This window comes from Salmo trutta, chromosome 13, assembly GCF_901001165.1.
Source record: "Salmo trutta chromosome 13, fSalTru1.1, whole genome shotgun sequence".
In the NCBI taxonomy this organism is placed as follows: Eukaryota; Metazoa; Chordata; class Actinopteri; order Salmoniformes; family Salmonidae; genus Salmo; species Salmo trutta.
The window spans coordinates 66,098,932-66,171,020 of record NC_042969.1 but is presented as its reverse complement, the minus strand read 5'-3'; the positions used below and the strand labels follow the sequence as shown (position 1 = coordinate 66,171,020).

The window sequence follows — 72,089 nt, the reverse complement described above, 5'->3', positions numbered from 1 at the left end:
CAACCCAATAACACCTCACCCTCTCATCACAACCCAATAACACCTCACCCTCTCATCACAACCAAATAACACCTCACCCTCTCATCACAACCAATAACACCTCACCCTCTCATCACAACCAATAACACCTCACCCTCTCATCACAACCCATAACACGTCACCCTCTCATCACAACCAATAACACCTCACCCTCTCATCACAACCCATAACACCTCACCCTCTCATCACAACCCAATAACACCTCACCCACTCATCACAACCCATAAAACCTCACCCTCTCATCACAACCAATAACACCTCACCCTCTCATCACCATCACAACTAATAACACCTCACCCTCTCATCACCATCACAACCAATAACACCTCACCCTCTCATCACCATCACAACCAATAACACCTCACCCCTCTTATCACCATCACAACCAATAACACCTCACCCTCTCATCACCATCACAACTAATAACACCTCACCCTCTCATCACAACCCAATAACACCTCACCCTCTCATCACAACCAATAACACCTCACCCACTCATCACAACCAATAACACCTCACCCTCTCAACACAACCCATAACACCTCACCCTCATCACCATCACAACCCAATAACACCTCACCCTCTCATCACCATCACAACCAATAACACCTCACCCTCTCATCACCATCACAACCCAATAACACCTCACCCTCTCATCACCATCACAACCCAATAACACCTCACCCTCTCATCACCACCAAATAACACCTCACCCTCTCATCACCATCACAACCCAATAACACCTCACCCTCTCATCACAACCCAATAACACCTCACCCACTCATCACAACCCATAAAACCTCACCCTCTCATCACAACCCAATAACACCTCACCCTCTCATCACAACCCAATAACACCTCACCCTCTCATCACCATCACAACCCAATAACACCTCACCCTCTCATCACAAACCAATAACACCTCACCCTCTCATCCCAACCAATAACACCTCACCCACTCATCACAACCAATAACACCTCACCCTCTCAACACAACCCATAACACGTCACCCTCTCATCACAACCCATAACACCTCACCCTCTCATCACCATCACAACCCATAAAACCTCACCCTCTCATCACAACCCATAACACCTCACCCTCTCATCACAACCAATAACACCTCACCCACTCATCACAACCCATAAAACCTCACCCTCTCCTCACAACCCATAAAACCTCACCCTCTCCTCACAACCCATAACACCCCACCCTCTCATCACAACGCAATAACACCTCATCCTCTCATCACAACCCAATAACACCTCACCCACTCATCACAACCAATAACACCTCACCCTCTCATCACAACCCAATTACACCTCACCCTCTCATCACAACCCAATAACAGCTCACCCTCTCATCGCAACCAATAACACCTCACCCTCTCGTCAACCATCACAACCCAATAACCCCTCTCATCACCATCACAACCCAATAACCCCTCTCATCCCCATGACAACCCAATAAAACCTCACCCTCTCATAACCAGCACAACCCAATAACTACCCAGCCCTCTCATCACCCCAACCCAATAACCCCTCACTATCACAACCCAATAACACCTCTCCCCACCATCACAACCCAATAACCCCTCTCCCCACCATCACAACCCAATAACCCCTCACCATCACAACCCAATAACCCCTCTCCCCACCATCACAACCCAATAACCCCTCTCCTCACCATCACAACCCAATAACCCCTCTCCCCACCATCACAACCCAATAACCCCTCTCCCCACCATCACAACCCAATAACCCCTCTCCTCACCATCACAACCCAATAACCCCTCTCCTCACCATCACAACCCAATAACCCCTCACCATCACAACCCAATAACCCCTCACCATCACAACCCAATAACCCCTCTCCCCACCATCACAACCCAATAAACCCTCACCATCACAACCCAATAACCCCTCTCCTCACCATCACAACCCAATAAACCCTCACCATCACAACCCAATAACCCCTCTCCCCACCATCACAACCCAATAACCCCTCTCCTCACCATCACAACCCAATAACCCCTCTCCTCACCATCACAACCCAATAACCCCTCACCATCACAACCCAATAACCCCTCTCCCCACCATCACAACCCAATAACCCCTCTCCTCACCATCACAACCCAATAACCCCTCACCATCACAACCCATAACCCCTCTCCCCACCATCACAACCCAATAACCCCTCTCCTCACCATCACAACCCAATACCCCTCTCCCCACCATCACAACCCAATAACCCCTCTCCCCACCATCACAACCCAATAAACCCCTCTCCTCACCATCACAACCCAATAACCCCTCTCCCCACCATCACAACCCAATAACCCCTCTCCCCACCATCACAACCCAATAACCCCTCTCCTCACCATCACAACCCAATAACCCCTCTCCTCACCATCACAACCCAATAACCCCTCTCCCCACCATCACAACCCAATAACCCCTCACCATCACAACCCAATAACCCCTCTCCCCACCATCACAACCCAATAACCCCTCTCCCCACCATCACAACCCAATAACCCCTCTCCTCACCATCACAACCCAATAACCCCTCACCATCACAACCCAATAACCCCTCACCATCACAACCCAATAACCCCTCACCCCACCATCAAAACCCAATAACCCCTCTCCCCACCATCATAACCCAATAACCCCTCTCCCCACCATCACAACCCAATAACCCCTCACCATCACAACACAATAACCCCTTACTATCACAACCCAATAACCCCTCTCCCCACCATCACAACCCAATAACCCCTCTCCCCACCATCACAACTCAATAACCCCTCTCCTCACCATCACAACCCAATAACCCCTCTCCCCACCATCACAACCCAATAACCCCTCTCCCCACCATCACAACCCAATAACCCCTCTCCCCACCATCACAACCCAATAACCCCTCTCCTCACCATCACAACCCAATAACCCCTCACCATCACAACCCAATAACCCCTCACCCTCACAACCAAATAACCCCTCACCCTCACAACCAAATAACCCCTCACAATTAAATAACCCCTCACACTCACAACCAAATAACCCCTCAGCTTGAGACATGACAGTTTTACAGTGGCTGTGTTTGATCATGGACAAAAATACTCTAGTCTAGCACAGGGTTCCCAAACCTGGTCCTGGGCCCCCCCTGGGTGCACGTTTAGGTTTTTGACTGAGTACTACACAGCTGATTCAAATAATCAAAGCTTGATGATGAGTTGGTTATTTGAATCAGCTGTGTAGTGCTCAGGCAAAAACCTAAAAGTGCACCCAGGGGGGGCCTCAGGACCGAGTTTGGGAAACGCTGCTCTAGCAGACTACATCAACTTGAGGTTCCTGAGGTTCATAGTTTAGTTTGACGTCCTCTTGCTGTGAGACAACTGCTGACAATAACGTTGACAGGCAGTATTTGAAGTATTTGAACATGGTACTCCTATGTTCTATAGTAAGAGCTAGGCCTTCCTGGTAAATACCACATCAACAAAAATGACCAGAACAATAACCTTCGGGAAACATACCATTACCTATTTATTGTTTTGGTTATTGGATCTCTCATTCACTAATGGTGTCTGATCATAGATAGACATTAAAACTGCATGATAAAGCATATTTGAGTATTCAGATAGCAAGTTCACTTTATATAGCAACACTACCTATTCTGAGGTTCTCCAGGTTTAAGGTTAACCTTAGCCAGGAACTGATACACACCTTACTAGTCTTTTCCAGTAAGGAGTCCACCTGTGGTAAATACTTTATCCAAGCCTTATAGATAGTAGAAATGTAATGAATAGGCCTATTCTGAGCTTACCTCTCTTAGACGTGGCCTGTCTCACCCGCCAGACTGTCTTGTGGATCTCAAAGTTGTAATTTGAAGGCAGAGCGCGGATGGCCTCCTGTAACTCTGGGTCTTGCAGGATTTCATCAGGAATTTGATTGGCCACCTGCCGTGGTCCTCGTACTTGGGGAAGAATCAAATCATTTTACTGTAGGAGATAGTTGACAAATACAGACAAGACAGGAGGCTTCAGATAAAATACGGTGTAGGGGCATAGTCTGTTATGATTATTGATAATACTTTACATTAAGTTACTCTTATGAGTTGTTACATATTGTTTTGATAAGTGCTTTGAAATTCCAGTCCCTATTCCTCTTGTATAGGCCTAATTATAAAAACCACAACTCCATATACAATTACAATCCAGTCATAACAAAACGTTAATACAATGCTGTTGTATTTTATTACAGCATAACTAGGAGCAACCTATTGCGAAGCGGGGTTCCCCAACTGGTCTCCCATGTTTTCTGAGCAGATGACGAAAGTTAGACCCAGGACCTTAAAGATATTTAAAAACGTGTTCTATCATTTTCATATATTTCGTTCATGTAGATAAGTATCAAGTAAGTTAGCTAGCTAGCTAATCACTTTTTCAAACCATTTGAGTCAGTTTTCCTTGTCATTAGCTGCATCATAATTCTTTATTCATTGTGGCAATTTATTACACCTTTTTTTCAAGCATGTCCCGTACACCACGTTCTTGGTTATTTGTCGTGTGATAGCATTAATATAACAGAGACTCATATTTACCGGTTGGTTTTTTAGCTGGAACGACTTGCGTTTCGACCGTGGGCGCCGCCATATTTCCGGTACATGTGGGAGTCAGAAAGGCAGCAGTAATCTAATGCAGAAGCCATCGTTGCAGGCGGAACAATCGATGTGAGATAATCGAGCTGCCTGTCGCTGTCTGTGGATCTGAATTTCTATTAACACGAAATCATAGAAAATGTCGCATTTGTTCAGAATGGAATAGAAAATATATGCTTTTTATTTCATTAACAGTAAGCTTCATTTTTAGTAACATTATCAAATCAAACTTTGTAGGCCTACTGTTCTCTTCTCTTTCCCCATCACAAGTTACAGATGTCTGATTTTAATTTGAGCCAGTGTACTGCAGCAGGAAAATAATCTTGCAGCAACAGGAAATGTGAATTATTATGTGGATTATAATTAATGGACATTTGTGTAGGGGTTGATTCATTTGTCATTCCAGCAAATCAAGACTGAAATTTCAAAGTGGAAATTACAAACTTCAAATGCTAATTTAAAACTAAAACACACTACAAGTTTGCTAATGAGTGGTGCAGCGGTCTAAGGCACTGCATCTCAGTGCAAAAGGCATCACTACAGTCCCTGGTTCAAATCCAGGCTGTATCACATCTGGCTGTGATTGGGAGTCCAATTGGGTGGTGCACAATTGGCCCAGTGTTGCCGGGGTAGGCCGTCATTGTAAATAAGAATTTGCACTTAATGGACTTGTCTAGTTAAATAGCAACAAAAAGGTGATCAAATTAAGATCTTACATCTGTATGAATAGACCTCCTGTCTGTGCCATTGATGTTCAGTGAGAATCTGGCTACAAATGAGACAAGGAAGGGACAGAAATGACTCACAAAATGTTATGCCTACAAGAATTGGGATAGCTGCAGTGAAAATGACACTGCCTTATTTAGCAACAACATTTCTGATGTTCCCTGCTGCTTATTTCTTTCTTACAGTATGTAAAATAGGCCTATAGCAAGCTACCTTTCTTGAAAGAAAATGTTTAAGACAATGGTGTCAACTCCTGCATTTTCTTCCATGCTATTGAAGTCTTCCATTAATTATGTTGCAAAGTTGTAATTGTAAGTAGGGTCACAACCCACTGGGCACAGATGTCAATTCAACGTCGATTCCATCTTGGTTCAACGTAATTTCTTTGAACAATGTTGATTCAACCAGTGTGTGGCCAGTGGAAAGGCTCATGATCATGGAAACAGTGTTATCTTCTATCTGCAACCATTGTTATGAGTTCTCTTACCATTTCAACAGTAATCATTGAGACTAATTGGCTGTGAAAGTTTCTCTTCCTGGGAAAACTACAGTCAAAGTCACACTGTGGTACAGGGCACCAGCAGCACAGTAACAGGCCTCCAGCCTCCAAGATCTATCAGCTGGTACCGAAGGATCATTCTAATTGTACAGTGCCTTCAGAAAGTATTCAGACCCCTTGACTTTTTCCACATCTTGTTACGTTACAGCGTTATTCTAAAATTCATTAAATAAAGCGAAAACAGGTTTTTAGACATTTTTGCTAATTTATTAAAAATAAAAAACAGAAATACCTTATTTACATAAGCATTCAGACCCATTGCTATGAGACTCGAAATTGAGCTCAGGTACATCCTGTTTCCATTGATCACCCTTGAGATGTTTCCACAACTTCTACAACTTGATTGGAGTCCACCTGTGGTAAAATCAATTGATTGGGCATGATTTGGAAAGGCACACACCTGTCAAGCAAGAACCAAGCCACGAGGTCAAAGGAATTGTCCGTAGAGCACCGATACAGGATTGCGTCGAGACACAGATCTGAGAAAGGGTACCAAAAAATGTCAGCAGCATTAAAGGTCCCCAAGAACACAGTGGCCATCATTCTTAAATGGAAGAAGTTTGGAACCAACAAGACTCTTCATAGAGCTGGCCGCCCGGCCAAACTGAGCAATCGGGGGAGAAGAGCCTTGGTCAAGGAGATGACCAAGAACCCGATGGTCACTTTTTGCCAAAAGGCACCTAAAGGACTCTCAGACCATGAGAAACAAGATTCTCTGGTCTGATGAAACCAAGATTGAACACCTTGCCCTGAATGCCAAGCGTCATGTCTGGAGGAAGCTTGGCACCATCCCTACAGTGAAGCATGGTGGTGGCAGCATCATGCTGTGGGGATGTTTTTCAGTGGCAGGGACTGGGAGACTAGTCAGGATCAAGGGAAAGATGAACGGTGAAAAGTACAGACAGATCCTTGATGAAAACCTTATCCCCATCAATTCATCATGTTTTCAGTAATCACCAATCAGTCCCTATCTGATTTAGGACTAGTGTGCTCTGGCCCAATTGGATGACAGATAAACAACCATCACCATTAAAGGGTAAGTAGCCCTACACTGCTTTCTTACCAAAACATAAAAACACAAGCTACACATTTTTCCCTGAGAGAGAGAGAGAGAAATGGCCAAGGAATTGGCATACTAGTCCTCCTCAGATCCTCAAAAGGTTCTACAGCTGCACCATCGAGAGCATCCTGACCGGTTGCATCACTGCCTGGTATGGAAACTGTTTGGCCTCCAACCGCAAGGCACTACAGAGGGTAGTGCGAACGGCCCAGTACATCACTGGGGCCAAGTTTCCTGCCATCCAGGACCTCTATACAAGGAGGTGTCAGAGGAAGACCCTAAAAATGGTCAAAGACTCCAGCCAACCTAGTTATAGACTGTTCTCTCTGCTACTGCACGGGAAGCGGTACCGGAGTGCAGTTCGGGGCGGGGCTCAATGTGGGCAGAGTCAAACGTTTGACCCCACCCACCGGTTTCTTTGTCGGGCTCAATGTGGGCGGTATCAAATGTTTGACCCCGCCCACTCTTGACCCCACCCAATGTTTTATTTTGTCCAAGGTTTGACAGTCACAAACTGAATACAAACACACAAGTTTGTGCAAGGCACATGTTGAATACAAATGTATTTCATTTTTGAAGATCGTAAGAAATATTATATAAAGTGGTACCAGCACATGTGTTGTAACACTTTTTACTTCATGCTATATTTGAGACAAGCTACTGATATTGTTGCAGTGAACAACAGACTTGTTATGTATGTCATGTACTGTTACAATTGTGTTTGTAATTACATTATTTCAGTTACTACCTATCCTGATTTATAATGCTATTTACTTTCCTCATAAGAATGGAGACAGACTATACCATATAGACATACTGACAAGCTGAATGTGCTTTGTACATTAAGTTATACCAGCTCCAGTAAAGAGATCAGAGACTCGGCTGAGAGTAATTTTCTTGTTGTCAACTGCCTCCACATAGAACATCTCATAATCTCTCTGTAACATGAATGGTTCCTCGAGGAGAACATTTTCATCTTCATCCAGGCCATCATACAACCTAGTTCTTTAAGGGTTGTAATGCGGTCTTCCCCGTCCATCCCAATACACTAGCGAGGGAAATGGTGCCTTTAAATGTTTGGAGTTCACCTTGCTGCCTCTAGGGTGTCCCTTAGAAGAATATCTGCTTAGCGTTCACATCACCTTGCTGCCTCTAGGGTGTCCCTTAGAAGAACATCTGCTTAGAGTTCACATCACCTTGTTGCCTCTAGGGTGTCCCTTAGAAGAACATCTGCTTAGCGTTCACATCACCTTGCTGCCTCTAGGGTGTCCCTTAGAAGAACATCTGCTTAGAGTTCACATCACCTTGTTGCCTCTAGGGTGTCCCTTAGAAGAACATCTGCTTAGAGTTCACATCACCTTGCTGCCTCTAGGGTGTCCCTTAGAAGAACATCTGCTTCCTTGAAGAAAAAGGAAGAATAAATATTAAGAGTAGTGCCTCATTGGGTGATCAAGTCAAATTACACCCCACTTTCACAATACCACCATGCAAACAAAAGCCACTATTACTAAAGGGATTTTCAGTGATATCTAGAACTACTCAACAAGTCATCACAACTATTATATCTTGCCATGCATCAAGTTTTCAGCATTACACACAGTAGACTACATACCCAGTTCACAGCTCCCAGTTCGCCGTGTATTTTGTTTTCAGTATCGTCTAGAAAGAAAACAGATTGTGGTCATTAAGTAATGTAATGGAACCTCTAGGGATGTCTGTACAAGAATGCACCTTACTTTAGCTAATAGCCTATACAGTACCTGATCCTGCAGAGCTGGATGCTGATGTGACCTGCTGTGACTTCATGGGGGGAAGTCTTTTACATCATTCTGAAATATATTGGAGGTGGGGGGGTTAAAGTCTTTAAACATTGGTTTAAGACTATACCAAGGATCTTTCTTTTTTAAAGTGTGATATTACTGCTGTTGTCGTCCAATCATTATTGTTACTATCGACAGTGTTTTATTTTGTTTGTTTCATTGTTATTGACTTGACAGTTTATTCCAATTTCTTTGTTCTTGTTTTTTATTTGTACTACTTTTTTTCGGCTATGACATCATCTACCTGTAGTGTGTTTTGTTTTCGCCGTCTTTTTCGATCTTTCAACCTCTCTTCTTCAGACCTTAGTGAGTGAATGACATACATACAAAAATATATTCAGGTCAGTATGACTACAGTGAAACAAGTGATTTTAAGGATGCAAATGAAGCGTTTTTATAATGTTCAAGACTTACGGCATGGGAAAGTTCTGCAGGAGAATTAGGCACCAACATCGCCTAATTTGCTGCATGTTTTCCTTTGAAAAAGAAAATCACACAATCGGATGGGTATCCAAAAAAAACTTATATCCACTAGCGATGAGAATTTTATAATTTATACATACTTCAGTGAATTCACACTGTGCTTCCATTGCAATGTACAGAGCGTACTGTAAGTTAAGAAAAAGTAGATTGTTAAAGTTTGATAGTTATGATAACAACAACAATAATGATAATAGTAAATAATAATAATACCCCCCCAGGAATATATTTCAGGATGTAGAAGACATCCCCTCAGGAATGTATTTCAGCATGTAGAAGACATCCCCCCAGGAATATATTTCAGGATGTAGAAGACATCCCCTCAGGAATATATTTCAGGATGTAGAAGACATCCCCTCAGGAATATATTTCAGGATGTAGAAGACATCCCCCCCAGGAATATATTTCAGCATGTAGAAGACATCCCCCCAGGAATATATTTCAGGATGTAGAAGACATCCCCTCAGGAATATATTTCAGGATGTAGAAGACATACCCCCAGGAATATATTTCAGGATGTAGAAGACATCCCCCCGGGAATATATTTCAGGATGTAGAAGACATCCCCCCCGGGAATATATTTCAGGATGTAGAAGACATCCCCCCCAGGAATATATTTCAGGATGTAGAAGACATCCCCCCAGGAATATATTTCAGGATGTAGAAGACATCCCCCCGGGAATATATTTCAGGATGTAGAAGACATCCCCCCCAGGAATATATTTCAGGATGTAGAAGACATCCCCCCAGGAATATATTTCAGGATGTAGAAGACATCCCCCCAGGAATATATTTCAGGATGTAGAAGACATCCCCCACAGGAATATATTTCAGGATGTAGAAGACATCCCCCTGGGAATATATTTCAGAATGTAGAAGACATGCCCCCAGGAATATATTTCAGGATGTAGAAGACATCCCCCCCCAGGAATATATTTCAGGATGTAGAAGACATCCCCCCAGGAATATATTTCAGGATGTAGAAGACATCCCCCCCAGGAATATATTTCAGGATGTAGAAGACATCCCCCCAGGAATATATTTCAGGATGTAGAAGACATACCCCCCAGGAATATATTTCAGGATGTAGAAGACATCCCCCCAGGAATATATTTCAGGATGTAGAAGACATCCCCCCAGGAATATATTTCAGGATGTAGAAGACATCCCCCCCAGGAATATATTTCAGGATGTAGAAGACATCCCCCCAGGAATATATTTCAGGATGTAGAAGACATCCTCCACAGGAATATATTTCAGGATGTAGAAGACATCCCCTCAGGAATATATTTCAGGATGTAGAAGACATACCCCCAGGAATATATTTCAGGATGTAGAAGACATCCCCTCAGGAATATATTTCAGGATGTAGAAGACATCCCCCCAGGAATATATTTCAGCATGTAGAAGACATCCCCCCAGGAATATATTTCAGGATGTAGAAATCCCCTCAGGAATATATTTCAGGATGTAGAAGACATACCCCCAGGAATATATTTCAGGATGTAGAAGACATCCCCTCAGGAATATATTTCAGGATGTAGAAGACATCCCCCCGGGAATATATTTCAGGATGTAGAAGACATCCCCCCGGGAATATATTTCAGGATGTAGAAGCCATACCCCCCAGGAATATATTTCAGGATGTAGAAGACATCCCCCCAGGAATATATTTCAGGATGTAGAAGACATCCCCCCAGGAATATATTTCAGGATGTAGAAGACATCCCCCCCAGGAATATATTTCAGGATGTAGAAGACATCCCCCCAGGAATATATTTCAGGATGTAGAAGACATCCTCCACAGGAATATATTTCAGGATGTAGAAGACATCCCCTCAGGAATATATTTCAGGATGTAGAAGACATACCCCCAGGAATATATTTCAGGATGTAGAAGACATACCCCCAGGAATATATTTCAGGATGTAGAAGACATCCCCCCCAGGAATATATTTCAGCATGTAGAAGACATCCCCCCAGGAATATATTTCAGGATGTAGAAGACATCCCCCCGGGAATATATTTCAGGATGTAGAAGACATCACGCCCAGGAATATATTTCAGGATGTAGAAGACATCCCCTCAGGAATATATTTCAGGATGTAGAAGACATCCCCCCAGGAATATATTTCAGCATGTAGAAGACATCCCCCCAGGAATATATTTCAGGATGTAGAAATCCCCTCAGGAATATATTTCAGGATGTAGAAGACATACCCCCAGGAATATATTTCAGGATGTAGAAGACATCCCCTCAGGAATATATTTCAGGATGTAGAAGACATCCCCCCGGGAATATATTTCAGGATGTAGAAGACATCCCCCCGGGAATATATTTCAGGATGTAGAAGACATCCCCCCGGAATATATTTCAGGATGTAGAAGACATACCCACAGGAATATATTGCAGGATGTAGAAGACATCCCCCCCAGGAATATATTTCAGCATGTAGAAGACATCCCCCCAGGAATATATTTCAGGATGTAGAAGACATCCCCCGGGGAATATATTTCAGGATGTAGAAGACATCACCCCCAGGAATATATTTCAGGATGTAGAAGACATACCCCCCAGGAATATATTTCAGGATGTAGAAGACATCCCCTCAGGAATATATTTCAGGATGTAGAAGACATCCCCCTTGGGAATATATTTCAGGATGTAGAAGACATCCCCCCCAGGAATATATTTCAGGATGTAGAAGACATCCTCCCCAGGAATATATTTCAGGATGTAGAAGACATACCCCCAGGAATATATTTCAGGATGTAGAAGACATCCCCCCCAGGAATATATTTCAGGATGTAGAAGACATCCCCCCAGGAATATATTTCAGGATGTAGAAGACATCCCCCCAGGAATATATTTCAGGATGTAGAAGACATCCCCCCCGGGAATATATTTCAGGATGTAGAAGAAATACCCCCCAGGAATATATTTCAGGATGTAGAAGACATCCCTCCCAGGAATATATTTCAGGATGTAGAAGACATCCCCCCCAGGAATATATTTCAGGATGTAGAAGACATCCCCCCCAGGAATATATTTCAGGATGTAGAAGACATCCCCCCAGGAATATATTTCAGGATGTAGAAGACATCCTCCCCAGGAATATATTTCAGGATGTAGAAGACATCCCCTCAGGAATATATTTCAGGATGTAGAAGATATACCCCCAGGAATATATTTCAGGATGTAGAAGACATACCCCCAGGAATATATTTCAGGATGTAGAAGACATCCCCCCAGGAATATATTTCAGCATGTAGAAGACATCCCCCCAGGAATATATTTCAGGATGTAGAAGACATCCCCCCGGGAATATATTTCAGGATGTAGAAGACATCACGCCCAGGAATATATTTCAGGATGTAGAAGACATCCCCTCAGGAATATATTTCAGGATGTAGAAGACATCCCCCCAGGAATATATTTCAGCATGTAGAAGACATCCCCCCAGGAATATATTTCAGGATGTAGAAATCCCCTCAGGAATATATTTCAGGATGTAGAAGACATACCCCCAGGAATATATTTCAGGATGTAGAAGACATCCCCTCAGGAATATATTTCAGGATGTAGAAGACATCCCCCCGGGAATATATTTCAGGATGTAGAAGACATCCCCCCGGGAATATATTTCAGGATGTAGAAGACATCCCCCCCAGGAATATATTTCAGGATGTAGAAGACATACCCACAGGAATATATTGCAGGATGTAGAAGACATCCCCCCCAGGAATATATTTCAGCATGTAGAAGACATCCCCCCAGGAATATATTTCAGGATGTAGAAGACATCCCCCGGGGAATATATTTCAGGATGTAGAAGACATCACCCCCAGGAATATATTTCAGGATGTAGAAGACATACCCCCCAGGAATATATTTCAGGATGTAGAAGACATCCCCTCAGGAATATATTTCAGGATGTAGAAGACATCCCCCTTGGGAATATATTTCAGGATGTAGAAGACATCCCCCCCAGGAATATATTTCAGGATGTAGAAGACATCCTCCCCAGGAATATATTTCAGGATGTAGAAGACATACCCCCAGGAATATATTTCAGGATGTAGAAGACATCCCCCCCAGGAATATATTTCAGGATGTAGAAGACATCCCCCCAGGAATATATTTCAGGATGTAGAAGACATCCCCCCAGGAATATATTTCAGGATGTAGAAGACATCCCCCCCGGGAATATATTTCAGGATGTAGAAGAAATACCCCCCAGGAATATATTTCAGGATGTAGAAGACATCCCTCCCAGGAATATATTTCAGGATGTAGAAGACATCCCCCCGGGAATATATTTCAGGATGTAGAAGACATCCCCTCAGGACTATATTTCAGGATGTAGAAGACATCCATCCAGGAATATATTTCAGGATGTAGAAGACATCCCCCCAGGGAATATATTTAAGGATATAGAAGACATCCCCCCGGGAATATATTTCAGGATGTAGAAGACATCCCACCTGGGAATATATTTCAGGATGTAGAAGACATCCCCCCGGGAATATATTTCAGGATGTAGAAGACATCCCCCCGGGAATATATTTCAGGATGTAGAAGACATACCCCCAGGAATATATTTCAGGATGTAGAAGACATCCCCCCAGGAATATATTTCAGGATGTAGAAGACATCCCCCACAGGAATATATTTCAGGATGTAGAAGACATCCCCCTGGGAATATATTTCAGAATGTAGAAGACATGCCCCCAGGAATATATTTCAGGATGTAGAAGACATCCCCCCCAGGAATATATTTCAGGATGTAGAAGACATCCCCCCAGGAATATATTTCAGGATGTAGAAGACATCCCCCCCAGGAATATATTTCAGGATGTAGAAGACATCCCCCCAGGAATATATTTCAGGATGTAGAAGACATACCCCCCAGGAAAATATTTCAGGATGTAGAAGACATCGCCCCAGAAATATATTTCAGGATGTAGAAGACATCCCCCCCAGGAATATATTTCAGGATATAGAAGACATCCCCCCCAGGAATATATTTCAGGATGTAGAAGACATCCCCCCAGGAATATATTTCAGGATGTAGAAGACATCCTCCCCAGGAATATATTTCAGGATGTAGAAGACATCCCCTCAGGAATATATTTCAGGATGTAGAAGACATACCCCCAGGAATATATTTCAGGATGTAGAAGACATACCCCCAGGAATATATTTCAGGATGTAGAAGACATCCCCCCCCAGGAATATATTTCAGCATGTAGAAGACATCCCCCCAGGAATATATTTCAGGATGTAGAAGACATCCCCCCCAGGAATATATTTCAGGATGTAGAAGACATCACGCCCAGGAATATATTTCAGGATGTAGAAGACATCCCCTCAGGAATATATTTCAGGATGTAGAAGACATCCCCCCCAGGAATATATTTCAGCATGTAGAAGACATCCCCCCAGGAATATATTTCAGGATGTAGAAGACATCCCCTCAGGAATATATTTCAGGATGTAGAAGACATACCCCCAGGAATATATTTCAGGATGTAGAAGACATCCTCTCAGGAATATATTTCAGGATGTAGAAGACATCCCCCCGGGAATATATTTCAGGATGTAGAAGACATCCCCCCGGGAATATATTTCAGGATGTAGAAGACATCCCCCCCAGGAATATATTTCAGGATGTAGAAGACATCCCCCCAGGAATATATTTCAGGATGTAGAAGACATCTCCCCGGGAATATATTTCAGGATGTAGTAGACATCACCCCCAGGAATATATTTCAGGATGTAGAAGACATACCCCCCAGGAATATATTTCAGGATGTAGAAGACATCCCCTCAGGAATATATTTCAGGATGTAGAAGACATCCCCCCTGGGAATATATTTCAGGATGTAGAAGACATCCCCCCCAGGAATATATTTCAGGATGTAGAAGACATCCTCCCCAGGAATATATTTCAGGATGTAGAAGACATACCCCCAGGAATATATTTCAGGATGTAGAAGACATCCCCCCCAGGAATATATTTCAGGATGTAGAAGACATCCCCCCAGGAATATATTTCAGGATGTAGAAGACATCCCCCCAGGAATATATTTCAGGATGTAGAAGACATCCCCCCCGGGAATATATTTCATGATGTAGAAGAAATACCCCCCAGGAATATATTTCAGGATGTAGAAGACATCCCTCCCAGGAATATATTTCAGGATGTAGAAGACATCCCCCCGGGAATATATTTCAGGATGTAGAAGACATCCCCTCAGGAATATATTTCAGGATGTAGAAGACATCCTCCCAGGAATATATTTCAGGATGTAGAAGACATCCCCCCCAGGAATATATTTCAGCATGTAGAAGACATCCCCCCAGGAATATATTTCAGGATGTAGAAGACATCCCCCCCAGGAATATATTTCAGGATGTAGAAGACATCACGCCCAGGAATATATTTCAGGATGTAGAAGACATCCCCTCAGGAATATATTTCAGGATGTAGAAGACATCCCCCCCAGGAATATATTTCAGCATGTAGAAGACATCCCCCCCAGGAATATATTTCAGGATGTAGAAGACATCCCCTCAGGAATATATTTCAGGATGTAGAAGACATACCCCCAGGAATATATTTCAGGATGTAGAAGACATCCTCTCAGGAATATATTTCAGGATGTAGAAGACATCCCCCCGGGAATATATTTCAGGATGTAGAAGACATCACCCCGGGAATATATTTCAGGATGTAGAAGACATCCCCCCCAGGAATATATTTCAGGATGTAGAAGATATCCCCCCAGGAATATATTTCAGGATGTAGAAGACATCTCCCCGGGAATATATTTCAGGATGTAGTAGACATCACCCCCAGGAATATATTTCAGGATGTAGAAGACATACCCCCCAGGAATATATTTCAGGATGTAGAAGACATCCCCTCAGGAATATATTTCAGGATGTAGAAGACATCCCCCCTGGGAATATATTTCAGGATGTAGAAGACATCCCCCCCAGGAATATATTTCAGGATGTAGAAGACATCCTCCCCAGGAATATATTTCAGGATGTAGAAGACATACCCCCAGGAATATATTTCAGGATGTAGAAGACATCCCCCCCAGGAATATATTTCAGGATGTAGAAGACATCCCCCCAGGAATATATTTCAGGATGTAGAAGACATCCCCCCAGGAATATATTTCAGGATGTAGAAGACATCCCCCCCGGGAATATATTTCAGGATGTAGAAGAAATACCCCCCAGGAATATATTTCAGGATGTAGAAGACATCCCTCCCAGGAATATATTTCAGGATGTAGAAGACATCCCCCCGGGAATATATTTCAGGATGTAGAAGACATCCCCTCAGGAATATATTTCAGGATGTAGAAGACAACCCCCCAGGAATATATTTCAGGATGTAGAAGACATCCCCCACAGGAATATATTTCAGGATGTAGAAGACATCCCCCTGGGAATATATTTCAGAATGTAGAAGACATGCCCCCAGGAATATATTTCAGGATGTAGAAGACATCCCCCCCAGGAATATATTTCAGGATGTAGAAGACATCCCCCCAGGAATATATTTCAGGATGTAGAAGACATCCCCCCCAGGAATATATTTCAGGATGTAGAAGACATCCCCCCAGGAATATATTTCAGGATGTAGAAGACATACCCCCCAGGAAAATATTTCAGGATGTAGTAGACATCCCCCCAGGAATATATTTCAGGATGTAGAAGACATCCCCCCCAGGAATATATTTCAGGATATAGAAGACATCCCCCCCAGGAATATATTTCAGGATGTAGAAGACATCCCCCCAGGAATATATTTCAGGATGTAGAAGACATCCTCCCCAGGAATATATTTCAGGATGTAGAAGACATCACCTCAGGAATATATTTCAGGATGTAGAAGACATACCCCCAGGAATATATTTCAGGATGTAGAAGACATACCCCCAGGAATATATTTCAGGATGTAGAAGACATCCCCCCCAGGAATATATTTCAGCATGTAGAAGACATCCCCCCAGGAATATATTTCAGGATGTAGAAGACATCCCCCCGGGAATATATTTCAGGATGTAGAAGACATCACGCCCAGGAATATATTTCAGGATGTAGAAGACATCCCCTCAGGAATATATTTCAGGATGTAGAAGACATCCCCCCCAGGAATATATTTAAGCATGTAGAAGACATCCCCCCAGGAATATATTTCAGGATGTAGAAGACATCCCCTCAGGAATATATTTCAGGATGTAGAAGACATCCCCCCGGGAATATATTTCAGGATGTAGAAGACATCCCCCCGGGAATATATTTCAGGATGTAGAAGACATCCCCCACAGGAATATATTTCAGGATGTAGAAGACATCCCCCGGGAATATATTTCAGGATGTAGAAGACATCCCCCCCAGGAATATATTTCAGGATGTAGAAGACATCCCCCCAGGAATATATTTCAGGATGTAGAAGACATCCCCCCAGGAATATATTTCAGGATGTAGAAGACATCCCCCCAGGAATATATTTCAGGATGTAGAAGACATCCCCCCCAGGAATATATTTCAGGATGTAGAAGACATCCCCCCAGGAATATATTTCAGGATGTAGAAGACATCCCCCCCAGGAATATATTTCAGGATGTAGAAGACATCCCCCCAGGAATATATTTCAGGATGTAGAAGACATCCCCCCAGGAATATATTTCAGGATGTAGAAGACATCCCCCCCGGGAATATATTTCAGGATGTAGAAGAAATACCCCCCAGGAATATATTTCAGGATGTAGAAGACATCCCTCCCAGGAATATATTTCAGGATGTAGAAGACATCCCCCCGGGAATATATTTCAGGATGTAGAAGACATCCCCTCAGGAATATATTTCAGGATGTAGAAGACAACCCCCCAGGAATATATTTCAGGATGTAGAAGACATCCCCCACAGGAATATATTTCAGGATGTAGAAGACATCCCCCTGGGAATATATTTCAGAATGTAGAAGACATGCCCCCAGGAATATATTTCAGGATGTAGAAGACATCCCCCCCAGGAATATATTTCAGGATGTAGAAGACATCCCCCCAGGAATATATTTCAGGATGTAGAAGACATCCCCCCCAGGAATATATTTCAGGATGTAGAAGACATCCCCCCAGGAATATATTTCAGGATGTAGAAGACATACCCCCCAGGAAAATATTTCAGGATGTAGTAGACATCCCCCCAGGAATATATTTCAGGATGTAGAAGACATCCCCCCCAGGAATATATTTCAGGATATAGAAGACATCCCCCCCAGGAATATATTTCAGGATGTAGAAGACATCCCCCCAGGAATATATTTCAGGATGTAGAAGACATCCTCCCCAGGAATATATTTCAGGATGTAGAAGACATCACCTCAGGAATATATTTCAGGATGTAGAAGACATACCCCCAGGAATATATTTCAGGATGTAGAAGACATACCCCCAGGAATATATTTCAGGATGTAGAAGACATCCCCCCCAGGAATATATTTCAGCATGTAGAAGACATCCCCCCAGGAATATATTTCAGGATGTAGAAGACATCCCCCCGGGAATATATTTCAGGATGTAGAAGACATCACGCCCAGGAATATATTTCAGGATGTAGAAGACATCCCCTCAGGAATATATTTCAGGATGTAGAAGACATCCCCCCCAGGAATATATTTAAGCATGTAGAAGACATCCCCCCAGGAATATATTTCAGGATGTAGAAGACATCCCCTCAGGAATATATTTCAGGATGTAGAAGACATCCCCCCGGGAATATATTTCAGGATGTAGAAGACATCCCCCCGGGAATATATTTCAGGATGTAGAAGACATCCCCCACAGGAATATATTTCAGGATGTAGAAGACATCCCCCCGGGAATATATTTCAGGATGTAGAAGACATCCCCCCCAGGAATATATTTCAGGATGTAGAAGACATCCCCCCAGGAATATATTTCAGGATGTAGAAGACATCCCCCCAGGAATATATTTCAGGATGTAGAAGACATCCCCCCAGGAATATATTTCAGGATGTAGAAGACATCCCCCCCAGGAATATATTTCAGGATGTAGAAGACATCCCCCCAGGAATATATTTCAGTATGTAGAAGACATCCCCCCCAGGAATATATTTCAGGATGTAGAAGACATCCCCCTAGGAATATATTTCAGGATGTAGAAGACATCCCCCCATGAATATATTTCACGATGTAGAAGACATACCCCCCAGGAATATATTTCAGGATGTAGAAGACATCCCCCCAGGAATATATTTCAGGATGTAGAAGACATACCCCCCATGAATATATTTCGGGATGTAGAAGACATCCCCCCCAGGAATATATTTCAGGATGTAGAAGACATCCCCCCCAGGAATATATTTCAGGATGTAGAAGACATCCCCCCCAGGAATATATTTCAGGATGTAGAAGACATCCCCCCAGGAATATATTTCAGGATGTAGAAGACATCCTCCCCAGGAATATATTTCAGGATGTAGAAGACATCCCCTCAGGAATATATTTCAGGATGTAGAAGACATACCCCCAGGAATATATTTCAGGATGTAGAAGACATACCCACAGGAATACATTTCAGGATGTAGAAGACATCCCCCCCAGGAATATATTTCAGCATGTAGAAGACATCCCCCCAGGAATATATTTCAGGATGTAGAAGACATCCCCCGGGGAATATATTTCAGGATGTAGAAGACATCACCCCCAGGAATATATTTCAGGATGTAGAAGACATACCCCCCAGGAATATATTTCAGGATGTAGAAGACATCCCCCCGGGAATATATTTCAGCATGTAGAAGACATCCCCCCAGGAATATATTTCAGGATGTAGAAGACATACACCCAGGAATATATTTCAGGATGTAGAAGACATCCCCTCAGGAATATATTTCAGGATGTAGAAGACATCCCCCCTGGGAATATATTTCAGGATGTAGAAGACATCCCCCCCAGGAATATATTTCAGGATGTAGAAGACATCCTCCCCAGGAATATATTTCAGGATGTAGAAGACATACCCCCAGGAATATATTTCAGGATGTAGAAGACATCCCCTCCCAGGAATATATTTCAGGATGTAGAAGACATCCCCCCAGGAATATATTTCAGGATGTAGAAGACATCCCCCCAGGAATATATTTCAGGATGTAGAAGACATCCCCCCCGGGAATATATTTCAGGATGTAGAAGACATACCCCCCAGGAATATATTTCAGGATGTAGAAGACATACCCCCAGGAATATATTTCAGGATGTAGAAGACATCCCCCCAAAGAATATATTTCAGGATGTAGAAGACATCCCCCCAGGAATATATTTCAGGATGTAGAAGACATCCCCCCAGGAATATATTTCAGGATGTAGAAGACATCCCCCCCGGGAATATATTTCAGGATGTAGAAGAAATACCCCCCAGGAATATATTTCAGGATGTAGAAGACATCCCTCCCAGGAATATATTTCAGGATGTAGAAGACATCCCCCCAGGAATATATTTCAGGATGTAGAAGACATCCCCTCAGGAATATATTTCAGGATGTAGAAGACATCCTCCCAGGAATATATTTCAGGATGTAGAAGACATCCCCCCAGGGAATATAATTAAGGATATAGAAGACATCCCCCCGGGAATATATTTCAGGATGTAGAAGACATCCCCCCTGGGAATATATTTCAGGATGTAGAAGACATCCCCCCGGGAATATATTTCAGGATGTAGAAGACATCCCCCCGGGAATATATTTCAGGATGTAGAAGACATACCCCCAGGAATATATTTCAGGATGTAGAAGACATCCCCCCAGGAATATATTTCAGGATGTAGAAGACATCCCCCCGGGAATATATTTCAGGATGTCTTCCCCCAGGAATATATTTCAGGATGTAGAAGACATCCCCCCAGGAATATATTTCAGGATGTAGAAGACATCCCCCCAGGAATATATTTCAGGATGTAGAAGACATCCCCCACAGGAATATATTTCAGGATGTAGAAGACATCCCCCTGGGAATATATTTCAGAATGTAGAAGACATGCCCCCAGGAATATATTTCAGGATGTAGAAGACATCCCCCCCAGGAATATATTTCAGGATGTAGAAGACATCCCCCCAGGAATATATTTCAGGATGTAGAAGACATCCCCCCCAGGAATATATTTCAGGATGTAGAAGACATCCCCCCAGGAATATATTTCAGGATGTAGAAGACATACCCCCCAGGAAAATATTTCAGGATGTAGAAGACATCCCCCCAGGAATATATTTCAGGATGTAGAAGACATCCCCCCCAGGAATATATTTCAGGATATAGAAGACATCCCCCCCAGGAATATATTTCAGGATGTAGAAGACATCCCCCCAGGAATATATTTCAGGATGTAGAAGACATCCTCCCCAGGAATATATTTCAGGATGTAGAAGACATCACCTCAGGAATATATTTCAGGATGTAGAAGACATACCCCCAGGAATATATTTCAGGATGTAGAAGACATACCCCCAGGAATATATTTCAGGATGTAGAAGACATCCCCCCAGGAATATATTTCAGCATGTAGAAGACATCCCCCCAGGAATATATTTCAGGATGTAGAAGACATCCCCCCGGGAATATATTTCAGGATGTAGAAGACATCACGCCCAGGAATATGTTTCAGGATGTAGAAGACATCCCCTCAGGAATATATTTCAGGATGTAGAAGACATCCCCCCAGGAATATATTTCAGCATGTAGAAGACATCCCCCCAGGAATATATTTCAGGATGTAGAAGACATCCCCTCAGGAATATATTTCAGGATGTAGAAGACATACCCCCAGGAATATATTTCAGGATGTAGAAGACATCCCCCCGGGAATATATTTCAGGATGTAGAAGACATCCCCCCCAGGAATATATTTCAGGATGTAGAAGACATCCCCCCGGGAATATATTTCAGGATGTAGAAGACATCCCCCCCAGGAATATATTTCAGGATGTAGAAGACATCCCCCCCAGGAATATATTTCAGGATGTAGAAGACATCCCCCCAGGAATATATTTCAGGATGTAGAAGACATCCCCCACAGGAATATATTTCAGGATGTAGAAGACATCCCCCCGGGAATATATTTCAGGATGTAGAAGACATCCCCCCAGGAATATATTTCAGGATGTAGAAGACATCCCCCCCAGGAATATATTTCAGGATGTAGAAGACATCCCCCCAGGAATATATTTCAGTATGTAGAAGACATCCCCCCCAGGAATATATTTCAGGATGTAGAAGACATCCCCCCAGGAATATATTTCAGGATGTAGAAGACATCCCCCCATGAATATATTTCACGATGTAGAAGACATACCCCCCAGGGAATATATTTCAGGATGTAGAAGACATCCCCCCAGGAATATATTTCAGGATGTAGAAGACACACCCCCCAGGAATATATTTCGGGATGTAGAAGACATCCCCCCCAGGAATATATTTCAGGATGTAGAAGACATCCCCCCCAGGAATATATTTCAGGATGTAGAAGACATCCCCCCCAGGAATATATTTCAGGATGTAGAAGACATCCCCCCAGGAATATATTTCAGGATGTAGAAGACATCCTCCCCAGGAATATATTTCAGGATGTAGAAGACATCCCCCCCGGGAATATATTTCAGGATGTAGAAGAAATACCCCCCAGGAATATATTTCAGGATGTAGAAGACATCCCTCCCAGGAATATATTTCAGGATGTAGAAGACATCCCCCCAGGAATATATTTCAGGATGTAGAAGACATCCCCTCAGGAATATATTTCAGGATGTAGAAGACATCCTCCCAGGAATATATTTCAGGATGTAGAAGACATCCCCCCAGGGAATATAATTAAGGATATAGAAGACATCCCCCCGGGAATATATTTCAGGATGTAGAAGACATCCCCCCTGGGAATATATTTCAGGATGTAGAAGACATCCCCCCGGGAATATATTTCAGGATGTAGAAGACATCCCCCCGGGAATATATTTCAGGATGTAGAAGACATACCCCCAGGAATATATTTCAGGATGTAGAAGACATCCCCCCAGGAATATATTTCAGGATGTAGAAGACATCCCCCCGGGAATATATTTCAGGATGTCTTCCCCCAGGAATATATTTCAGGATGTAGAAGACATCCCCCCAGGAATATATTTCAGGATGTAGAAGACATCCCCCCAGGAATATATTTCAGGATGTAGAAGACATCCCCCACAGGAATATATTTCAGGATGTAGAAGACATCCCCCTGGGAATATATTTCAGAATGTAGAAGACATGCCCCCAGGAATATATTTCAGGATGTAGAAGACATCCCCCCCAGGAATATATTTCAGGATGTAGAAGACATCCCCCCAGGAATATATTTCAGGATGTAGAAGACATCCCCCCCAGGAATATATTTCAGGATGTAGAAGACATCCCCCCAGGAATATATTTCAGGATGTAGAAGACATACCCCCCAGGAAAATATTTCAGGATGTAGAAGACATCCCCCCAGGAATATATTTCAGGATGTAGAAGACATCCCCCCCAGGAATATATTTCAGGATATAGAAGACATCCCCCCCAGGAATATATTTCAGGATGTAGAAGACATCCCCCCAGGAATATATTTCAGGATGTAGAAGACATCCTCCCCAGGAATATATTTCAGGATGTAGAAGACATCACCTCAGGAATATATTTCAGGATGTAGAAGACATACCCCCAGGAATATATTTCAGGATGTAGAAGACATACCCCCAGGAATATATTTCAGGATGTAGAAGACATCCCCCCAGGAATATATTTCAGCATGTAGAAGACATCCCCCCAGGAATATATTTCAGGATGTAGAAGACATCCCCCCGGGAATATATTTCAGGATGTAGAAGACATCACGCCCAGGAATATATTTCAGGATGTAGAAGACATCCCCTCAGGAATATATTTCAGGATGTAGAAGACATCCCCCCAGGAATATATTTCAGCATGTAGAAGACATCCCCCCAGGAATATATTTCAGGATGTAGAAGACATCCCCTCAGGAATATATTTCAGGATGTAGAAGACATACCCCCAGGAATATATTTCAGGATGTAGAAGACATCCCCCCGGGAATATATTTCAGGATGTAGAAGACATCCCCCCCAGGAATATATTTCAGGATGTAGAAGACATCCCCCCGGGAATATATTTCAGGATGTAGAAGACATCCCCCCCAGGAATATATTTCAGGATGTAGAAGACATCCCCCCAGGAATATATTTCAGGATGTAGAAGACATCCCCCCAGGAATATATTTCAGGATGTAGAAGACATCCCCCACAGGAATATATTTCAGGATGTAGAAGACATCCCCCCGGGAATATATTTCAGGATGTAGAAGACATCCCCCCAGGAATATATTTCAGGATGTAGAAGACATCCCCCCCAGGAATATATTTCAGGATGTAGAAGACATCCCCCCAGGAATATATTTCAGTATGTAGAAGACATCCCCCCCAGGAATATATTTCAGGATGTAGAAGACATTCCCCCAGGAATATATTTCAGGATGTAGAAGACATCCCCCCATGAATATATTTCACGATGTAGAAGACATACCCCCCAGGGAATATATTTCAGGATGTAGAAGACATCCCCCCAGGAATATATTTCAGGATGTAGAAGACACACCCCCCAGGAATATATTTCGGGATGTAGAAGACATCCCCCCCAGGAATATATTTCAGGATGTAGAAGACATCCCCCCCAGGAATATATTTCAGGATGTAGAAGACATCCCCCCCAGGAATATATTTCAGGATGTAGAAGACATCCCCCCAGGAATATATTTCAGGATGTAGAAGACATCCTCCCCAGGAATATATTTCAGGATGTAGAAGACATCCCCTCAGGAATATATTTCAGGATGTAGAAGACATACCCCCAGGAATATATTTCAGGATGTAGAAGACATACCCACAGGAATATATTTCAGGATGTAGAAGACATCCCCCCCAGGAATATATTTCAGCATGTAGAAGACATCCCCCCAGGAATATATTTCAGGATGTAGAAGACATCACCCGGGGAATATATTTCAGGATGTAGAAGACATCACCCCCAGGAATATATTTCAGGATGTAGAAGACATACCCCCAGGAATATATTTCAGGATGTAGAAGACATCCCCTCAGGAATATATTTCAGGATGTAGAAGACATCCCCCCTGGGAATATATTTCAGGATGTAGAAGACATCCCCCCAGGAATATATTTCAGGATGTAGAAGACATCCTCCCCAGGAATATATTTCAGGATGTAGAAGACATACCCCCAGGAATATATTTCAGGATGTAGAAGACATCCCCCCGGGAATATATTTCAGGATGTAGAAGACATCCCCTCAGGAATATATTTCAGGATGTAGAAGACATCCTCCCAGGAATATATTTCAGGATGTAGAAGACATCCCCCCAGGGAATATATTTCAGGATATAGAAGACATCCCCCCGGGAATATATTTCAGGATGTAGAAGACATCCCCCCTGGGAATATATTTCAGGATGTAGAAGACATCCCCCCGGGAATATATTTCAGGATGTAGAAGACATACCCCCAGGAATATATTTCAGGATGTAGAAGACATCCCCCCAGGAATATATTTCAGGATGTAGAAGACATCCTCCCCAGGAATATATTTCAGGATGTAGAAGACATCACCTCAGGAATATATTTCAGGATGTAGAAGACATACCCCCAGGAATATATTTCAGGATGTAGAAGACATACCCCCAGGAATATATTTCAGGATGTAGAAGACATCCCCCCAGGAATATATTTCAGTATGTAGAAGACATCCCCCCAGGAATATATTTCAGGATGTAGAAGACATCCCCCCGGGAATATATTTCAGGATGTAGAAGACATCCCCCCCAGGAATATATTTCAGCATGTAGAAGACATCCCCCCAGGAATATATTTCAGGATGTAGAAGACATCCCCTCAGGAATATATTTCAGGATGTAGAAGACATACCCCCAGGAATATATTTCAGGATGTAGAAGACATCCCCTCAGGAATATATTTCAGGATGTAGAAGACATCCCCCCGGGAATATATTTCAGGATGTAGAAGACATCCCCCCGGGAATATATTTCAGGATGTAGAAGACATCCCCCCCAGGAATATATTTCAGGATGTAGAAGACATCCCCCCGGGAATATATTTCAGGATGTAGAAGACATCCCCCCCAGGAATATATTTCAGGATGTAGAAGACATCCCCCCAGGAATATATTTCAGGATGTAGAAGACATCCCCCCAGGAATATATTTCAGGATGTAGAAGACATCCCCCACAGGAATATATTTCAGGATGTAGAAGACATCCCCCCGGGAATATATTTCAGGATGTAGAAGACATCCCCCCAGGAATATATTTCAGGATGTAGAAGACATCCCCCCCAGGAATATATTTCAGGATGTAGAAGACATCCCCCCAGGAATATATTTCAGTATGTAGAAGACATCCCCCCCAGGAATATATTTCAGGATGTAGAAGACATCCCCCCAGGAATATATTTCAGGATGTAGAAGACATCCCCCCATGAATATATTTCACGATGTAGAAGACATACCCCCCAGGAATATATTTCAGGATGTAGAAGACATCCCCCCAGGAATATATTTCAGGATGTAGAAGACATACCCCCCAGGAATATATTTCGGGATGTAGAAGACATCCCCCCAGGAATATATTTCAGGATGTAGAAGACATCCCCCCCCAGGAATATATTTCAGGATGTAGAAGACATCCCCCCCAGGAATATATTTCAGGATGTAGAAGACATCCCCCCAGGAATATATTTCAGTATGTAGAAGACATCCCCCCAGGAATATATTTCAGGATGTAGAAGACATCCCCCCGGGAATATATTTCAGGATGTAGAAGACATCACGCCCAGGAATATATTTCAGGATGTAGAAGACATCCCCTCAGGAATATATTTCAGGATGTAGAAGACATCCCCCCCAGGAATATATTTCAGCATGTAGAAGACATCCCCCCAGGAATATATTTCAGGATGTAGAAGACATCCCCTCAGGAATATATTTCAGGATGTAGAAGACATACCCCCAGGAATATATTTCAGGATGTAGAAGACATCCCCTCAGGAATATATTTCAGGATGTAGAAGACATCCCCCCGGGAATATATTTCAGGATGTAGAAGACATCCCCCCGGGAATATATTTCAGGATGTAGAAGACATCCCCCCCAGGAATATATTTCAGGATGTAGAAGACATCCCCCCGGGAATATATTTCAGGATGTAGAAGACATCCCCCCCAGGAATATATTTCAGGATGTAGAAGACATCCCCCCAGGAATATATTTCAGGATGTAGAAGACATCCCCCCAGGAATATATTTCAGGATGTAGAAGACATCCCCCACAGGAATATATTTCAGGATGTAGAAGACATCCCCCCGGGAATATATTTCAGGATGTAGAAGACATCCCCCCAGGAATATATTTCAGGATGTAGAAGACATCCCCCCCAGGAATATATTTCAGGATGTAGAAGACATCCCCCCAGGAATATATTTCAGTATGTAGAAGACATCCCCCCCAGGAATATATTTCAGGATGTAGAAGACATCCCCCCAGGAATATATTTCAGGATGTAGAAGACATCCCCCCATGAATATATTTCACGATGTAGAAGACATACCCCCCAGGAATATATTTCAGGATGTAGAAGACATCCCCCCAGGAATATATTTCAGGATGTAGAAGACATACCCCCCAGGAATATATTTCGGGATGTAGAAGACATCCCCCCAGGAATATATTTCAGGATGTAGAAGACATCCCCCCCCAGGAATATATTTCAGGATGTAGAAGACATCCCCCCCAGGAATATATTTCAGGATGTAGAAGACATCCCCCCAGGAATATATTTCAGGATGTAGAAGACATCCTCCCCAGGAATATATTTCAGGATGTAGAAGACATCCCCTCAGGAATATATTTCAGGATGTAGAAGACATACCCCCAGGAATATATTTCAGGATGTAGAAGACATACCCACAGGAATATATTTCAGGATGTAGAAGACATCCCCCCCAGGAATATATTTCAGCATGTAGAAGACATCCCCCCAGGAATATATTTCAGGATGTAGAAGACATCCCCCGGGGAATATATTTCAGGATGTAGAAGACATCACCCCCAGGAATATATTTCAGGATGTAGAAGACATACCCCCCAGGAATATATTTCAGGATGTAGAAGACATCCCCCCGGGAATATATTTCAGCATGTAGAAGACATCCCCCCAGGAATATATTTCAGGATGTAGAAGACATACCCCCAGGAATATATTTCAGGATGTAGAAGACATCCCCTCAGGAATATATTTCAGGATGTAGAAGACATCCCCCCTGGGAATATATTTCAGGATGTAGAAGACATCCCCCCCAGGAATATATTTCAGGATGTAGAAGACATCCTCCCCAGGAATATATTTCAGGATGTAGAAGACATACCCCCAGGAATATATTTCAGGATGTAGAAGTCATCCCCCCCAGGAATATATTTCAGGATGTAGAAGACATCCCCCCAGGAATATATTTCAGGATGTAGAAGACATCCCCCCAGGAATATATTTCAGGATGTAGAAGACATCCCCCCCGGGAATATATTTCAGGATGTAGAAGACATACCCCCCAGGAATATATTTCAGGATGTAGAAGACATCCCTCCCAGGAATATATTTCAGGATGTAGAAGACATCCCCCCGGGAATATATTTCAGGATGTAGAAGACATCCCCTCAGGAATATATTTCAGGATGTAGAAGACATCCTCCCAGGAATATATTTCAGGATGTAGAAGACATCCCCCCAGGGAATATATTTCAGGATATAGAAGACATCCCCCCGGGAATATATTTCAGGATGTAGAAGACATCCCCCCTGGGAATATATTTCAGGATGTAGAAGACATCCCCCCCAGGAATATATTTCAGGATGTAGAAGACATCCCCCACAGCATGTCACATCAGCATCCAACTCTGCAGGAGTTTGATGTATGAATTGTGTATGTAGTGTAAAAACTGTAGGAAATAGGTCCCAAAAACTGTCAAGAATAATAAACAAGAAAAAGTATGAGCAATAACAATAGTGTGCTTTGCATGCTGAAAGCACAGAAATAATAATAACTTTTCATATGTTATAACAGAAAATAGGACTAATATAATATACTGAATAGCCAGCATCTTACCATCAAAACAAACACCCCACAGTTGTTTGAGAAACCTTGCTTTGATAGGCCCTGTGGTGTGAACAAGGTACACTTTTCAATTAAGGAATGACAATCAAATGGTTCAGTTCAGTGGAATAATTTAAAGAAATACCTAACCTGAACATCATCTGCACCAAAAGTCCTCCAAGGTCCAGGGGACAAGATCTGAGCAATGTTTCTGTGAACACAGTGCATGTGAAAGTAAAGAAAAAGTACACTTCAACAGCTTTTTATACTCCAGCGCATAACAGTTTTGAACACCGTTGGAACTGAATTAGCCCAGAGGCTCGACTCCATTTTTTTTGGGGGGGGGGGGTCATAATGGGTTCAAAGAGAACTGCCCCACTGATAATGTTATCCATGGTTCTGTTTCCCTCTGTTTAATGCACCGAATGGGAAATTATGTATCATACATGTATGTAAGTACATACATATTTTACATAGTACATTTTACTTTAAATAAAACAGAGCCACAGATTTAAAAAAAAAAATAATTGGACAAGTGGTCTAAAACTGAACTAGCACTATCCAGATGGGATGAAACTGGGTGCCCTAAAACCTGAATGGTTGGGTGTGACTTTCATCTCTCCAGCCAGTGCTATGGCAGGATCTTGAAAGAAAATCTCCCTAGCTTGTGGCCTCAGTATCTGTTAAATGTGTTCAAATACGAACAGACACATTTTGACATACAGCTTTCAAACCTATAACATTAAAGTTGTAGGATGTATACTAAAAAACCAGAGGTAGTGGTTAATGAAACATAGTTATGACGCATATTAATTCTAGCAAAGAATAAGATCGGAAATGAGCAACTTCGTTTTACAGTAAACAAACAATAACAAAGGAAAAACTACATTTACTTACACATATTGTCCAATGTTTTTATCCGTGTAGGTTAGGTTCGTTTAAGATTCGCTTTCGTTGACGTTGCTACCTTCGACGTGAACCTCAACTTGGGTGACCTTGAAGGAGAAGGGAAGGGTTACACGCGTTTGAGTCCGCCCACATTGAGCCCGGCCCGGAACTGCACACTCCAGGCAGGGACTTGTCGACTATTTGCATTGTCCTCCCCTCTTTTACACCGCTGCTACTATCTGTTGTTATCATGTATTTTTAGTCCCTTTAATAACTCTACCTACATGTACATATTACCTCAACTAACCGGTGCCCCCTCATATTGACTCTGTACCGGTTCCCCCCTGTATACAGTCTCGCTATTGTTATTTTACTGCTGCTCTTTAATTACCTGTTACTTTTATTTCTTAGTCTTATCCGTATTTTTTAAAACTGAGTTGTTTAGGGGCTCGTAAGTAAGCATTTCACTGTAAGGTCTACACTTGTTGTATGTGTGTGACTAATACAATTTGATTTGACTAGTGGTCACTGTCATGTGTCAATCATGCATGTAACGGTACCGACCACATTTCTAAACCAAATTCCAGCATCTCTCAGAGCCTGAAGAAAATTAAGGATCTTGATGATTAGGCTAACATGCGAAGAATACAAGATATTACATTGAGTTACATAAGTTATTGTGTTTTATTTGGCACTTTTAATTTGTGTGAATAATACTGCCCCCTAAACACGGAATAGGAATGTAGGTGATAATAAGATAATTGTAATATTTTCCCTTCAAGTGGAGGGCTGAACATTCAGACTTTGCCAGCAAACACCGGAGAAAACGGAGCAAGCCAACTCAGAGACGGACGGAGAGGGTGCAATGATGAGGCAGAGCGGACCCACAGCTCTACTTTCTTTATTCTACCTTAAGCGCAGGATGGCGAAAGTCTACATTCTCTGAGGAAGTGGCGTAAATTGCAAGGTCTTCACAGATAAAACCAGAGAAAGGCAGGAATTTTACTGCAGCTCCCAAACACTACGGGAAAGCGCGGGAATATATTATTGGAGGGATTTATACGGATCGAAACGCATCAAAATCCACGTTTTTAATGAAGATTTGAGGACCCAGCGCCTAATCCGACTTCAGAGACGAAATAAATGTGAATCTAAATAACTTATTGTGATAAGGAAAGAGTTGAACGAATATGATATGATCCATCCGACTTCGTTCGAGAAGGAATTTAGATTGCCCTTTTAAAATGATGAACTCTCTATTTGGAGACAGGCTGTGAGCACAGTCGTTTTGCCCCAAAAAATTGTAATAGCTGTTTTGCATTCATTTGAAGTGAGTGTAAAAATGATGGTTATCAACGATTGAAACGAGCTCTACGGTACCTCTCACAAGCCGAACAGTAGGGTATTTTGCTTTTGAAATGATATTTTCAATGCATTTGTTCGCAATGCGTAACGTTACCCTTGCGTGTTTTCCAAATCCTGCTTGAAAAGGTATGTCCCATAGACTAGCCTACTCAACGGGATGAGAGGAGACTAATGCTCGTTGACTATTTTATACATCACAACTGAATGGGTTGGCTGGACGGCAACCGCGACAAGAGGAGCAACATTAGACGCATCATAAAACAAAGAAACATTTAAAACTTTTATTTTGATAACTTCGAAAATAGAGAGCCCACGTTTAGTCTGGAATACAAGAATAGATGATTCTCAAAAGACATAGGACGACATAAATCTTCCACTATGTTCAAAGGTGGTAAGTGTGCTTTAACTTTTTATCATCATCAGTCCGACTGAGTTATTATTATGCCAAAAACACCTTGTGGTTGTTCAGTATTTTCCTCCAATGAATAGTGCGCAAATGCTTAGTTGACTACAATGTGTTATGTTATCATGTCTGCTGCTATGGGTGATGACAAATATGTTATGATGATACAGTTCACCAGCACCGTAGGCTAATGATTCTTGCAGGTAATGAGCGAGAACGTGGCAGTTTATTGCGACGACGAAATGGTTTCCAGATTTGCACAACATTAAGCCCTGTGTGCGCGAGCCTGGCGTGAATGAAATATTCAGACATAGGCCTACCACGAATAATATATTTGATATTAACGGCTGATGCCGCACTGCAGTTTATGAGTTGTGTTCAGTCTCTGTCTCTCGGATAAGCATTATGTGCCTTCTGATTATAGCATTCTTGGGCATTGATCAAGGGCTGGCTAGGTGATATGGACAAGACAGGCGCGGCATAATGCTTTATGAAGGATATATGTGGGTGGTCAGTAACCAGAATAAAATATTTTCCTTTTAAATTGACAGTTGCTCCTGACTTTATATAGAATTCAAACATTGATTTATGCTGACAATGTCACGACCTGAACCACTTCTGATTACACATGAACATACATTTAACCCCGTCTATCCCCATGGCATTCCACACACTCACGCACGCACACACACACACGATCTCCATATTCTCATTGAATTTGCTGCTGAAGAACAGTCATATTATTTGACCCTGAGTAGCAATGGTCAAAGCATTCTTAATGCCTTAGTAATACCGTTGTAATTGGTCTGCTGGTTTTGATGCGATCTTTCTGATATTTTGCTCTCTTGATCATTTGACTCCTTTGATTCTTTCAATATGAAGATTATATACTTGAAGAAAAACAATTTCAAAAATCTTTCATCATTTTACTTTTTGACAAAATGGTTCCCCTCATTTCGCCCAGCATCAATAGAAGGCCACTGTTTGGCTTTCAACTATGTGTGCCTATGCATTGCTCACAACTCCTTTAATGCATGCAGCATTACTGTAGCTCTCCCTGACAGTCATCATCAGATTGATTATTGATCCAGGGTTGGAGATGTGATGTCTCTATGATGAACTCACATAGCCAGTAACTAACTGTCTGTGCTTCAAGGACCCTGATCATTATGTGAACTGAACAGACTCTTCAGGTTAGCTAGGAACTCACTGTTGAGTCAGGAGATGGAGTACCCCATCCACTTAAAACAGGAGTTTACAGATGTAGGATCTTCATTTGAGCCAGATTTCTACAGGAAAATAATCCTGCCGCAAAGGAAATGTGAATTATTATGTGCATTGTAATTAATGACATTTTTGTAGGGATTGATACATTTTTCGTAAGGGAAAATCAAGTCTGGAAAACAAACTTCAGAAGCCTTTTTAAACCTCAAATACACTACACGTTTTACATTTCCTGCATTGCAGGAAAGTTCTCCTGCAACAGGGTGATCAAATTAAAATCCTACATATGTTGTTTGAGTGAGTTAGAAGGTAGAGTGTTTTAGTGCATAATGTATGACTGAGCTCCAGGCCACTATGCATACTGTCTGTCAGCTGCTGTTTTCATGGTCATGTAAATTGTATTTATTTTACCTTTATTTAACAAGGCAAGTCAGTTAAGAACAAATTGTTATTTTCAATGGCAGCCTAGGAACAGTGGGTTAACTGCCTTGTTCAGGGGCAGAACAACAGATTTCTACCTTGTCAGCTCGGGGATTCGATCTAGCAACCTTTCGGTTATAAGTCCAACTCTCTAACCACTAGGCTACCTAGTGCCGCTAAATGCTGCTTATGGTCATTGTATGGCAGTAAACACTCCAGTGCTTTACTTGGTGCTATTATTGTGGTACACTTTACAGTTGTATTTGCTGTGCAGGATACTAACACACAATGAGAACACTTCAAATAACATGCATGGCATGAATACTGTACAAACATGACCAAGATAGTCAGGATGGCTATAAAAAAAGTGTTTGTTTGGCCAAGAAACATACAATTATTTTTTGCAAATGTACTATTATTTGCAATAAAATGTAATGACAATTCAAATTATTAATTTGAAAGTTGTGTTGGAACTCTTGAATGTGCTTTCTTGCTTTTGAAGTCAGCCGGCCGTGACCGCGCACAATTGGCCCAGCGTCATCCAGGTTCGGGGAGGGTTTGGCCGGACGCGATTTTGTTGCCCCATCGCGCTCTAGCGATTCCTTGTGGAGGGTCGGGCGCCTGCAAGCTGACTTCGGTTGCCAACTGGACAGTGTTTCCTTCCGAGACATTGGTGCAGCAGGCTTCCAGGTTAAGTGAGTAGTGTGTCAAGAAGCAGTGTGGCTTGGCGGGGTCGTGTTTCGGAGGACGCACGGCTCTCGACCGTCACCTCTCCCGAGTCCGTACGGAAGTTGCAGCGATGGGACAAGACTGTAACTACCAATTAGATACAACGAAATCGGGGAGAAAAATACATTTAAAAAAAGAAACTCAGTATGCCAAAAATCCCTCCAATCAGAATAGACTGTTGATGAGGCATCAGCCAGTTTTAGCAGGAACAATCCAGAAGATGTTTGGTGAGTTAGACGTACAGTATACGCCCTGAACAACATGTTGTGGGGAGTCTGGCTGATGCATCCGGCCTGACATTTGGTGAGTGACACGTTTCCCTTTCAAATTGAGTTATTGAGAGTGTGGCATGACAGCAGAAGCACTACTCAGGTTGACAAGAGAAGTCGTGACTAGCTGTGTAATTATTACCATGTGATTAGCCTCGGAAATGCTGGCTTCTCACGTTCTGTTCCAATAGTTGAGTCGACAAAACGAGATTTGAAAGGATGGCGCCGTGAGATTACCAAGTAATGGACTGGAGCTGAACAGGGTATTGGCATTACACATGTTTTGTCACCCAATGGATGATTTGTATGTAGCTGCGCCAGAATAGTAAGCCTACCAACCTGATCTGAGTTTTGTTGATGTTGTATGGAATCCAAAGTAAGTCTGGTCAATAAGCCGACCTGATGTGGAAATGTTCTCTGTCTAGGCGTGCAGTACAATGTCTATGTATGCAAAGTGATGTAGGTGTGCCATGCCAGTCCTATCTGTGTGTGAACAGCATGTGTGTCTGAGTCTGCTGTCCCTGTTTTTGGTTTCTGTCCCTATCCCTAATCCCTGTGTGTGTGGCCCTCTTGCTCAGTGCTAGTGGTCTGTTACCCTTCCCTGCTTCCCTGGGTTGTGATTACTATGCAGGTTATACAAATAAATATGTATAAACTCCCAGTAATTTATTGGTTAAACCGTCAACGTTTTGGCATCACTGTGCCTTCTTCAGGGTGACCCTGTGATCAGTGATGCCGAAACGATGGTGTTTTACCCAATAAATGACTGGGAGTTTATGTATGTAGAGCGCCTCTTTATTTATTTGTATAGCTTACAGTTTATTCGCCCTTAGTCAGCACCTCTACACTAAATTATTTTATCTGGGTGTGTGCCAACTCAAGGTTTTATTATACTATGCAGGTTATACCATCTCTCTCTCTCTCTCTCTCTCTCTCTCTCTCTCTCTCTCTCTCTCTCTCTCTCTCTCTCTCTCACTCTCTCTTTCTTTGTCTGTCTCTCTCTCGCTCTCCATACCCAGTCATCCATGGAACAGACACGGGGAGATGTGTCAGAGTAGTGCTGCGATAGATAGAGGGAGGTGTGATGTCGACTGTATATACCCTGCTGTGATGTGCTATAATTGCTGGTGCATGTCACTCAGGCTTATAGGGGGCTGGATACAGGCTTTCCTTGGCCATTTTGAGACTTTCCTGTCTCTACGCATTCACGATCTCACCCACTCACCTGCACCCACACAGACAAGTACACACATGCACACACGCGGCCACTCACGCACACGCACGCACACGCACACACACACACACACACACACACACACACACACACACACACACACACACACACACACACACACACACACACACACACACACCACACACACACACACACTTGTCCATTGACATTCTGTAAGCACTATACCCACAGTGTTAGTTTGTACTTTTCATTTGTGTTCATCCTCTGCATAAAGAAGACATTCAGACTGACAAGGTTTTTACAAAATATCTTATTGGGAAATGTGTCTGATCAACATAAAGCACTGCTCAGACTCCAATAATGTAATGAATGTACTTTGAGAGAACAAAACATTGCAAATCTAGCAAGATGTCAGCTTGCGCAGCCTAACTGTACTCTGATGTTGAATGAATGCTAATTATTGGAAAATTGTGATAGTTCTCCCTCTCAAACACAGCATCTAAGACGAACAAAAGCCCAACGCTTCCTTCATCATTCAGCTCCATCACCACAGAATATACAGAGATAATTGTTTGAGCAATCAAATTTAGTAGCATAGAGTAATCACTCTCTGTAAATCATCTCTAATTATGTGCCAGAGTAGTAGCACATTGCCTATTGAGTTGGCCCTGTTGTTTTCCAGTACATGCAGTGCATGGTGGAGGGGACAACAGAGAGGATTTACCAATAATGAGCCCAGTGGAACACAATGTAAAGGACTAAGGAAAACACCTGTGGCCCCAGTCAGTCAGCTCTCAGTCTCCAGCCCTGCCCTGCCTACTCCCAGGGCTCACTGAGTGGGTGCTAGGGAACCCAGCTCAGCCTTACAGCTCCCACTCAGTCAGCTCTCAGCAGCACTAGGGAGACAAGCTGATCAAATAACCAACTATCAACCTCTCAGGCATCAAGAGGCCCTCCATGACTATCTGTCTGTCAGAGATGGTTTTTCACCCAGAGATAATATAATATCCTAGACGTCACCAGTCTCCATTCTAGATACCTTCAGCAGAGGTCTAGACTCACAGTCAGGGGGAATTTACATCTATCTTTGTCACTGAAGGACAAACAGCAGTCTGGCCAGAGCTGAAATCACATAGACAGTACCCTGAGGCAAAGCCTCCTCAGAACAATGATTTGATATCACCATGGATTTACACAGCACAGTATCTGACTCTAAATACCCATCTGTCACTTTATGTGTGGAGAACATTCAGACAGCCAGACCAAATGAGGGAACTTGTTCTGTGACTTATATTTAAAGAGGCCATTTGAATAGAACATAATAATCTCCTAACATGTTGTCATGATTGCACTACGACTTATTGTGATGCAAAGTATTCCTGTGGTTGTGGATTGTGGGCTAGGTATGAGGGGTGCTGTGGGTTTAGGGTTGGGTATGAGGGGTGCTGTGGGCTATGTATGAGGGTTGCTGTGGGTTTAGGGTTGGGTATGAGGTGTGCTGTGGGCTAGGTATGAGGGTTGCTGTGGGTTTAGGGCTAGGTATGAGGGTTGCTGTGGGTTTAGGGCTGGGTATGAGGGGTGCTGTGGGTTTAGGGTTGGGTATGAGGGGTGCTATGGGTTTAGGGCTGGGTATGAGGGGTGCTGTGGGTTTAGGGCTGGGTATGAGGGGTGCTGTGGGTTTAGGGTTGGGTATGAGGGGTGCTGTGGGTTTATGGCTGGGTATGAGGGGTGCTGTGGGTTTAGGGCTGGGTATGAGGGGTGCTGTGGGTTTAGGGCTGGGTATGAGGGGTGCTGTGGGTTTAGGGCTGGGTATGAGGCGTGCTGTGGGTTTAGGGCTGGGTATGAGGGGTGCTGTGGGTTTAGGGCTGGGTATGAGGGGTGCTGTGGGTTTAGGGCTGGGTATGAGGGGTGCTGTGGGTTTATGGCTGGGTATGAGGCGTGCTGTGGGTTTAGGGCTGGGTATGAGGGGTGCTGTGGGTTTATGGCTGGGTATGAGGGGTGCTGTGGGTTTAGGGCTGGGTATGAGGGGTGCTGTGGGTTTAGGGCTAGGTATGAGGGGTGCTGTGGGTTTAGGGCTGGGTATGAGGGGTGCTATGGGTTTAGGGCTGGGTATGAGGTGTCATGACGTTGGCCTGTGGGTAAGGTTTATGACCCCCCCATAAATACCCTTCTCCCTTCCCCTCTCTCCCTGACCCTACTGAAGGACTTGAATAGCCTGTGTTAAATATAGAGAGTCTGGGAACATCAAAGAAATTGGGAAAAGGAACCATCTTTTGATAATAAAACCAGTTGGAAATATGCTTGATAACGTAATGAGTATGTATGTCAGTTCATTGTCATCTGAGACATTATGACTGATGACAGGACGACATAAACTGCACCTGAGAAAGTATACACCCTCTAGTTATCAGAGTCACATGGAATTGTTATGCAATTGAAATGTTTGATATTGAAATTGTTTGTTAGGAGATTAAATGTAATTTTAGCTTCCAAATGAGAGAATTGGGTTTTCATAAGGAAAGGGCCCTGCCCGATCAGTGGCCAACCCTGTGAAGAGACATGGGGTTATAAACGATGAAACACCTCCTTCCCTCCTCTCCACTATATAAGTCTTTGACGAAAAGACATTCGGGTTCCAGTACGGGAGGTCTGCAGCCTGCGTCAGAAGGACACACATGTTAACTAAACCATATCAAGGACAGAACTAAGCCAACCTCGGCGTGAGCTTTGATGGCGAATGGTATGAACTTTGAGCTTATTCACTACAGAAGTGATACTTCCTAGCCGTTGAGTTAGCGCTGCTAACGTGGGCTAGGAAAGGACGGACGACGGATCCAGTCTAACAACCAGACGAAGATACCACCACGTATCCAATTTGCCACTATTGACATTCTTCCACACTACAGGAAGATCTGTTGGCCAACCCGGCCAGCATCTACGACCAACCTACCGAAGCGCAGCTCAGAGTAAATATTTATTGCATTTTCCTTTTCCAAATGGGCGGTAATTTAGAATGCATAAGATAATGTATTTACGATAGCATAGCTGCTGTTTCTTTGTTCCTAAATCTTCCCGCCCTTTCATTCAAGCCCAACCCCCTTTCCTTTGTGTAACCAGCCATGATACAGGCTCCGTTCACCAGGACGTTTTCTGTATGACATCATTGTATTCTGTGTATTTGTAATTCTGTGTGATTAGTTCGGTATTTAGTAAATAAATAATTCAACCCAATTTTGTATTGCTGATTCAACTTGTTAGCCAGGGTTCGTGAAGATAACCAAGAATTTACAACTTTCATGATGAGACTGAAAATAAGATAAGGGTTAATATTGACTGCTATCGATGTAAAATATTACTAAGTATTTTAAGAGTTTATTCGGAAGATAACAGCTCTATAAACATTCTTCTGTGGTGCCCCGACTTTCTAGTTAATTACATTTACATGATTAGCTTAATCAGGTAATATTAATTACAGAGAAATAATTTTATAAGTTAGCATGTCATATCAATTAATCCGGCATAGCCAAAGACACGACAGAGGGGTGCTGTGGGTTTAGGGCTAGGTATGAGGGGTGCTATGGGTTTAGGGCTGGGTATGAGGGGTGCTGTGGGTTTAGGGCTGGGTATGAGGGGTGCTGTGGGTTTAGGGCTGGGTATGAGGGGTGCTGTGGGTTTAGGGTTGGGTATGAGGGGTGCTGTGGGTTTATGGCTGGGTATGAGGGGTGCTGTGGGTTTAGGGCTGGGTATGAGGGGTGCTGTGGGTTTAGGGCTGGGTATGAGGGGTGCTGTGGGTTTAGGGCTGGGTATGAGGGGTGCTATGGGTTTAGGGCTAGGTATGAGGGGTGCTGTGGGTTTAGGGCTGGGTATGAGGGGTGCTGTGGGTTTAGGGCTGGGTATGAGGGGTGCTATGGGTTTAGGGCTGGGTATGAGGGGTGCTGTGGGTTTATGGCTGGGTATGAGGGGTGCTATGGGTTTAGGGCTGGGTATGAGGGGTGCTGTGGGTTTAGGGCTGGGTATGAGGGGTGCTATGGGTTTAGGGCTGGGTATGAGGGGTGCTGTGGGTTTAGGGCTGGGTATGAGGGGTGCTGTGGGTTTAGGGCTGGGTATGAGGGGTGCTATGGGTTTAGGGCTGGGTATGAGGGGTGCTGTGGGTTTAGGGCTGGGTATGAGGGGTGCTGTGGGTTTAGGGCTAGGTATGAGGGGTGCTGTGGGTTTATGGCTGGGTTTGAGGGGTGCTATGGGTTTAGGGCTGGGTATGAGGCGTGCTGTGGGTTTATGGCTAGGTATGAGGGGTGCTGTGCGTTTAGGGCTGGGTATGAGGGGTGCTGTGGGTTTAGGGCTGGGTATGAGGGGTGCTGTGGGTTTAGGGCTAGGTATGAGGGGTGCTGTGGGTTTATGGCTGGGTATGAGGCGTGCTGTGGGTTTAGGGCTGGGTATGAGGGGTGCTGTGGGTTTATGGCTGGGTATGAGGGGTGCTGTGGGTTTATGGCTGGGTATGAGGCGTGCTGTGGGTTTAGGGCTGGGTATGAGCGGTGCTGTGGGTTTAGGGCTAGGTATGAGGCGTGCTGTGGGTTTAGGGCTGGGTATGAGGGATGCTATGGGTTTATGGCTGGGTATGAGGGGTGCTGTGGGTTTATGGCTGGGTATGAGGGGTGCTGTGGGTTTATGGCTGGGTATGAGGCGTGCTGTGGGTTTAGTGCTGGGTATGAGGCGTGCTGTGGGTTTATGGCTGGGTATGAGGCGTGCTGTGGGTTTAGGGCTAGGTATGAGGGGTGCTGTGGGTTTATGGCTGGGTATGAGGGGTGCTGTGGGTTTAGGGCTAGGTATGAGGGGTGCTGTGGGTTTATGGCTGGGTATGAGAGGTGCTGTGGGTTTAGGGCTGGGTATGAGGGGTGCTGTGGGTTTAGGGCTGGGTATGAGGGGTGTTGTGGGTTTAGGGTTGGGTATGAGGCGTGCTGTGGGTTTAGGGCTGGGTATGAGGGGTGCTGTGGGTTTATGGCTAGGTATGAGGTGGGGTTTAGGGCTGGGTATGAGTCGTGCTGGGGTTTAGGGCTATGTAGACAGGAGTGTAGGGGGGATGTGAAGAGGAGAATATAGAGTGGAGCAAAAACATAAACCTCAGACTGATCCCTTAAATCTTTCTAAACTCCCTGAAAAACAGAAAGCGAATCCAGGGTGAGAACAGTGTTGCCAATCCTAATCTGACGCTTGTTTAAAAATGTCTATTTTAAGACTCTCTTCCTGTCTCTTTTGATAACAAAAAAAGAACACACACACACACACACACACACACACACACACACACACACACACACACACACTTGCCCATGCACACTCAAACACACACATATCGATTCTCTAATCTCCCCTTTTTAGCATACCCTCTAATACAAATCAGGGTAGGGAAATCCCAAACTTTTGAGCAGGCTGATTTGTCTATTTGTAGCCTATCTGACCCTGTCCGTACGAGACATCATCTCAGGTAGTTGACTGAGTACTACCTCTCATTGGAGAGCTGAGGCTCAATCAGTAGACTGCTCTCCTACACACCTCTGACTCTGGCAGTGCATGCCAAACACCTCATTCAGTTGAAGGAGATTCATCCAATCATAGGGCCAGTTACTGAGTGGCCGATACATGATGGTGTTACCATGGAAGCCTCTGGCACTATTCAACAGCATGATACTTAACAGAGGATGACAAATAATTGCAGAGAGAGAGCGTGAGTGGGTGTGGGTGTGTAGGTGTGTGTATGGGTGTGGGTGTGGGTGTGGGTGTGGGTGTGTGTGTGGGTGTGTGTGAGACGATAGCAGCTCTGACTGGTATGCATGTCACTTATTTCATGAACTGCTGATACTCTGGAAGCCATTTTCACGCTTCCCTGTCAACCATTTCACACCAAATTAGGGCAGACGGCTCTGCATGGCTTCCAAAAGTGGATGTTCTCTTCCTACAGTATAAGGTCAAACACTCTTCTATTCATGCAGTCTAAAGAGTTATCTTGAATGATTTAATACACAGTACATTTTAACTGGGCACAGAAGTGGAAAATAAATCTACAAAATTCTCCCTTATCTCAGTTTACCCTTTAGATTCACCTGAGTCTTCAGTAAACATCATCTTCCCGTCTTTGTAATGGAAATGTGATGCAGGGCCAGGCATTACCGGATGATAATGAGGTGAAAGAGACAAACAACCTAAGCCCTGTTGGTTTTTGTAATATGAATAATTAATTTCTGATAAAGTGGCTAATTGGAGTTTAAAGGTCAATGTCAATGGGAATGCCATAGATCTTATGAGAAGAGGGGAGGGGAGAGGAGGGGAGGTAGATAGAGAGAGAAGGGAGGGACAGAGGAATAGGAGGAGACAGTCCAGTTGACAGTAATCCCAGGTGTTCTGCTGTTACTCTGACAGCTCTTCCCGTACTGAGCCCTATTCCCCAGAATACATCACCATTGTGTGCTGAGGACAGAGGTTCAGGCACAGCAGCTGCCCTCTGACCCGGGGCATCAGTCTGCCCTTTTGGTATTGAGAGTTAGCACTTCCATAGCCAGATGAAAAGGCTCATCACCAGGGAAAGATGAGGAGGTGGGGGGTTTGGATTCACAGGGTTTGAAGCCTATAGTGACAAGATACAGACATGCAGAATGCTTACATAATACACACATATTACGAACCACACACGTGCAGATATGCACACAAACACACACAAGCAAGAGGACACACAAATACACTGAGATATACAGTCTCGTATAGTGTATTACATTCCCTGTGTACTGATTGTGACTCCTTTTAACGATTCATCTTGTTTATTATGCCCCAGTTTAATCTCCCACTCCGCCCATGTCACATCCAGACCTCATATATCCCAAGATGGTTGACTTGAAAACAATGGGCTAATTAAGTCTCCAGTTGTAGGCTATGGTATTGGATGCAGTAATGCAATTTCACGATGGCTCCAAAATTATAGTTTCTATACTTGGATTATCTGCAAAATTAAAAACAGTCCGCGGGGAATTCGAAACATGAAAAACACAAACCAATCTTCTAAATGCAGGAACTACTCTCTCCTCTCATTTCCTATCCCTCTCTCTGACTAAGCCCACCTCCTACTCTCTAACTCAAATAGCTTTCTTCTCCCCCGTACTTCCCTTAATGAGGCAGGGTGCTGTGACAGGCGTGGCTGTAAAGTGCGGAGTGGATATGTTAGGTGGAATGTTATATGTGCTCTTACCTCTTTCGGGGCTGTGGCTGTGAGGGGCCGATGGGTGTTCAGCTCAACAAAGGGCCCCAGCCTGTGCAGATGAACAGTGGTGCTGTAATGTATTCACAGAGTTGCTTATGATATTGCTGTTATACAGCACTCTCTCTCCCAACACGCACTCCCACTCAAACCTCCAACTGGGAGAATGGGCACCAAAATGACAAGAGATGATTCATTGTGGGATGTCAATTTGAATCCTGTCCGGTTCTATGACTAAAACTAAATGATTTGTCAGGTTTGTTTAAAGGGACTGTGGTTTGATCTCAGGTACAGAATAGAATGAATGTTCTTGGACTGCAGCAGAAAAGTGTTTTCTTCATGTGGTTAATATTTGAAGAGAGGAATGATGAGATACAGGCTCCAGATGCTGTCTTGCATAATGGCTTGAGGAGGACAAGTGGATTGTTTGTAGTTGTACACCAGAGCGTTAACTAGGGAGAGGAATCAGTCGTATGTTAAGGACAGGGCATTGGGGCTGATGGAATAGTAGTCATTACAGAATATGGACCAGTCTGTTCTCTCTAGTCCCAATGTTTTCTGTATTTAAAGCCCCCTCTATTGTTTTAGAGCAGGTCTTAGATTCAGTCATTTACCCAAGTACAATGTCTTTGTTAACCTTAATAAAGCTCAGACTATGGAGACAGAATGACATGGAATTACTGACCTCTATCCATATTCTCACGTCTGGACTGTATCACACAGAATGCGGGTTGCTAGTTTCGAGCACCTCTCAATATGCTTTTAAGTCATCCAACATTGGAGTTATATCTATTCCTGCCACAGAGACTCTCTGCATGCGTGTATACTCTGAATGAGAATTGGGTCCTTGACATTTGCCCATGTTTTCCTCTTCCAACAAGCCTTGCTCTTGTGCTGGCAAGCACTAACATTAGTCCAATAGGCGCCTGTTTGAGAGTGGTTGATTAAGACCTTGGCATCACCAACACTGGGTGGCACACACACAATGGAGGTGCCAGGTGCTGTTTTGTGCAGCTGAAGTGTTAATTAGGCCTGTACTTGGTAAAGAACACAGGAGCCATGGCTGGGATGTGGCTGAGCGGGATGTGGCTGAGATGGGATAGGCTGGGATGTGGCTGAGATGGGATAGGCTGGGATGTGGCTGAGATGGGATAGGCTGGGATGTGGCTGAGATGGGATAGGCTGGGATGTGGCTGAGATGGGATAGGCTGGGATGTGGCTGAGATGGGATAGGCTGGGATGTGGGTGAGATGGGATAGGCTGGGATGTGGCTGAGATGGGATAGGCTGGGATGTGGCTGAGATGGGATAGGCTGGGATGTGGCTGAGATGGGATAGGCTGGGATGTGGCTGAGATGGGCTACCTGGGATGGGCTTACTGGGATGTGGCTAAGCGGATTGTGGCTGGGATGTGGCTGGTATGCCTGCTGCAGAGAGACTGTGATGGGGTAGTAGCTGTATGAGTGATGTGTCATGTCCCATCCTCTGACACCTGTACTGATGATGCGCTCTCTCTCTCGCTCTCTCTCTCGCTCTCGCTCTCACTCTCTCTCTCTCGCTCTCTCTCTGTCTCTTTCTCTCCTCTCTTTCTCTCTCTCTTTCTCTCTCTCTTTCTCTCTCTCTCTTTCTCTCTCTCTCTCTTTCTCTCTCTCTCTCTTTCTCTCTCTCTCTCTCTCTCTCTCTCTCTCTCTCTCTCTCTCTCTCTCTCTCTCTTTCTCTCGCTCTCTGCGGGGTTAGAGGTGTGTCAAGGAAGACCCCTGCTGTCGTGTGGGAGAGGGAGAGGAGTACCATAGTAATCTAACTGTTTTACATTCCGATCACCTAAGTCCTGAGGCAGCCGTTGTGCATTATAATGAATTGTCTTCCAGTGCGCTAGGCCAAGGCTACTCTCTTGTAACGACACAGCTACCTTCCCGATAAAACTGCCTTGTAAAGATAAGATACGCATTTCCTCCCAGCTATATCATCTATAGGGGTTATGTTAGATACAAGAGCATCGCTAGGTAACATACTGTACACTGAGTGTACAAAACATTAGGAACACCTTCCTAATATTGTCTTGCCCATTCACCCTCTGAATGGCACACATACACAATCCATGTCTCAATTGTCTCAAGGCTTAAAAATCCTTATTTAACCCGTCTCCTCCCCTTCATCTACACTGATTGAAGTGGATTTAACAAGTGACATCAATAAGGGATCATAGCTTTCACCTGGATTCACCAATCTATTTAATGGAAAGAGCAGGTATTCCTAATGTTTTGTACACAGTGTATGTGATGAATAGACAGACATCACAGCACTGTGGTCTTGGAGGGGAGGGAGCAAGGCAAAGGCATCTCTGAAAGGGAAAGGACATTGATTTTTCTTTGGGTATCTAGAGCGGAGCAGGGTTTTGGTTGGCATTTTAATGGGGGGGGGCAGCTCTGAGCTGTTTTTATCTCTTCTACCCATCTACAGCACCAGCATGCTGGCAGCAGGGGACCGTAAAAAAGGGCTGCATCCCGACTTGCTTCCATTCAAAAATGGTTTAGACAAGTGAGAAAAAATAAGTGTCAGGTTAATAGATAGTCAGTGGCATGCAGTCTCCGTCTCCTAGCTGCTGCTCCCAGTCATCGTTTCAATCACACAGCCCTCTGTTTTCCCAGGGAGTGGAGAGGAGAGGGGAGGGGCGAGGGGAGGGGAGGGGAGGGGAGGGGAGGGGAGGGGAGGGGAGGGGAGGAGAGGAGAGGGGAGGAGAGGGGAGGAGAGGAGGAGAGGACAGGAGAGGAGAGGAGAGGGGAAGGGAGGGGGAGAGGGGAGGGGAGAGGAGAGGAGAGGAGGGGAGAGGAGAGGAGAGGAGAGGAGAGGAGAGGAGAGGAGAGGAGAGGAGAGGAGAGGAGAGGAGAGGAGAGGAGAGGAGAGGAGAGGAGGGGGGGGGACAGCCTGTCGGAAATGGCACCCTATTTCCTATATAGTGCACTGCTTTTGACTAAGGCCCATAGGGTGTGGTCAAAGGTAGTGCACTGTATATGGAGTAGGGTGGTTTTTGGGACGCACCCAGAGAAGTCAACAGTCTGACAAAACACACTGCAACTACACAGCTCTGCCCCAATACCCCCAATATAGGATCATAGTCACTATAGAGCCACCACCACTTTAACAGCTTTAACTCTGACTAAAATACAAGTCTCTTAGTTATAACTCCCACCATGGCAGTTAGCCACAGCCACAGATCCATCTCCTCAGAAAGCAGGCTAATATGCCCTGAGCCGTGATTCACAGGCCTGACATTAAAGTGTAGTTTGTAAATGTAACTTCATCTAGAGGGTAAATACAGCAAAAGTAATCTTCTGTTGCCTGTACGCAGAAACAATAAACAGAAAATGTTGACAGAATGTTATATCGCTGAGCTGAGTGGGGGTTACATAAGATTTATGAAGTGTCGAGCCATAATGATTCTATATAGCTGGGGGATTGATAGCAGTTTGGTGCTCTAGCACTTCTGGCTTGGATGTTAGTTCAGCAGATTTGTCCCTGTCTTCACTAGTACAGCCTTGTCAATTATTTAAAAGAGCAAAACAACAGGCCAGAGAAAGACAGCAGCACTTGGTGTTGGAGCATAGTCTCATTAACACATCTAGATTCCCAGGGGAGCGCTCATACGTTAAGACCTTAACAAGAACCTGTGTTGTGTTCGTTCATACCACCCTGTGTGATGTGTTAGCTCATACCACCCTGTGTGTTGTGTTAGTTAATACCATCTAGATTCCCAGGGGAGCGCTCATACGTTAAGACCTTAACAAGAACCTGTGTTGTGCTACTTAATACCACCCTGTGTGTTGTGCTAGTTAATACCACCCTGTGTGTTGTGCTAGTTAATACCACCCTGTGTGTTGTGTTAATTCATACCACCCTGTGTGTTGTGCTACTTAATACCACCCTGTGTGTTGTGCTACTTAATACCACCCTGTGTGTTGTGCTACTTAATACCACCCTGTGTGTTGCGTTAGTTAATACCACCCTGTGTGTTGTGTTAATTCATACCACCCTGTGTGTTGTGCTACTTAATACCACCCTGTGTGTTGTGTTAGTTCATACCACCCTGTGTTGTGTTAGTTCATACCACCCTGTGTGTTGTGCTAGTTCATACCACCCTGTGTGTTGTGTTAGTTAATACCACCCTGTGTGTTGTGCTAATTTATACCACCTTGTGTGTTGTGTTAGTTAATACCACCCTGTGTGTTGTGTTAGTTCATACCACCCTGTGTGTTGTGTTAGTTCATACCACCCTGTGTGTTGTGCTAGTTAATACCACTCTGTGTGTTGTGCTAATTCATACCACCCTGTGTGTTGTGCTAGTTAATACCACCCTGTGTGTTGTGTTAGTTCATACCACCCTGTGTGTTGTGCTAGTTAATACCACTCTGTGTGTTGTGCTAATTCATACCACCCTGTGTGTTGTGCTAATTCATACCACCCTGTGTGTTGTGAGTCCCCTCTCTCTCCATCTCACAGAGAAGAGGAGCGAGGGATGAACAAAGAAGAGCACATTCGTAGGATGGTAACAAAAAAACGATTCCTATAACATTTTTTGTTGTGTACATTCACTACTGTCAGTGTAGAGGAAGAGAGGAAAAAGAGGTTTGTTATTGTGGTGAGTGGTGATGAGACAGGCGAAAGAGAGAGCTGAGAGAGAGAGGGAGAGAGACCGAGCAAGCGAGCAAGATCGAGAAATGGCAAGAGAGAGATAGACAAAGAGAAGGAGAGAAACAGAGAGAGAGGAAGAGATGGAGGGAGAGAGATACTGCAAGGACAGGTATTAGGCTCTGTCAGAGCTCTAATGGAAGAAGTAGGTTCTCTGTGTCATGCCTGCTACTAAGGTCTGATGGATCGGGAGGTTAACCGTCGCTGTGAGTTAGCTACACATGGAGCCTCCAGAGTCATGTTCCCACTGTGGCACAGGATCAGTAGGAGCCAGCCAATCACACCAGCCACAATCACAGGATCAGTAGGAGCCAGCCAATCACACCACCCACAGTCGCAGGATTAGCGGGACCTGTCCAATATCACCAGCCACAATCACAGGATCCAAAGACTATATATAGATGTGTCCCAAATGGTAACCTATTCACTATATATTGTAGTGCACTATGTAGGGAAGAGGGTGCCATTTGGGATGTAACCGCTGACTCTTTCCTGAGACCACCTTCTTACCTGGGGTTTGACTGTACTTAACCCAGCTACCTGTCACCGTGGGAACGGGGCGAGGCCTGATGTATCACCCTTTGAAGATGAAATGGTGTGTTGGTGATGTTTGGAAGGTGATGGTTTACTGTAAACAGGGTTAAATCAAGTCTACTTACATCACAAGCTCCCTAGAGAATATACGTATATATGTTTGACTTTAGAAGATGGTAGTTTAGCTTCCTTATGGCTCCCAATAGCATCACATTTGAAACCAAATGTCCATCTATGATACCTCAATCTCTTGCAGAGAAGAGTGTTTGCGGTGTGAAGGAGGCGAAGTTAATAGATTCAGTGACATTGTCAGGGACAGTTTTGAACAAAGCAAGTACAAAGAGAGAGAGAGTGAGAGAGATATAAAGAGAGAGAGACAGAGAAGAGGGGCTGTGATGAGGGTAGTGTTCACTGGGTGATTAAGAGGGGGAATAATGAGGAGAGAGAGAGTGAGAGAGGGTGGCTAGATGATTAGTGGCTTTAGTGCACTGGGGGTTGTGTCATTGATAAGAGACACAGGAAGTGCAGTGACCCCTGGGATTGCTGGTGTACTCTATATTTCACAGAGATAATGAAACTAGCCTTCCTTTGGGAAAGAGCTCCATCACCCAGACACACAAAATGCACTTAGGTGTTAACAGACACACAGACACAGACACATACTTAAAACACATGAAACAGTCATGCAGACACACAGACACGGAGCTCTGTCATGCATGACTAGGAAGTAGAGGGGTTAACTCTGTGTGGCGCTATGGGGACAGCTTGAGAGAGGGATGAATGTTTCATAGTTAAACATGAGTAACAACAGAGGAGAACTTGGTTGCAAGGTGTGTGTTTTTTTCCCCCTTCACTTTCCAAGCCAAGGTTCTATCTCAAATAACTTCATTATTTACGTTTCTCTTCTCTTGCTCACTGCCGGAAGGTTCTGGGTAAAATAGTCGGTGAACAGATAATAAAGATCCATCCAGTTTGTAGCTGTACATATCTTGGGGCTCCTGAGTAGCACAGCGGTCTAAGGCACTGCATCTCAGAGCTAGAGTTGTCACTACAGACACCCTGGTTTGATTCCAGGCTGTATCACAACCAGCCGTGATTGGGAGTCCCATAGGGCGGATCACAATTGGCCCAGCGTCGTCTGGGTTTGGCAGGTGTAGGAAATAAGACATTTTTCTCAACTGACTTGCCTACCTAAATAAAACATAAATAATATATAATCTAGTGGGCTATTCTTATTTGTGAATTTAAAAAGGACTTGACTGCTGTGCTTGTATGGAAACAACAACATTTATAACAGTATGTGATATACCAAGACATCAAGTTGAAACTAGCCCAGTACGATATCTCGGTTTAGTCAATATATAAAGCCTGTAGATCGATACAGCTTAGCAGCTGGTCATATAGCAAAGATGACACAGCAGTCCATCACCTTCAGCTCCAATCAATGGAAAGCATTGTTGGTGAACGTCACCTACCATTCATCAGTGAAGCACTCTAGTTAGACAGATAGGACCATTATCGCAGTGTGTGTGTGTGTGTGTGTGTGTGTGTGTGTGTGTGTGTGTGTGTGTGTGTGAGAGAGAGAGAGAGAGAGAAAGAGAGAGAGAGAAAGAAAGAGAGAGAGAGCGACAGAGAGACTTTGATGAACCCCCTTCGGGACAGATCAGTGTTTCCCCTATATTTATTTAGCAGCGGCGGGCCGTCACTGCTAAATTGTTGCCGCCACTCCAAAAGATAAGATAAAAACATATATATATATATATACAGTACCAGTCAAAAGTTTGGACACCTACTCATTCAAGGGTTTTTCTTTATTTTTACTATTTTCTACATTGTTGACTAATAGTGAAGACATCAAACTATGAAATAACACATATGGAATCATGTAGTAACCAACAAAGTGTAAAACAAATTAAAATATATTTTTGATTTGAGATTCTTCAAATTAGCCACCCTTTGCCTTGATGACAGCTTTGCACACTCTTGGCATTCTTTCAACCAGCTTCAACTGGAATGCTTTACCAACAGTATTGAAGGAGTTCCCACATATGCTGAGACGCAAGTCTCTTCTTCTTATTGGTGTCCTTGAGTAGTGGTTTCTTTGCAGCAATTCGACCATTAAGGCCTGTTTCAAGTATTCTCCTCTGAACAGTTGATGTTGAGATGCGTCTGTTACTTGAACTCTGTGAAGAATTTATTTGGGCTGCAATTCCTGAGGCTGGTAACTCTAATGAACTGGGTCTTCCTTTCCTGTGGCGGTCCTCATGAGAGCCAGTTTCATCATAGTGCTTGATGGGTTTTGCGACTGCACTTGAAGAAACTTTCAAAGTTCTTGAAATGTTACGGATTGACTGACCTTCATGTCTTAAAATAATGATGGACTGTCATTTCTTTATGCTTGTTTGAGCTGTTCCTGCCAAATGTGGACTTGGTCTTTTACCAAATAAAGCTATCTTCTGTATACCACCCCTACCTTGTCACAACACAACTGATTGGCTCAAACGCATTAAGAAGGAAATAAATTCCACAAATTAACTTTTAACAAGGCACACCTGTTAATTGAAATGCATTCCAGGTGACTACCTCATGAAGCTGGTTTAGAGAATGCCAATTGTGTGCAAAGCTGTCATCAAGGCAAAGGGTGGCTACTGTGAAGAATCTCAAATATAAATGACATTTTTTGTTTAACACTTTTTTGGTTACTACATGACTGCATATGTGTTATTTCATAGTTTTGATGTCTTCACTTTTATTCTACAATGTAGAAAATAGTAAAAAAAAAAAAAAAAACTTGAATGACTAGGTGTGTCAAATTTTTGACTGGTACTGTACCTTTTTCCCACTTATAGACTGGTTCCATCACAGCAGGCTAAAGCACAAACAGTGGGTTTATTTGTGACTGCATAGAGCACACATTTACTCAGACACTCAGCAGCACATTGCTGGGCTGTGGAGAAGGATAAGGGAACCATGTGATGATGGCACAATCATCCTGTTGATTGGAACAGTGGTGGGAAATGTACCCAATTGTCATACTTGAGTAAATGTATAGTTACCTTAACAGAAAATGACTCAAGTAAAAGTGAAAGTCACCCAGTAAAATACTTATTGAGTAAAAGTTTAAAAGTAGAGTGGCCTTTTAAATATATTTAAGTATCAAAAGTTTAAATAATTTAAAAATCCTTATATTAGGCAAACCAGACAGCACAATTGTATTTCTTTTTTGGCACACTCCAACACATCATTTACAAATGAAGCATTTGTATTTAGTGAGTCCATCAGATCAGAGGCAGTAGGGATGACCAGGGAGGTTCTCTGTTTAGTGAGTCCATCAGATCAGAGGCAGTAGGGATGACCAGGGATGTTCTCTGTTTAGTGAGTCCATCAGATCAGAGGCAGTAGGGATGAGCAGGGAGGTTCTCTGTTTAGTGAGTCCATCAGATCAGAGGCAGTAGGGATGAGCAGGGAGGTTCTCCGTTTAGTGAGTCCATCAGATCAGAGGCAGTAGGGATGACCAGGGATGTTCTCTGTTTAGTGAGTCCATCAGATCAGAGGCAGTAGGGATGAGCAGGGATGTTTTCTGTTTAGTGAGTCCATCAGATCAGAGGCAGTAGGGATGAGCAGGGATGTTCTCTGTTTAATGAGTCCATCAGATCAGAGGCAGTAGGGATGAGCAGGGATGTTCTCTTGATAAGTGCTGAAATGGACAATTTTCCTGTCCTGTTAAGCATTCAAAATGTAGCGAGTACTTTTGGGAGTCAGGGAAAATGTATGGAGTAAAAAGTACATTATTATACTTAGGAATGTAGTGGAGTAAAAGTATGTTGTCTAAAATTTAAATAGTAGCCTCCCAAGTGGCGCAGTGGTCTAAGACACTGCATCCCAGTACTTACTGTGCCACTAGAGAGCCTGGGTTTGAGTCCAGGCTCTGTCGCAGGTGGGCGCGACCAGGAAACCCATGGGGCAGCGCACAATTGGCCCAGTGTCGTCTGGTTTAGGGGAGGGTTTGGCCGGCAGGGATGTCCTTGGGCACTAGTGACTCCTGTGGTGGTCTGGGTGCATTGCATGCTGACACTCACCAGGTGTACAGTGTTTCCTCTGGCACATTGGTGTGGCTGGCTTCCCAGGTTAAGTGGGCAGTGCGGCTTGTTTGGGTTGTGTTTCGGAGGATGCATGGCTCTCAACCTTCACCTCTCCTGGGTCCATACAGGAGTTGCAGCGATGAGACAAGACTGTAACTACCAATTGGATACCATGAAAAATGGGTAAAAATATATATATTACTAAAGTAGTAATGTACAGATACATGAAAAAACAAGTATTTTTTTCTTAAGTACTTTACATCACAGGATTGGAATAGCTATTGCTGTGTGGAAGAGCAGCTGGGATGATGTGGCTACAGGTGCACTGTGTGTGCATGTGTGTGTGTGTGTTTGTGTGTGCATGTGTGTTTGTGTGTTTGTGTGTGTGTATGTGTGTGTGTGTGTGTGTGAAAGTGTGTGTGTGTGAAAGTGTGTGTTTGCATAGTTCTGGGTGTTGTTTCTGCTTTTGGCGGATTCCCACAGTTGGTATTTGCCAAACTGCTCTCTGAGGCCTCTTCAACCACAACCCAGCTAACAGGTGTAAACTCTCAGGGAGAACCAAATCAAGTGCTTCAACCCTCTCCAGCTCACACACTTCCTGGATCACGCTTCACATCTATATTGAACAAAAATATAAAAGCCACATTGTCAAAGATTTTACTGAGTTACAGTTCATATAAGGAAATCGGTCAATTGAAATAAATAAATTAGGCCCGAATCTATGGATTTCACATGACTGGGCAGCAGAGCAGCCATGGGTGGGCCTGGGAGGGCATAGGCCCACCCACTTGGCAGCCAGGCCCAGCTAATCATAACCTACAAAAGGGCTTTATTACAGACAGAAGTACTCCTCAGTTTCATCAGCTGTCTGGGTGGCTGGTCTCAGACCATCCTGCAGGTGAAGAACCCGGATGTAGAGGTCCTGGGCTGGCGCAGTTACACGTGGTCTGCGGTTGTGAGGCCGGTTGGACGTACAGCCAAATTCTCTAAAATGACGTTCGAGGCGGCTTATGGTAGAGAAATTAACATTCAATTCTCTGGCAGTAGCTCTGGTGGACATTCCTGCAGTCAGCATGCCAATTGCATGGTCCCTCAAAACTTGAGACATCTGTGGCATTGTGTTGTGTGACAAAACTGCACATTTTAGAGTGGCCTTTTATTGTCCCAAGCACAAGGTGCACCTGTGTAATGATCATGCTGTTTAATCAGCTTCTTGATATGCCACACCTGTCAGGTTGATGGATTATCTTGGTAAAGGAGAAGTGCTTGCTAACAGGCATATAAACAAATTTGTGCACAAAATGTGAGAGAAATAAACTTTTTGTGCATATGGGAATTTCTGGTATCTTTTATTTCAGCTCATGAAACATGGGACCAACACTTTAAATGTTGCATTTATATTTTTGTTCAGTGTAGTATGCTGCATGGCCTGCATAAATAACAGGTTGCAGATGACTGCAATACCCGTTTCTGAGGAAAGTAGAGCCTTCTAGCACAATTTAGTGTAACACGTATTGTATTCGGTTTTTTAGCTTTTTAAATCCCCTGTTCAAACAAATGACTCAAAACAAATGCTGTTAAAAGATTACCTGTATTGGTATGTCTACTGAATATATGAATGGTGTGCTAGTTTCTGGCCCTCATTGCAGTGGGGTTACTTTAGCATTATTTACAATGTTTCCAACACATCTCTGCCAGGCAGAAATCAGCTTCTCCTCCAAGTGAAAGTGTGCTGACTGAGGTAGGAAGACTGACTGAAGGCTGGCTGGCTATATTAAAAAGTCCCTTAAGCATGCCACTGTGTCACTGTTGCTCATGTCACACAAGCTAAAAATGCATGTTCACAGAAAACATCTGTCATTCAGGATAGTTCATTATTCCGTGATCTAGCCTTGAAGGTGACACCTGAGTTAGGCACCACTCACTGTCCCAATAGATTCTGGAGATGGGGCTAAACTGGAGATGTAGAGCTAGAAGACTTGTCATGTGATAAAATCTGTCAAGATAAAATAATAATAATCCTGACTAGGAAGAAAATAAAGTTTAGGGCTGTGTTCTAGAGTATCGGCACAAAGTGTTACCAATATTTAGTTAAGGAATTCTGGAACAATGGAGCCTGTTGGAAATCAGACTGACCAAAGACAGAGCAGACAGAACGATGAGTGTTAAAGATTTCAAATGCTTTCTTACATGGCACATATTGCACTTTTACTTTCTTTACTTTCTCCAACACTGTGTTTTTGCATTATTTAAACCAAATTGAACATGTTTCATTATTTATTTGAGGCTAAATTGATTTTATTGATGTATTATATTAAGTTAAAATAAGTGTTCATTCAGTATTGTTGTAATTGTCATTATTACAAATAAATATATAAAATCGTCTGATAAAATCGGTACCGGTTTTTGGTCCTCCAATAATCGGTATCGGTATCGGCGGTGAAAAATCATAATCGGTCAACCTCTAGACCAGATCTGATGTTGTAAAATATGACAAAACATTGTCTTCACATTGCTGTGGCAGAAGAAAACCCTTACTTTGCCTAATGTGAAATTATATTCAACAAATTATCTTTAATTAGGAATTATACAGATTTATTTTTGAGTCTAAAGACGGTTTCCATATTTTTGCATACCTATGTTGAGATAATCAGAAGAATTTGCCATGGCTGAGTGCACAAATTAGACAAGCATTAGACAAGTGCACAAAATTTAGACAAGCATCAAATGTGTTCTCATCTGGGTTCTCTGCATTGGTCCATCTCCAAAACCAGCCCCTCTACGGTCTGCACACCTTCTGTTTGAAAAGAGGCATCCTGTATGCGTTCCAGCTTTCTCACCAGCACCTTGGTACTGATGCAGTGTGAGTGTGTGTGGGTGCATACGTGCCTACCTACCTGTTTGTGTGCGTGTGTGTTAAATGGGGAAAGGGCATCCCTGGAGTGTGTCTGGACAGAAAGGTTGCGACCCTGTAGCGTTGCCCCGGTGACCTGTTGGCTCAGCATGTTCAGCCCCTGCAGCACTGTAAACACACAAAGGCCAAGTTCAACCACAACAACAAACAAGAGACACTTGATAGGAGAGAGGAGAATAAACAACGGGCTAACTACTGTGTATTCCCCTGGTGGGATCCCATCCAAGGCCTCTGTTGAGACTATACAGCATACAGATCACTGTTGATTAAACAAGACATTCGTAACGCAACACACAGTAGTGCAGAGTCAGACAGACAGAACAGACAGACAGACATACAGACAGACAGACGGGTAGGCTGTCATTGTAAAACAAGAATGTTCCTAGTTAAATAAAGGTAAACAAATATATAGAATAATAACAGACAGAACAGACATACAGAACAGACAGAACATACAGAACAGAACAGACATATAGAACATACAGAACAGACAGACAGAACAGACATACAGAACAGACAGACAGAACAGACAGACAGAACAGCCTCACACAAACAATCAGATTCATAAGCTCTTTATAAGACCTTTGTATTATTATTATTATTAGATTCCAAGCCGACAGAACACAGACTGTCTAGTTTCAGAAAAAACAATTTGTACACAGACAGACAGACAGACAGACAGACCGCAGCACTTCCTCTGGTAAAGGCCTTCTGCTAGGGCAGTGTGTGTGTGTGTGTGTGTGTGTGTGTGTGTGTGCGTGTGCGTGCAATGGCTCAGAATAAATTATTAATGGAAATGGAAATTGTTAGCAAGAGCGACATAATCGCAGGGACTCTGACTAATTGGGAAGTGTTTTTCACTCTCTACAACTACATTGTTGCCAGCGGAGAGAAACCCAAGGAGATGTGGTGAGGGGCAGGATGGGAGAGCAACAGGAACGCCTCGAGGATTGTTCAGTCTATGACAAAATTCAAATTGAATGTAGAATTTAACTCTCCACTAAAAGAAAAAGCATTCATTGTCAGAAAAGGCGAACAGGAAGAGCTACCCGGACAAATAAAAAAATCGAATGGGAGATAATTGTATCAGAGTCTCATTTACTTCCTTGTTTTAAAGTGTTCCGGGGAGAGATAGCAGCTGGCCATGACACCGTCCATGGTGGGTAGTTTGATTAAATTACTTTACCGTAAAATTGCCTGTAAATTCTTTAGTTAGTCAGTCAATAATAACAAGCCCTCATCCTAGATAGACCATCTCTGGGAAATTAAACTTCAGCCAAATAGAGAGAAGTGGCCAACCAGGGCTCACCTTTAGCACTTCTATAATGGCTTCCCATAATGATTGGCTATTGTATGTTGATATCTATTACAGCCTTTACAGAACTGAATACACACATAATCTAAAAAGCAGGCCTGAACAGTTATTCAGCTGTTTCACCTCACTATACAGAGAGTGCTGTTGGATTCTTCTCCTCCCTGTCATTTCCTCAGCCATCTCGCCTGCTGCAGAATTTTCTCTCCTCTATTCATACTGAATTATTAAAAAGTGTTTTGATTCCCAGTATGATTGTGAATCTAGGGCTGCATCTCTCTCTCTCTCTCTCTCTCTCTCTCTCTCTCTCTCTCTCTCTCTCTCTCTCTCTCTATTTCTCTCTCTCTCTTTCTCTCAGCAGCACAGTCACAGTTGCTTGTTTTTCATCCTCTTCACAGTCTCTCTCTGTCTGTTCTCTTGCTCTCTCACATGTCCAGGCATGATTCTGCAAATCCTCACAATGAAAGTCTCACCTGGCAGTCTGCAGGGGAAAGGAGGGATTTTAGAGAATGGATAGTGAAAAAGTTATGTCTACCCTTCTCTACTATACACTGTGTTATTCCAGAGAATCTGTATTCAGGTCAGGGTTCTGTTCACTGAGGAGGAGTAGAGGAGGAGAGAGGGATCTTTTTCCTTCCCATCATGCACCAGCAGCAGGGCCAAAATTGGCACAGGGGGATGCGCTGTCTCTCCTGGGATAGAGATCCTGTCTCTCGCTTCACTCCCTCATAGGGAAACCTGCCAAGAAGACACACACACACTTTCTCTTCTCACACAACCAAACACCCAAAAGACGGCCACAGCTGACCAGTCCCCCCCACCCCCTCTCCTCCCTTCCCCTCCCATCCACACACACATCAATTCCCATGGATGTCAGGCCTGACATGCCAACAATACAGTCCCTCTCTGGCACCACTGCAGAGCCCAGAGACCACAATGTTACGAAAACAGCTGCTGGTGGGTGAAGAATTCCTGCAGCGCTACCATATTATTTGAGTAACCACCGCTCAGTGTCTCAGTGTCTCTCTGCACAGATGATAGGACAGTCAGTCCCTAGCAGCGGAGGGAGGGAGCGCATGGGTCTGGGATCTCTTTTGTCTCTGATCTGTGGGAGAATATTCATGCGGAGCCGCCGTCTGAGGAGGATCAAAACGCTCAGTAAAAAGCGGAGGGAGGTTGTAGAGGTTTTACTGTGGTGCTGGCTGGGTGTACAGGAACATAACACCTATGAGACCTTCAAATGAGACACACAGGCTGGAGAAGAACCTCTTGTTGTGTGTGTCTGAGCTGAACTACTGTCACCATAGAAGTGATTCTAAGGCTGCATCCCAAATGGCACCATATTTCCGGCCAATGTAGTGCAATACGTTTGGGACACGTTGGCTGCGTTTAGACAGGCAGTCCAATTCTGATCTTTTTTTCACTAATTGTTCTTTTGACCAATCGTATCAGCTCTGAAAAAGATTTCACATGAAAAGATGTGAAGTGATTGAAATGCTTAAAAGGTGGTCATCCTCCTTGTAATGCAAAGTGCCATCTGGAAGCATAGACTGTGGTATTAACACTGTTTTAAATGGCCCATGATGCCAAACTCTCCGCTACCAGGTTGATGTGCTGGGACTGACTGTGTCAGCAGCCCAGACCGAAGTGGAGCGGAGCAGCAGTCCCTTACTCTCTCCGATCAATGTATGGTAATGAAAGAGCGACAAGAGGTTGTCCTCAAGAAAAGGATTTGAAAATGAGCGCAGGGATACATATTGCTAAGAGAGATACAGGAAAGGAATTGACAGCATAATGATAGGTCTTTTGAATAAGCACCCACTGAGACTCAGGGTCCTCGCTCCAGCAAGTACTACCAGCAGTGGTATTATTCATGGTAATAGTATGTGGTGCTTCCCCACAGGAGAATTATGGAGTAGAATGTTCCGACCATGTGTAAGCCCATTATACAGCGTTTTGCTCTGGGGATAGCATGTTGCTTCATGCAGCGCACTCCCAGTCAACCGGTGGTTCATCCTCCATTCACAATATTTACCTAAGAGTATGTGTTGCATCTATTTATTTATAATGCCTCCATACGTCCATACACTAAACATTCAACCTTTTCCAGTTGGATGAAACGACACTATGTGATTGAGATCCCGTCTAGCCGACCACTCATGTCCTGGCCAGTGCTAGATAATATTGAGCTGTGATTATGAGAAGAGGCAGCTGCTCCAGAGGACTCTCCTCCCCAGGGCGTGTCTAAAGGCTTATAGGCCTGGCTACTGGAAGTGTCCAGGGAGAGGCTCTCTGTGCTCAGGCCTGGTTCAGAGGCTGTGCCCAGGCTCCAGAGAGGCCCCAGATAGGGATGTGCTCTGGTTGTGGTGGGGGTGATTTGTAGCAGGGTGTGTCATGGTGGCGTGGCGAGGATTGGACATCGCAGCATCAGAGTCTGAGCTATGGGCCATGCTGCTGCTACTCTGTCCGGGACTATGGGTGTGGTGAGTCACTCTCCAGAGCACGGTCTGAAGGACCAGTCACGCCTCACTTTCTGTTGTTTACTCTGTCTCTGTTGATCTGTTTTGGTGGAAGGACTCCCACCTCCCGCTGGGTTGGGTCTGATCTGGCTCCCATTTCTCCTGTTCTCCCCTCCCATCCACCTGCCTCAGACAGAGACAGAGGCGTCAATCACTGAAAATGCTGGAAACAGCACCTGTTTTGACATCTTACAAGAGTTATGATAACCAACTAAATGTCAGATCTCTGGAATAAAGGTGTCTGCTCTTTCGCAGAGATGTGTTTTTAGATGTTTTTGTGCGTGTGCATGCATGTATTTCTGTGCCTGTGTGTGCGTGCGATGTGTGTACGTGCATACAGAATATGCGTAGGTGGATCTAATCTACAAGTATCTTGTTGAAAGAGACAACTAGACAATTCTGGCTTACAGGATGAGTCTCACATTCATGTTGCCTTCTCTGCTGACTCTCATGCAAATTCAGTCTTCAACATGAAATAATGAAATAATCTAATCAAAAAGCACTTTATTGTGAGTATCATAAACTGGAGCTTAATACCAGGATAATAGCCTTTTCAAATTCACACCCTTTGATGTTTCCGGAGAGAGAAGTTTAATAGGAGAGACTGGCTGTTGAATACATGATTTAATTTAAGTTTGAATTAGCCGCACATAAACATATGTCCTGCATGCCATTAAACAGTCAGACAGATCGGCTGATCACAGAAGACTTAGCCCTGCGGAATGGATGACACTAATGGAAAAGAGAGCAACTGTGTTTGACTTGGAAATGACCCGAGCCACTCCAAAAGCATGGCGGATTAATGTAGGCCCATACATCACGGCTAGCTACAGTAATGGAGGGCAGCTTGGCTTGATCATTAGTGATAGAGAGTCATAACAGCCTGTGGTTATAGGCGCTGTCTGTCTGTTCTCTCCATAAGTACATCTCAAATGCCCATAGGGTTCAGGTCATAAGTAGTGCACTACATAGGGAATAGGGTGCCACTTGGGACACATTAGAATTAGACTAGACCAGTCTGCTCTGAGTGGGGGTGACTACATGACGCTATTGGAGCATATTGATAGGATAGAAACCAAGCTACTTACTATATTTTTATATTGATTTATTTCACCTTTATTTAACCAGGTAGGCCAGTTGAGAACAAGTTCTCATTTACAACTGCGACCTGGCCAAGATAAAGCAAAGCAGTGTGACAAAAAACAACAACACAGAGTTACACATGGAATAAACAAGCATACAGTCAATAATACAATAGAAAAATCTATATACAATGTGTGCAAATGGAGTAAGGAGGTAAGGCAATAAATAGGCCATAGTAGCGAAGTAATTACAATTTAGCAAATTAACTCTGGAGTGATAGATGTGCAGATGATGATGTGCAAGTAGAAATACTGGTGTGCAAAAGAGCAAAAAAAGTAAATAAAAACAGTATGGAGGAGGTAGGTAGTAGGTAGTAGTTGGCTGGGCTATTTAGGTAGTTGGCTGGGCTATTTACAGATGGGCTGTGTACAGCTGCAGCGATCGGTAAGCTGCTCAGATAGCTGATGCTTAAAGTACTTAGTATATATCTAAAGAGATGATGTACTGATGTTTGACTTCAATACCTAGGTGCTTGATTTCAGTATCTAGGTCAGGGATGGGCAACTGGCGGCCCACGGCTGAATTATTATTCATTTATTTTGTATTTTATTTTTAGGAACTCAGTCGGGGTCTCAACTTACTGTTGAGAGATAGAATAGTAGAAAACACAAGGTGCAACTTCAAAATGTGGGTGTGCATCAGCAGTTTTTCTCTTGTTCTATCAGTCACTGATAGTCACCTAATTAGCCCCTTGGCTATGTGTACACAGACCCGCGAGCCACTGCAGCCCCTCATAATGATTTCAGATTTTTTCTGGCTCTCACCCCATCAAAGTTGCACATTCCTGATCTAGGTGCTGATGGAAACATATGGGTAATTTCCCTTTAAATTCACCCCCATTAATTCTGGTTCACATCTGTGAACTGCCTAATTCCTCCAGGGTGGATAGAGTATACTACCTGCTGTTTCCTCCAGGGTGGATAGAGTATACTACCTGCTGTTTCCTCCAGGGTGGATAGAGTATACTACCTGCTGTTTCCTCCATGGTGGATAGAGTATACTACCTGCTGTTTCCTCCATGGTGGATAGAGTATACTACCTGCTGTTTCCTCCAGGGTGGATAGAGTATACTACCTGCTGTTTCCTCCAGGGTAGATAGAGTATACTACCTGCTGTATCCTCCAGGGTGGATAGAGTATACTACCTGCAGTTTCCTCCAGGGTGGATAGAGTATACTACCTGATGTTTCCTCCAGGGTAGATAGAGTATACTACCTGCTGTTTCCTCCAGGGTGGATAGAGTATACTACCTGCTGTTTCCTCCAGGGTAGATAGAGTATACTACCTGCTGTATCCTCCATGGTGGATAGAGTATACTACCTGCTGTTTCCTCCATGGTGGATAGAGTATACTACCTGCTGTTTCCTCCAGGGTAGATAGAGTATACTGCCTGCTGTTTCCTCCAGGGTGGATAGAGTATACTACCTGCTGTTTCCTCCAGGGTGGATAGAGTATACTACCTGCTGTTTCCTCCATGGTGGATAGAGTATACTACCTGCTGTTTCCTCCAGGGTGGATAGAGTATACTACCTGCTGTTTCCTCCAGGGTGGATAGAGTATACTACCTGCTGTTTCCTCCAGGGTGGATAGAGTATACTACCTGCTGTTTCCTCCAGGGTGGATAGAGTATACTACCTGCTGTTTCCTCCAGGGTGGATAGAGTATACTACCTGCTGTTTCCTCCAGGGTGGATAGAGTATACTACCTGCTGTTTCCTCCAGGGTGGATAGAGTATACTACCTGCTGTTTCCTCCAGGGTGGATAGAGTATACTACCTGCTGTTTCCTCCAGGGTGGATAGAGTATACTACCTGCTGTTTCCTCCAGGGTGGATAGAGTATACTACCTGCTGTTTCCTCCAGGGTGGATAGAGTATACTACCTGCTGTTTCCTCCAGGGTGGATAGAGTATACTACCTGCGGTTTCCTCCAGGGTGGATAGAGTATACTACCTGCTGTTTCCTCCAGGGTAGATAGAGTATACTACCTGCTGTTTCCTCCAGGGTGGATAGAGTATACTACCTGCTGTTTCCTCCAGGGTGGATAGAGTATACTACCTGCTGTTTCCTCCAGGGTAGATAGAGTATACTACCTGCTGTTTCCTCCAGGGTGGATAGAGTATACTATCTGCTGTTTCCTCCAGGGTGGATAGAGTATACTACCTGCTGTTTCCTCCAGGGTGGATAGAGTATACTACCTGCTGTTTCCTCCAGGGTAGATAGAGTATACTACCTGCTGTTTCCTCCAGGGTGGATAGAGTACACTACCTGCTGTTTCCTCCAGGGTAGATAGAGTATACTGCCTGCTGTTTCCTCCAGGGTGGATAGAGTACACTACCTGCTGTTTCCTCCAGGGTAGATAGAGTATACTACCTGCTGTTTCCTCCAGGGTGGATAGAGTATACTACCTGCTGTTTCCTCCAGGGTGGATAGAGTATACTACCTGCTGTTTCCTCCAGGGTGGAGACTACCTGCTGTTTCCTTTATATTACACCAGGGAGGGTGAAAAGAAGGGCTCAGGCAGAGAGCAAGAGGCAAAGCGAGAGGGTTTAATCCGCCTAATATCTGTCTACGAAAATAATACCACAAAGTGAGACATCTCCCGTGTGGCGCAGTGGTCTGAGGCACTGCATCTCAGTGCAAGAGGTGTCACTACAGTACCTGATTCAGCGGTCTGAGGCACTGTATCTCAGTGCAAGAGGTGTCACTACAGTACCTGGTTCAGCGGTCTGAGGCACTGTATCTCAGTGCAAGAGGTGTCACTACAGTACCTGGTTCAGCGGTCTGAGGCACTGTATCTCAGTGCAAGAGGTGTCACTACAGTACCTGGTTCAGCGGTCTGAGGCACTGTATCTCAGTGCAAGAGGTGTCACTACAGTACCTGGTTCAGCGGTCTAAGGCACTGCATCTCAGTACAAGAGGTGTCACTACAGTACCTGGTTCAGCGGTCTGAGGCACTGCATCTCAGTGCAAGAGGTGTCACTACAGTACCTGGTTCAGCGGTCTGAGGCACTGCATCTCAGTGCAAGAGGCGTCACTGCAGTACCTGGTTCAGCGGTCTGAGGCACTGCATCTCAGTGCAAGAGGCGTCACTGCAGTACCTGGTTCAGCGGTCTGAGGCACTGCATCTCAGTGCAAGAGGCGTCACTGCAGTACCTGGTTCAGCGGTCTGAGGCACTGCATCTCAGTGCAAGAGGCGTCACTGCAGTACCTGGTTCAGCGGTCTGAGGCACTGCATCTCAGTGCAAGAGGCGTCACTGCAGTACCTGGTTCAGCGGTCTGAGGCACTGCATCTCAGTGCAAGAGGCGTCACTGCAGTACCTGGTTCAGCGGTCTAAGGCACTGCATCTCAGTGCAAGAGGCGTCACTGCAGTACCTGGTTCAGCGGTCTAAGGCACTGCATCTCAGTGCAAGAGGCGTCACTACAGTACCTGGTTCAGCGGTCTAAGGCACTGCATCTCAGTGCAAGAGGTGTCACTACAGTTCCTGGTTCAGCGGTCTAAGGCACTGCATCTCAGTGCAAGAGGTGTCACTGCAGTACCTGGTTCAGCGGTCTAAGGCACTGCATCTCAGTGCAAGAGGTGTCACTGCAGTACCTGGTTCAGCGGTCTGAGGCACTGCATCTCAGTGCAAGAGGTGTCACTACAGTACCTGGTTCAGCGGTCTGAGGCACTGCATCTCAGTGCAAGAGGTGTCACTACAGTACCTGGTTCAGCGGTCTGAGGCACTGCATCTCAGTGCAAGAGGTGTCACTACAGTACCTGGTTCAGCGGTCTGAGGCACTGCATCTCAGTACAAGAGGTGTCACTACAGTACCTGGTTCAGCGGTCTGAGGCACTGCATCTCAGTGCAAGAGGTGTCACTACAGTACCTGGTTCAGCGGTCTGAGGCACTGTATCTCAGTGCAAGAGGTGTCACTACAGTACCTGGTTCGAATCCAGGCTGTATCACATCCTGATGTGATTGGGAGTCCCATAGGGTGGCGCACAATTGGCCCAGCATCTTCCGGGTTTGGTCGGGGTAGACCGTCATTGTAGATAAGAATTTGATCTTAACTGACTTGCATAGTTAAATAAAAGTTCATGTTAAAAGGTTAAAATAATAATCATAATTTTGTGTTTGAGGCTTATTTGATCGAATAGAAGTTTCGTAATGGTTAGGTTGTAACGAATGCACTGATATGAGCAGATGCACGTGGCAGATTGGCAACTTTGAAAAAAAAGACTTTATATCGGAGTTGTGCCTGTTGTTCGCCAGCGTATCTGCTCTTTCATTGGCTAGAATGGTCCCACCTGATCTCGCCTCCTCCCACTTGCCATCCATCTTTGAGGACATGTATTTCCACTGTTAGAGCAGTCACTCGACCATCTTGTCAGTATACTAGATCATCTTTGGCTCAGGAGAGGAGAGGTTATATCAGATGTGTATGCTAGACACACCACCCCTCTGTTTTTACTCCAGCAACAGCTGCTATTTAAAAAATGTGTGTCTTCGGGAAAGGCGGAATAAATAAAGAACTCTGATGTAAGAAGAGAACATCGGTGGCTGGGGCTTAAGGAATACTCAGAGCAAACGCAGTACTATACTCCTGAGAGAGATTAAAGACCCCTTGAGCTTAGATACACAAAACCACGCATTTAGACCTTTCTAGAAGACCTCTAGAGCATGCAGCATACACAAAACCACATGTCAGGACACTATTACACTGGCCCAAATACATACATAGCCCTGCAGCCAGCACCTAGCCCATCTGAGCACTGCTCTCTGATGACTCACCCATCCTGGGTCAGATTTGTATCAGCTTTTCTGAGACCATGGTTCTCTGCTCTGACCAGATGGGTGATTGCAACACCTCATTTCCTGTCTGAGCCCAGACTGAGGGTGCTTCCCAAATGGCACCCGCTCCTCTATAGGATGGGATGGGAGGGGAGGGGAGCAGATGGCGGGAGCAACAGCCACGTCCGTGTCGGCGGGGGATGGCCGCACAACACCGCGGTGGAGACCAGGAGGGAGGGAAGGAAGGGGGTCGGACAAGTCGGACACACACAGGCATTTCTCAAGAAGAGAGAGAGACAGAGAGAGAAACAGATACAAAGACAGAGAGACACACACAGAGAGAGAGAGAGAGACAGAGACAAAGAGAGAGACACACACACAGAGAGACAGAGACAGAGAGAGACACACACAGAGAGACAGAGAAAGAGAGACAGAGACAAAGAGAGAGAGACACACAGAGAGAGAGACAGAGACAAAGAGAGAGACACACACAGAGAGACAGAGAGAGAGACAGAGACAAAGAGAGAGACACACACAGAGAGAGAGAGACAGAGACAAAGAGAGAGACACACAGAGAGACAGAGAGAGACAGAGACAAAGAGAGAGAGACACACAGAGAAACAGAGACAAAGAGAGAGAGAGAGACACACAGAGAGACAGAGAGAGAGAGAGACACACAGAGAGACAGAGAGAGAGACAAAGAGAGGCAGAGAGAGAGAGACACACAGAGAGACAGAGACAAAGAGAGAGGGAGAGAGACAGAGACAAAGAGAGAGAGACACACAGAGAGAGAGACAAAGAGAGGCAGAGAGAGAGAGACACAGAGAGAGAGAGAGAGAGAGAGAGACAGAGACAAAGAGAGAGAGACACACAGAGACAGAGAGCGAGAGAGACAGAGACAAAGAGAGAGAGACAGAGAGACATTTAAGATGGAATGCGAGACAGAGAGAGACCATGTGTTCATTTCAATACTGACTTGGCTTCCTCTGACTTCTCCTCCAGTTGTTGCTGGTGAATATCTAGTGGTTGAGCCACATGCTGTGTGTGTATCAGGTCCAGTGGCAGAGTGCTGATGTGCTGTTGTATTAGTGATACAGAGGAGGAAGTGTAACATATTGTCCTACAGTGTGCTGCTGATGTCTCTGTCTAATCAGGCTTGTGTTCTGTTAACGCACATCACACCCCCCCCCCCCACCACCACCCCACCACCACCACCACATACACACTCCTCACTAGAGGCCGACCGATTAGGATTTTTCAATACCAATACCGATTATTGGAGGACCAAAAAAAGCAGATACCGATTAATCGGCCAATTTTTACATATATATTTGTAATAATGACAATTACAACAATACTGAATGAACAATGAACACTTTTATTTTAGCTTAATGTAATACATGAATAAAATCTATTTAGTCTCAAATAAATAATGAAACATGTTCAATTTGGTTTAAATAATGCAAAAACAAAGTGTTGGAGAAGAAAGTAAAAGTGCAATATGTGCCATGTAAGAAAGCTACCGTTTAAGTTCCTTGCTCAGAACATGAGAACATATGAAAGCTGGTGGTTCAATATTCCCAGTTCTTCAATATTCCCAGTTCAGAAGTTTTTGGTTGTAGTTATTATAGGAATTATGACGCGTCGACTATTTCTCTCTATACCATTTGTATTTCATATACCTTTGACTATTGGATGTTCTTATAGGCACTTTAGTATTGCCAGCCTAATCTCGGGAGTTGATAGGCTTGAAGTCAAACAGCGCTGTGCTTCAAGCATTGCGAAGAGCTGCTGGCAAACGCAGTAAAGTGCTGTTTGAATGAATGCTTACGAGCTTGTTGCTGCCTACCACCGCTCAATCAGACTGCTCTATCAAATAAAAATCATAGAATTAATTATAATATAATAAACACAGAAATACGAGCCTTTGGTCATTAATATGGTCAAATCTAGAAACTATAATTCTGAAAACAAAATGTTTATTCTTTCAGTGAAATACGGAACCGTTCCGTATTTTATCGGCCGGGTGGCAACCGTTAGTCTAAATATTGTTGTTACATTGTACAACCTTCAATGTTATGTCATAATTATGTAAAATTCAGGCAAATTAATTACAGCCTTTGTTAGGAAGAAACACAGTTCGCAATGAGCCAGGCTTCCCAAACTGTTGCATATACCCTGACTCTGCTTGCAATGAACGCAAGAGAAGTGACACAATTTCCCTAGTTAATATTGCCTGCTAACATGCATTTATTTTAACTAAATATGCAGGTTTAAAAAAATATACTTGTGTATTGATTTTAAGAAAGGCATTGATGTTTATGGTTAGGTACATTTGCGTAACAATTGTGCTTTTTTCGCGAATGCGCTTTTGTTAAATCATCACCCATTTGGCGAAGTTGAAGTAGGCTGTGATTCGATGATAAATTAACAGGCCCCGCATCGATTATATGTAACGCAGAACAAGCTAGTTAACCTAGTAATATCATCAACCATAGTTAACTAGTGATTATCTGAAGATTGATTGTTTTTTATAAGATAAGTTTAATGCTAGCTAGCAACTTACCTTGGCTCCTTGCAGCCACAAGGTCTTTTTGATGCTGCACTCGCGTAACAGGTGGTCAGCCTGCCACGCAGTCTCCTGGTGGAGTGCAATGTAATCGGCTATAATCGGCACCCCAAAAGGCTGATTACCGATTGTTATGAAAACATGAAATCGGCCTTAATTAATCGGCCAACGCCGATTAATCGGTCGACCTCTACTCCTCACCCCAATCCACCACTCTGCTCCTGCAACCTGACAGCATAGAACAGTGCCCGACTGTCACTGTTAGCCTCATTCAACTCTCCCAGGACTAGCTTCATTCAGCTCTCCCAGGACCTCTCCTAGGACTCCCAGGAACTATAGAGCTTCAGGATGTCTGTACATATCATTCCATTCTAGTCATTGAACTAAAAACACGGCCAGATGAAAAGGAGTGTGAGGTCAGTGTGTTCGATACGGCCCACAACAGCTTGTGTGAAAAGGCCAAGCAAGCGGGAGATTATGGTTTATTACTGGCTCCCAGAGCATCCATACCTGCTTTTAATGAACCAGAAGGTTAGAGGATCCAGGGAAATCACATTACACCTGCACACCTTAGGATTCCGTTGGTTGGGCTGCTTTAGTGGAAACATGGCCTCCTGCCACTCCAGTTATCACTAATGGGATAGAGGGCATGATAGTCTACTACGCTACCCAACCAGAAGCGGGGACGAAGATGGAGACAGAGGAGTAGAAAGGAGAGAAGCCATGACTGACATGCAGAAAACAGAATCATACACAACCATATCCGAATGCAAATACCAACATATGCACACATGAGAAATAGAGGGATTGATAGGGATGGAAGGAATGAGAGGGAGAGAGGGAGGCAGAAAGGTCATCAAAGCATGCACTTCAAACAAGCACTTGTTATTATTTGTGAGCTTCTTTTCATTTGTTTGCTTGAAACTAGCTGGGTATTAAAATGATTCGCCTTCATCACCAAAGGCAATTCTCTCAACATTCTCTCTGTATGTCTGTCTCTCGCTCTCTTTCACACATAATATCCCCAGCATCCAGATTGCCTGGTTCTGACAAAACAACACGGTGACACATGGACAGAGACTGAAAGGGATTGTGATGGCAGCATGGCATGAGCCTCTGCAATAATGTATCTGGCAATCAAAGGCAATCAGCTGGGTGGAGTGCACAGAAAAACAGGACATGAATGCACCAGTTGACCTGAGGACCCAGCGTTCCAGGGCTATTCAGCAGGGCCATTCTTCTGACTGACACCTCCTTTGTTTGTGAATGTTACTGCTATTATTTTGGGACAGCCTATTAGATTGCTCTGTTCCAAAGCCAGTCATACACAGAATAACATAGACTGGAGTTATTGTTTCAACCACAGAGACTGCTGCTGAGGTTTTAAACTGACTGGACTTCCTGTTGTTGATTGGGTGGGGTGGATGATTGGATTGGGGGATGAGAGGAGTAGAAATAGTGACAGTAGAGGAATAGAGAGAGAGAAAAGGGTGAAAATAGTAGGAGGTAGTTGGTGACAGCAGTGAATCAGCCGAGAGTTTTTGTGCTAATCTGTCAGACCACCTGATTAATGAATGCACAGAACAGTCCCTGTCTTGTAGCAGCAGGCCCCAGGCTCAGACACATATTAACTCCTAAACCCTGCTGAGCAGAATGTCAATACAAACACACACACACACACACACGCACACACACACACACACACACACACACACACACACACACACACACACACACACACACACACACACACACACACACACACACACACACACACTCTGCACATCTTTCTCTTGCTACATCCCAATTACACTGACTAAAGCCATTCACAAGGCACCCAATCAACAGTACCCTACCATGTTTTATTTCCCATCACGCCATAGATGTCTCTCTGTGCTACCAGTTAGAAATATGTTTTTCACCAGTCTGTAAAGCTGTGCTATAATACAACCCGTATTTTTCTCTCTGCTACACCATTTAAGGATTGTTATTGCTCTATTCATTCTACTGTAACTCTTCTACTGTGACACTAAGAGGAGGAAACATGACTACACCCCCCCTCCTCTTCCTCCTCATCCTCGCCCCCTCACCCATTCCTCTACAACCAGCCACTTAAGTGCAGTTTTAGGAAATGGAAAATGAAACCAATTAATTTCAAAGCGAAAAATACAGGCACTCACCATTCTTGATCTGTGTCCAAATGATTGAATAAGTCTGTCAGAAAAGAGCTCCCCCACAGCTGACCTCGGGACAAAGGCACTGTGTACCGCACTGAGCTTTCATCCATCAACTCTGCTGAAGCTGGAGCTGCTCTCACGTTTTTCAACTTTTTAATGGCAGCTCCATCATACCTTACAGCATACAACAGGTTCCCTGCAGCTGACTCCTCAAGGTAAAAGCTCAGCACAGGAAGAAGTAAACATGCCCTTTCCTGAAAAAAATTCATTTTCAGAAGTTTGCAGAAAAATAGAAAATATGGAATTTCTTATAAATCAAATCAAATGTTATTTGTTACGTTTGGTAAACAACAGGTGTAGACTAACAGTGAAACGCTTACTGAAGGCCCTTCCCAACAATGCAGAGAGAAAAATAGCAACATAGTAACACAAGGAATAAATACACAATGAATAGCGATAACTTGGCTATATACACAGGGTACCAGTACCGAGTTGATGTGCTGGGGTACAAGGTAATTGATACAAGGTAATACACTACATGGCCAAAAGTAATTGGAAACCTGATCGTCGTACATCTCATTCCAGAATCATGGACATTAATATGGAGTTGGTCTCCCTTTGCTGATATAAGAGCCTCCACTCTTCTGGGAAGGCTTTCCACTAGATGTTGGAACATTACTGCAGGGACTTGCTTCCATTCAGCCACAAGAGCATTAGTGAGGTTGGCCACTGATGTTGGGTGATTAGCCCTGGTTCGCAGTCGGCATTCCAATTCATCCTAAAGGGGTTCGATGGGGTTGAGGTCAGGGCTTTGTGCAGGCCAGTTAAGTTCTTCCACACTGATCTTGACAAACCATTTTTGTATGGACCTCGCTTTGTGCACGGGGGCATTTTCATGCGGAAACAGGAAAGGGCCTTCCCCAAAAAGGTACCACAAAGTTGGAAGCACAGAATCGTCTAGCCCGAACCATGAAAAATAGCCCCGGACCATTATTCCTCCTCCACCAAACTTTACAGTTGGCACTATGCATTGGGGCAGGTAGCGTTCTCCTGGCATCCACCAAACCCAGATTCGTCCGGCGGACTGCCAGATGGTGAAGCGTATTTGATTACTCCAAGGAAAGGCGTTTCAACTGCTTCAGAGTCCTATGGGGGCGAGCTTTACACCACTCCAGCTTGACATTTCGCATGGTGATCTTATTCTTGTGTGCGGCTGCTCGGCCGTGGAAACCCGTTTAATGAAGTTCCTGACGAACAGTTGTTGTGCTGACGTTGCTTTCAGTGTCAGTTTGGAACTCGGTAGTGGGTGTTGCAACCGAGGACATGCTACACACTTCAGCACTCGGCGGTCCCGTTCTGCGAGCTTATGTGGCCTACCACTTCGCGGCTGAGCCGTTGTTGCTCCTAAACGTTTTCACGTCACAATAACAGCACTAGCAGGGCAGCTCTAGCAGGGCAGAAATTTGATGCGAACTGACTTGTTGAAGAGGTGGCATCCTATGACAGTGCCACGTTGAAAGTCACTGAGCTCTTCAGTAAGGCCATTCTACTGCCAATGTTTGTCTATAGGGATTGCATGGCTGTGTGCTCAATGTTATACACCTGTCAGCAACAGGTGTGGCTGAAATAGCAGAATCCACTAATTTAAAGGGTTAGGGTTAGCAGCAGCGTATGTGATGAGTCAAAATAGTTTTTATTTTTTCTTTAGGGGTGGATCAGCTTAATATTGCAGAAAGAATGTTGCTTCCATCAATGTAATTGTCTGCATAATTTCCAATCCCCCATATATTTTTTGTGTAAATATATATATCCATATACATACACGCATGCATACATATACACATATATACATACACATACCTATATAGATATACATACTTTTTTAAGAATATACCTTTATTATTCCCGGCAAACCCTACCACCCTTCCCCAATTGGAGTAAACTAATAAACAATAACACTTAGGCTTCTACCTTCAGTTTATACATCTTA

The 72,089-nt window shown here is 43.9% G+C and overlaps 2 protein-coding genes across 2 annotated transcripts in view; both read right to left on the bottom strand.

The window, feature by feature from the left end:
- The window catches only part of dph1 (diphthamide biosynthesis 1), a 146,967-nt gene extending 116,319 nt beyond the window's left edge, over positions 1-30,648 (bottom strand). The window contains 11 exon segments of the mRNA XM_029773206.1: positions 3,869-4,018; positions 4,646-4,818; positions 8,406-8,446; positions 8,660-8,706; positions 8,808-8,876; positions 9,112-9,169; positions 9,282-9,343; positions 9,431-9,475; positions 29,669-29,719; positions 29,807-29,867; positions 30,554-30,648. Of these exon segments, the coding sequence (XP_029629066.1) occupies positions 3,869-4,018; positions 4,646-4,697 (202 nt within the window). The 5' untranslated portion in view covers positions 4,698-4,818; positions 8,406-8,446; positions 8,660-8,706; ... (5 more) ...; positions 29,807-29,867; positions 30,554-30,648.
- A 6,924-nt stretch (positions 30,649-37,572) lies between these two features.
- LOC115206827 (mucin-2-like) lies at positions 37,573-42,311 on the bottom strand. Its single transcript, XM_029774011.1, has 3 exons — positions 42,248-42,311; positions 39,683-41,188; positions 37,573-38,240 (listed from the first exon to the last, which is right to left on the bottom strand). The coding sequence occupies exons 1-3, from the start codon at positions 42,309-42,311 to the stop codon at positions 37,573-37,575; spliced, it is 2,238 nt and encodes a 745-aa protein (XP_029629871.1).
- Positions 42,312-72,089: the final 29,778 nt, after the last annotated feature.

What these genes read in the sequence shown, in the direction of transcription:
- LOC115206827 (XM_029774011.1), bottom strand. Translation starts at nt 42,311, where the DNA reads ATGCCTGGCCCTGCATCACATTTCCATTACAAAGACGGGAAGATGATG. An exon ending in GATGTTTACTGAAGACTCAG is followed by an intron (nt 41,189 to 42,247) that starts GTGAATCTAAAG and finishes CCTAAACCCCAG; the next exon opens with CACGACTCATACCCAGCCCT. An exon ending in ACCCACAGCACCCCTCTGTC is followed by an intron (nt 38,241 to 39,682) that starts GTGTCTTTGGCT and finishes CTAAACCCATAG; the next exon opens with CACCCCTCATACCCAGCCCT.